Source organism: Micromesistius poutassou, assembly GCF_964030765.1.
Source record: "Micromesistius poutassou genome assembly, chromosome: 14".
NCBI classification, from domain to species: Eukaryota; Metazoa; Chordata; class Actinopteri; order Gadiformes; family Gadidae; genus Micromesistius; species Micromesistius poutassou.
The window spans coordinates 15,431,749-15,492,696 of NC_140284.1; the positions used below are offsets into that span (position 1 = coordinate 15,431,749).

The 60,948-nt window shown below is 48.7% G+C and overlaps 4 protein-coding genes across 5 annotated transcripts in view; 2 read left to right on the forward strand and 2 right to left on the reverse strand.

Annotated features, from left to right (window-relative positions):
* Window positions 1–542, reverse strand: part of tbr1b (T-box brain transcription factor 1b) — a gene marked incomplete at its 5' end in the record, with an annotated part of 5,636 nt that extends 5,094 nt beyond the window's left edge. The window contains one exon of the mRNA XM_084478244.1: window positions 1–542. This exon is cut by the window's left edge and continues 156 nt beyond it. Within this exon, the coding sequence (XP_084334370.1) occupies window positions 1–542 (542 nt within the window).
* A 26,023-nt stretch (window positions 543–26,565) lies between these two features.
* Window positions 26,566–35,828, reverse strand: tank (TRAF family member-associated NFKB activator). 2 transcript variants are annotated; one of them, XM_084478721.1, is made up of 8 exons: window positions 35,697–35,828; window positions 34,106–34,244; window positions 33,554–33,662; window positions 33,338–33,468; window positions 29,548–29,609; window positions 29,348–29,463; window positions 27,279–27,760; window positions 26,566–26,770 (listed from the first exon to the last, which is right to left on the reverse strand). In XM_084478721.1, exons 2-8 carry the CDS (start codon window positions 34,202–34,204, stop codon window positions 26,573–26,575), a joined length of 1,197 nt encoding a protein of 398 aa, XP_084334847.1. In that variant the 5' UTR covers window positions 34,205–34,244; window positions 35,697–35,828; the 3' UTR covers window positions 26,566–26,572. The 2 variants fall into 2 exon arrangements, with proteins under 2 accessions (XP_084334847.1, XP_084334846.1); XM_084478720.1 differs by having other exon boundaries at window positions 29,548–29,612.
* Window positions 35,829–39,186: 3,358 nt separating this feature from the next.
* Window positions 39,187–55,210, forward strand: rbms1b (RNA binding motif, single stranded interacting protein 1b). The gene is given in 14 exon segments (XM_084478722.1): window positions 39,187–39,396; window positions 43,303–43,493; window positions 44,475–44,497; window positions 44,500–44,532; window positions 46,132–46,223; window positions 46,952–47,109; window positions 47,609–47,688; window positions 48,304–48,416; window positions 48,507–48,553; window positions 48,805–48,880; window positions 49,038–49,085; window positions 49,246–49,350; window positions 50,816–50,896; window positions 52,761–55,210. Coding segments are annotated over 14 exon segments (1,170 nt in total). The 5' UTR covers window positions 39,187–39,345; the 3' UTR covers window positions 52,833–55,210.
* A 2,042-nt stretch (window positions 55,211–57,252) lies between these two features.
* cd302 (CD302 molecule) lies at window positions 57,253–59,982 on the forward strand. Its single transcript, XM_084478054.1, has 6 exons — window positions 57,253–57,408; window positions 58,003–58,128; window positions 58,252–58,362; window positions 58,690–58,875; window positions 59,080–59,103; window positions 59,237–59,982. Exons 1-6 carry the CDS (start codon window positions 57,318–57,320, stop codon window positions 59,428–59,430), a joined length of 732 nt encoding a protein of 243 aa, XP_084334180.1. The 5' UTR covers window positions 57,253–57,317; the 3' UTR covers window positions 59,431–59,982.
* The last annotated feature ends 966 nt before the right edge of the window (window positions 59,983–60,948 follow it).

Consider the following 60,948-nt stretch of genomic DNA (forward strand, 5'->3'; position numbering starts at 1 on the left):
TGGCCGTACGGGTAGCCGGCGGCCGGGTAGCCCTGTGGAGCCGCGGGGCTTAGCAGGCCGCTGTAGGCTCCGTTGGAGATGACCGGGTGGTGAGCCATGTAACGGCCCGGGCTCCCGATGGAGAAGGCGGGGTGAGCGGCTCCGTGCTGACCGGGGTAGGGGAACATGGTGCTCGGAGCGGCGGAGACTGACTGCGGTGGAGCGGGCTGAGAGGAGGTACACCTTCCTGCTGCAGATCCATCGAAATTATGACGAGTGTCAGAGAGTCCGTGCAGAGCAGGAGCGGCTTTGCCCCTCTGGACGTCCCCTGAAGCGTCCTCTGAGTCCGGGAGCCCGTCCGCCTCTGACTGGTTCCTCATGTCCCTGGAGGAGGCGTTCTTCAGAGGTGCGCGTCTCTCCGGGCTGTCACTCGGGTCGGTAATAGGATGGTCCTGTAGCGCGCGCTCAGAGGAGCCTCCGAAGCCGCTGCCCACATTCACACATTCACAATCACCCACACACCTCTCAGAGAGCGGTGGCGAAGTGCGATCCCTAACCTGCATGGCCCACCGTGGCTCCGTGGCAGCTTCAGGAGAGCGGCCGGTATCACGAGATTTACGCAAGGGAACCCACAGGCCCGTCACTGGACGGGTGGAGGTATTTGGTGGAAGGCAAATTAGCCAATTGACACCACCCTGCCTGAAGGAGGCTTTTCTCTCTGCATCGCTAATCAAACAAGCGTTCTCATTGGTTAGCTGGAGACAGTAATTTAATTAGACAGCTCTTAATGAGAACAACCTGAGGAGCATGTAGACAAACGGATTGTTGGGCGGCCGAGGCCGCCGGCTCCGAACTCCGCACTCCTTAGAACGCCATCACACGCTTTATAACGCCGTCAGGTGCTTCATAATGCCATCAGATGCTCTACAACACCATCAGACGCTTTATCAGACTATCAGACGCTCTAGAACACCATCAGACCATCAGAAGCTCTAGAACGCCATTAGACCATCAGACGGTCTAGAACACCATCAGACGCTCTAGAACACCATCAGATGCTATAGAACACCATCAGACGCTCTATAACGACATCAGATTCTCCCCCAATCTCTTTATGCTGTTGTTTACTATTGATGCGCTATGAGTGCCAAAGTGTGTCCAGGAGAAACGGATCCATTATTAACAGCAGATGACGGCTGACAGGCGAGGCTTGAGATGTTCGCGATACGGTGAGAACCTGGCGACCCTCCGAGACGTTTAGGGGTCCCGGGGCGGATTAATATTGGAGGACTAAGAACCGCTGGTACCGCATCGGAAGAAGACAGGGAAGGCAGAAAGAGGAGAAAATAAATAATACCGTGGAATATTATGTCAAGACCAAAACAAGATCGGATGTATTTTGGTAAAGGTGTTTTATCAAATGAATAAAGTGCTTTGTTTTACTGGTCTACACGGTATTTATATTGGGGGGAAAAACTCCCAATTCGGTGGAATCTCTTGGGATTTCTAAAGCTATATGCCTCCAGGGATCATATTCATAACAAGCTTCTGCTTATCGTATTAATGGTAACTGCTGGCCGAGATCATCTTACCAAACAACCAAAGGCACAAACAGCCCGACTGGTGCGTCTGGACCGCCGCGGTCAGAAGAACGCTTGGATTTTACGCAATTCTTTCAGAAGAGCAAAATCAGAATTACACTTTCATCAATTTGTAGTTTTAAGATGTTTAACATTCTTTTTAGATTAACTTTAATAGTAAAATAAAATCATCTGAATGTTTCGAAGATTAATAGAAGATGCTCCTATCCCTCCCCCCTCCCCATAGAACCCACGTATGTATATATATATATATATATATATATATATATATATATATATATATATATATATATATATATATAAATATATGATATGTGATTATGTGATATATGTGATTTATATGATAATATAAATCTCTCTATAAGTTCCACTGATTATTATTATTACCACACTTTAGCCCAAACAATAACATCCTACATTTATTATTATCACTTTATCGTAGAGATTAAGTTTATTTTTTATACTTTGTGTATTTCTTTTTAACTTGCCAAGATATTTATACCCTACCGCAGAAATGACTAAATTGGGGGAGCGGGCGGTTGCTGCGCGCGTCGCAGAGCGCGCAGGGCTGGCCGCTAATGAAGAGCAGCAGCGGCGGCTAACGAGAGGTCATTACAGCGCGGCTATAGGGTCCAGCAATCTATTCCTGTGAAACATGCAAGCACGGGCTTGCCTGCAGCAGACAGGCCGCGCTGCACTCCACTCATTACAGATTACGGTTCACTTCCATCGCTGAGCTTTAATAACCAAACCGGCTTGTTGTTTGGTTTTTTCACTTCCAGTGTTCCTGAACCAATTGTTGAGTCAGCCATGCCCCCCCCCCCCCCCCCTCCACCCCTCTAGTCCCTTGTTTATCCCCTCCAGGGCGGGCTGCTATTGGCCGGGGGCTGCAGCCTGGAGGAGTTGATTAGACCTGGGGGGGGCGGCTGGCGGGTCCTGGGTTCTCTGCCAGTTAGTAGTCAGAGGTCATTGTCCCCTCTGACCTCTGACCCAGGGGTCAGTTAGCAGGGTCAGCTCATACAAGATCATCATCACTAAATAAACACATGCTTACATTATGGTGAATGGATACACAGAAAGTAATTACAAGCCTAGGAATTAGCATAAGCACAGACCTAGAGACACTAGTATTTTTACATTCAGTTACATACAATCTTGTCTTCATTGCGCAACCATAAAACTGCAATAGCTACGCACTTATGCAGTGACATATTGTGGTCATTTATAAGAATAAGTTATAACAGTCATACTACTAATCATAATCATACTACATATGGTGTGCGGTGGCCAGAGCTCATGTGGTAACTATAGAAGATAGAGAGAGGTATTGTAGTTCTATAGAGAGAGGTATTGTAGTTCTTTGGTGAAGATAGATTGGTATTGTAGTTCTATATAGAGAGGTATTGTAGTTCTTTGGTGAAGATAGATGGGTATTGTAGTTCTATATAGAGAGGTATTGTAGTTATTTGAAGAAGATAGAGAGGTCTTGTAGTTCTTAATAGAAGACAGAGAGAGGTCTTGTAGTTCTTGGTAGGAGCAGCTTGGTCTTGTAGTTCTTGGTAGGAGCAGCTTGGTCTTGTAGTTCTTGGTAGAAGCAGCTGGGTATTGTAGTTCTTAGTGAGGGGCCAGGGTCGGCCCCGGGGTCTAATGTAATAACGTGAGCCAGGCGGACTGGAGGCTGAAAGTGAGCCCAGCTCGGGGCAGGCCCCCACTGTCACCTCAATGATGCACCGCAGGATGACGAGCACATGATCAGCCACCAGGACACCGCCTCCAGGACACCGCCACCAGGACACCGCTGGGCCGCCCGGCAGGTAAAATTGCTTTCCTGACGAGGAGATGGCATGTCTCCTGTCGGCTGGGTAAACATTCGGCTGTCAGGCCAGTAATAAGGGCTGAACTAAAAGGAAAGGAAGGGGATTTGGCATTCATGACAGGTAGTGGCTTATATTACAGTGGCACTCAAAATGTCATGTGAATGCATTTAAGATGCCTTTTAACTTATTGATGTTGTTTGCCAGACGTCACTTCGCCATTTCATCAATAAATCAAGTTGAAGTATTTCTTCCTCTTTTGCCCCTGACTTTGTGGGCGGAGAGCTGAGCTGTTTACCGTGAGCACTAATTATCCGGCACGCGGTGGCTAATCTGCTAAGTGTTGTGGTGGCGGCGGACGGGGGGGGCCTTTGTTGTTCAGTGGGACGCAAACAAAGACGTGGCCCCCCTGTGGTCTGTGGCCATCAGCGGTCGCCTGTCACGTGGAATCAGGGCGCAGCAGCTGGAGCCCCCCCCCCCCCCCTCCCCCCCACGGTGAGGCTGGTGGACAGTTGTGGCTTTTAAAGCCCCTATTACCCCCCCTGCTCCCCCCCCCCCCCCCCCCCCCCGCCCCTCCCGCCCCCCCTCCCCGGACACACAACCGCACCACATCCGCCCAGAAGTGCTCCTCTGCTCATTATTGATGCTGCTTCACGCCCGCACCATCGGACACACACACACACACACACACACACACACACACACACACACACACGCACGCGACAAGCTCCTGACCACCAAGCTAACTGTGACCGCTATCTGGACAGCTAATCACCCTCTGCTCACCTGTCCTGATTGTCCTCAAAAAACCTCTACAACTCTCTCCAACACATGGAGCATCCTACTGTAGTGGTAGGCTACATGAAGCATCCTACTGTAGTGGTAGGCTACATGAAGCATCCTACTGTAGTGGTAGGCTACATGAAGCATCCTACTGTAGTGGTAGGCTACATGAAGCTTCCTACTGTAGTGGTAGGCTACATGAAGCATCCTACTGTAGTGGTAGGCTACATGAAGCATCCTACTGTAGTGGTAGGCTACATTAAGCATCCTACTGTAGTGGTAGGCTACATGAAGCTTCCTACTGTAGTGGTAGGCTACATGAAGCTTCCTACTGTAGTGGTAGGCTACATGAAGCATCCTACTGTAGTGGTAGGCTACATGAAGCTTCCTACTCTAGTGGTGTAACATAAGATGAAGCATTCCTTTCCTTTACTGAAATTACCAGAGGGTCACACCTTGAGGATGTCAAACCTTGCCTGGGCTCTTTGAAGAGCAAATAGGGAATATAATGACCATTTAGTAGTATTCAGTAGCACCGAAAATGTACCATTGATTTGCACGATGGTTCCTTCAGTTACACACGTAAGCTGGAATACTTCAATGTTTCCGATATATTGGACTGAAAGTTGCAATTTAAGTTTGTTTATTTCATTCCCAATAAAGTTGAAGACAAAGTTTTGAAAGCTTCCTTTTCAACCTGGTTTTGGTCCAGAACACCAAAACCAGGCGATCCTGAACATGATTCCCGGATAGATTCTGGGAATATTTCAGAAACCAAACACTTTCAAACGACCAATATGTAAATATGTAAATAAAATGGTTTATAATTTGTACAGAAAAGGACATCTGAAAATAACCCATCCAAGTACATCTCAAGCAACTGCCAAAACATGTGAGTACCCTGTGAGTACCCTGTGAGTACCTTGTTTTGTCTACATCTGCCTAAAGATACAACCCTGGCCCACAAATGCTCGGGGTATGATACCCAACGCGGGCTGCGTAGCTAATGTCCCGACTGATACCTTTATCACCTGCTCAGCCCCTTATCAGAGCTGGCTCCTCCGCGTCCCCATACAGTATTCATGGAGCTGTCGCTCCGAGGAGTGCATCCTGGGTCGGGATCATTTTGTTGTTTCCTGGGGGGGGGGGGGGGATACAACCACAGGGCCAGAGCGCTCCACAGCATGAAATATTCACACGACTTGACTTTTCAGACCATTTTCTGATGAAAAGCGCGAAGAAATGAAACTGACTTATGCCAAATGAATATCATTGGACTGCTGTGATTTCACGGGACGGTGTTTTGCGACTCTGGAATTATTTATAGAACTGTTTCCATCGCGGCCGGAGTGGCCTGGTGCTGCCGGCTCCTCTGAGGCTCCAGAGCACCATGAGGCTGAGGCTCCAGAGCACCACGAGGCTCCAGAGCACCACGAGGCTCCAGAGCACCATGAGGCTCCAGAGCACCACGAGGCTGAGGCTCCAGAGCACCACGAGGCTGAGGCTCCAGAGCACCACGAGGCTCCAGAGCACCATGAGGCTCCAGAGCACCACGAGGCTGAGGCTCCAGAGCACCACGAGGCTGAGGCTCCAGAGCACCACGAGGCTCCAGAGCACCACGAGGCTCCAGAGCACCACGAGGCCTGAGGCGGACCAGACAGAGGGACGGACAGAGAGACGTCCCCCCTGGGGGGGGGAGACCCTGGGGTGTCCCGTCCTCTCAGGACAGCCTCATCAGGACAGCCTCACCAGGACAGCCTCATCAGGACAGCCTCATCAGGACAGCCTCATCAGGACAGCCTCACCAGGACCCCACTGAGGCTCAGTCCACTGGTCCTGGACAGCCAGAGGTTTTAGAACTGATAGATATGAGGCTATGTTAGTGCTGTGTTGCTGTGCTATGTCAGTGCTGTATTACCAGCAGTTCAATGGATATGTTGCATTCATTTAATTGGGGTACATAAATTATCTGAATTATTTCTGCTAGAGCTTGGTGGTTGAATTAGATAACAGCAGGATCTTGTCACTATGAATAAAATGTGATTAACATTTCTTATGTTAATCGAGAAAGCCCAAAAAAAAACGCCATCTCGGTATTCACAAAATACACTTTAGTAAAAAGCAGGAGCAAGCAGGCGATTGTGGTGTTACCAGAATAATCGTCATTAAAATCACAGGCAACAACACCCGGCGACACGCAGCTCATTGGGAATGCAGTGTGAAGAGAGAGGCCCACAGATTATCACTCCCTACGTAACTCATGTTTCATTTATCCAGCAGCAGTCCTGTCAGGGCCCCGCCGGTCTGCTGGAGAATTAGCCGAGGATAAACAGCTGAGTATGAGACCCCAAACGGAGAGCTATAAAAATAAAGGCGTCTTTTAGAAGAAGCGCCGCTCAAACTCAAGATGGATGAACAACACTTTAGAGTCGGAGCAAAGGGGGCGGCTAACCTTAGCATCTCCAACACAGTATTAGCAGTGTTAGCAGTATTGGTATTATTACTATTATTGGTATCATCTCTGCTAATACTGTGTTGATGTCTTTAACGTGGTATTTAGCAGCATTAGTGTTATTGGTATTATCTCTGCTAATATTGTGTTAATGTCTTTAATGCAATATTAACCGTATTAGTATTATTAGTATATCACTGCTAATACTGCATTAATGTCTTTAACGCGGTATTAGCAGTATAGTATTAGTATTATCACTGCTAATACTGCATTAATGTATTTTATTCAGTATTAGCAGTAATATTATTATTAGTATTATCACAGCTAATAGTGCATTAATGTCTTTAACGCGGTATTAGCAGTATAGTATTAGTATTATCACTGCTAATACTGCATTAATGTATTTTATTCAGTATTAGCAGTAATATTATTATTAGTATTATCACAGCTAATACTGCATTAATGTCTTTAACGCGGTATTAGCAGTATAGTATTAGTATTATCACTGCTAATACTGCATTAATGTATTTTATTCAGTATTAGCAGTAATATTATTATTAGTATTATCACTGCTAAAACTGCGTTAATGTATTTTATTCAGTATTAGCAGTAATATTATTATTAGTATTATCACAGCTAATACTGTGTTAATGTCTTTAACGCGGTATTAGCAGTATAGTATTAGTATTATCACAGCTAATACTGTGTTAATGTTTTTAACTCAGTATTAGTATTAGTCTTATTAGTATTATCACTGTTTTATTGGACTGATATGCTGAGAAGACTGCGCTCTAATTGTAGAGAGCAGTTGGAGCGACATTGATAATGAAACACAGTAACCCCTGTCCTTCTTGTCCTTATCTTCAAACTGCTTATTTATCCGATAGACACTCGGCCGGCGCTACGCTCGCCTCAAAGAATGAGCAGCACACCTCAGCAACAGCACACAAAAAAACAAAGAAACAGGCGACCTTGCATTCAACTATGAGTTAGCCCCAAAACCAATCTGTGTGTGCTGGAGTGGGCCTCTCCTCCCATGGCACGGCCAAATGGAATTGCCTCTCACATTCAAAGACAGCTCTCTGAAGGTGATAATAGAGCCGCTCCCTGCTGTCTGCAGTCAGGAAATAGGAAAGTGGCATATGGGGCCAGGAACCAAATAGACAGGAGATGTGACCAGGGAAGAAACCAAAGGTTAATGATCAGCTCTCAATCCTACAGGGACACAAATCATGTTCCAAGTTGAAAAGGAGCAGAAAAATAAAGCAATGTGTAGAGATTCACGTCTCCACTACATCTGCCTCTAGCCAAGAGGCAGGAAGTGCTGCCTTGTTGTGGATCAGATAACGTCAGAGAGATGGAGGACAGGTTAATGTTTGGTGAAAGAGGAGGTGTTGTAAAAGCCTTAACGTATCAACGGCACACAGGACTGGGAGTCAGGACATCCCCATAGGAGGCAGCGTACGTCCACACAGCAAGGACACTTGGCAAAGTAAAGAAATACATGAAACTACACAAACATTAGCTTGTGTGTCGGCAGCAGCCAGCGCTCCTTTGTGTCCCACATGCTGCAATTAGTCTGGATGATGGTCAGGAGGTCTGGATGGTCAGGAGGTCTGGATGGGGGTCAGGAGGTCTGGATGGTCAGGAGGTCTGGATGGGGGTCAGGAGGTCTGGATGGTCAGGAGGTCTGGATGGTCAGGAGGTCTGGATGGGGGTCAGGAGGTCCAGGCAGCAGCATCTCCTCCAGTCATGAACAACTGATCCTTCTCTGCTTGTTCTCCTTTTAAAAGAGACTCACACACCGGCGCCAGGAGGAGGAAGTGAACCACTAATGTGGTCCCTCACAAGAACACCAGTGGAACCTGAACATGAGCCCTGGAGGAGGGGGGGGTGTACATTATGGTGCGTTTCCAGCGGCGGGTGCGGGTCGGTTCGGTCTGCAAAGGTGCGGCACGGGTCACATTCCACCGTCAAAAGTGGGCGTGACCCGGACTGAGCCGTATTGAGCTGTACTCGTCTCGCAGTATTCCTCCGTTGGGGTACTGAGACCCTGAAAGGGTCCCGGCAAGTTTGAGCTACACACGGCGTCCGTTGATTGGTCAACAGAATCGACCCTTCCGTGCGACAGGGGGATAATAACAAACAAACACAGTACCCGCAAGGTATTTCTGGACAACGGCGAAAAGCTTTGTTTATTAAATAAAATGTTGAGCAAAAGTGTGCCTTCCTTCTGGGACGTCCTACATTGTTGCTCTTTGTTCATTGTGCGCGTTCTTCTTTTTCCTTGGATTTAATAGCAGGCTACACTGTGTCGGGCTGCTATGAGGTCACGATGCTTACGTAGCTGCCGTGGCTATCGCCACCCGGCTTAAACCCCACCCTACCATAAGGGTACTGGCGGCGGTGGAAACGTGAGCCGTAACTGAGCTGAGCTATACCGCACCCTCACTACTCCACCAAGCTGCACCGAATCGCACTGCTCGATGGAAACGAGGCATTAGAGACAGAACGGCTCTCAAATGTTAAGCCTGTCCCCCCCCCACACACACACACACACACACACGCACACACATACACACGCACACACACATGCACGCACACACACACACACACACACACACACACACACTCACACACACACAGGAGAAATATGTGCTGATATATACGTATGTACATGAAAACACACCTCATAGAATATGTAAGAGCAGGTGAAAGGTGGATTTTAAAAGCGGTCTCAGATGCTCCATAAAGGAAACACAGGAAGGAGACGGAGAGGGTGAGGGCCCGGGGGCCATCGGACGGGCCCCCGGCCCCAGAGCCCACAGCTGGATCATTTCGAACATGACAAGATAACACTTAAAGCAGAGGTGACATGGCGGTGTCTTCAGAGCAGCTCGATCGATACTCTGGTGGCCTCGTCACCTAGCGGCCATCTTGGCTCCTCTGGTTCTGATTCTTATGTTGTTCAACGCAGTGAGGATGATGAGTCGCTTCACCCTCATTTCATTCAACATCTTTCATAGAAAATTGTTGTTTTAACAAAATGGCCACTGTTCTTTCTTTGTCTTCATGGAAGTTTTAGATTTTAGACTTTTAGACTTTTAGATAGCAGAAAGCACAAAAAAAAAGACTAGCAGAGAAATTAATAACAGGGATAACTCACCCTCACCCTAACCCTCTAACCCTAACCCTCACCCTCACCCTAACCCTAACTAGCTTCACGTGATGGAACCCATCCAGGTACCCACATGCTCCCACTGTCCTGATCCTCTTTCTCCCTCTCCCCCCTCTCCCCTCTCCCCCTCTCCCCCTCTCCCCTCTCCCCTCTCCCCTCTCTCCCCCTCTCCCTATCTCCTGTCTCTCTCCACACACTTAATCTGAATCCCTAAATAAAAAATCCAATATCTCTTTCAAATATTCAGCAGTGCCATTTTCCCCTGCCTGGACAAGGAAAGGAATATTGTTTAATAATGCAGAGAAATAAGGATCTACCCTGCTCTGGTCTGCAGACATGACAGAGAGAGAGAGAGACAGAGAGAGAGAGAGAGAGACACACACACACACACACACACACAGATAGGGAGAGAGGGAGAGAGAGAGCTGTAATCTCACTAGAGTTGCACATCAATCACATCATGACATCAATGTTCACACAAGGAGATGGATAAGTCTCTACACCACACCACACCACACTACACTACACTACACCACACCTCACTACACTACACTACACAACACCACACCTCACCACACCACACCACACCTCACTACACTACACTACACAACACCACACCTCACCACACCACACCACACCACACCACACTACACTACACTACACCACACCTCACGACACTACACTACACTACACCACACCTCACTTCACTACACTACACAACACTACACTACACTACACACACTACACCACACTACACTACACACACTACACATCACCACACTACACTACACCACACCACACCACACCACACCACACCACACTACACTACACTACACTACACCACACCACACCACACTACACCACACACACTACACCACACTACACTACACTACACTACACTATGTTATGTGGAAGAACGCGCGGACCACGACTGTGAACTTAACCTTTTATTATTGTCAACCGCCAGCTTACACCTAAACAAGCCTCTCTCTCTACGGCTCACATAACACTGCCGTCACGCTGTCGTGACTCTCTATAAACTGGCGTGCAGCCAAATACTACATTTACCCCCCCCTTTTAAGAACCTGAACCAGTGCAAATGAACATTATCAACCAACCAACCTGTCTGGCTAAACCGGGTGGACTACCGGCTTGCCTGCATAGCCTTGTGGGTTATTCTGCCACGTGACGGGCTGTGCACTAACTAAAATGTCACATAGTCCTTGAGGTAAGATGGCCTCTGGTGGACCCGAGTGGGACAAGGTCCGGGCTGCAGGGGTTCGGGCGCTACCTCAGGCTCAGGTGGATGCGCAGCCGGGACCTCAACGCCCCAGTCCACATCCGCATGATGCCACCCGACTGCAGCCGCCTGATCAGAGTCAGATGGTGGGGCCACTTTTCTAAGGCGGCTGGCGTGCCAACGTGAACCGTCAGCAAAGCGGAAAGTAGCCGACCCTAGCTGTGCTGGGATCTGCCGTGGCGTGGACCAGAATGAGAGCAGTTTGTGGGACCGGTTGGGTCGACGGATCCGGACCCAGTCCCCTACCCTGAGTGCAGGGGCTCTCGCTCGACACCCTCTGTCGAACCGCTGCTTCATGCGCTGTTGCTTTTCTGCTCTGTTCTCTTTTCTCACTCTGTTCCCCAGAGACAGTGTCGCTGCTGAGGAGTTTCTTGTTGGAGGGCGCAGACGATCCAGGGGAAGCTGCAGCTCGCGTCCTAGCATCAGGAGAGCTGGAGAACTGCTTGTTGTGGTGTGTGGTGCTGCTCTGTAGTGGAGTAAGGTGCTCTGCAGTGCCGATGAGAAAGGGAGGCCATCTGCCAGGTGTGCTCTGAGCCCATTCTTGAGTGTCTGGTTGAACCTCTCCATGCCACCGTTAGCTTGGGGATGGTACAAAGCAGTCCTGACATGTTTGATTCGTCTCCCCTCCACGAAGGAAGCGAAGTCGGCCAAGATGAACTGGGGCCCATTGTCGGCGGTGATGGTGTCGGGAACGCCCCAGCGAGCAAACAGAGACGAGAGGAAGTCAGTGACCACCTTGGTGGTGACGGAGCCGGCGGGAAACACCTCGGGCCATTTTGAATGGAGGTCATAGGCGACCAGCAGGAAACGTTGGTGCTGAGGGACGCCGTGGAGTTCGCCGCAGATATCCACCCGAATGTGGGTCCACGGTGTCGGTGGCCACGGCAGGGGCTGTAGGGGCGGAGGAGGGGGCAGGCCGGTTTTACCGCTGGTGAGGCAAGCAGTGCAGTCCTTCACCATCACCTCTACGTCTCTGTCAATGCCCGGCCACCAGACCGAGCTCCTGTAGCATTGCTTAGTCTTCACCACGCCGAGGTGGCCCTCGTGCACCATGGCCAGGACGCGTGCCCTTAGAGTGCTGGGGACCACTGTGCGCAATCCCTGTGCCACACAGACATTGTTCCAGCAAGAGAGCTCGCCCTTGACTCGGTGGAAGGGCGCCAGTTCCTCCAGGACTCTGACAGGCCAGCCCTCTTGGATGTAAGTGCAGAGCTGGGCAAGCACGGGGTCCTGTGCGGATGCCTCTTGGAGTTCCTGCAGAGAAATTTCTGCCTAGAGGGGCATGTGCAACATGAGAATCAGCTCCGGCTCTGAGGGGTCCTGGACGGTGTCTGGCGCAGGATCAGGTGTGGCTCTGGAGAGCAAGTCTGCCACGACGTTCTCCTTGCCGGGCGTAAACTGTGTAGTGAAGTTGTACGCCTGCAGCCTCTCGGACCAGCGATAAAGGCGCAGCGGCTTATGCCCAGACCCGGTTGTGGCCAGCAGGGCAGTGAGGGCCTGATGATCTGTCCGCAGGGTAAAGTGCCGCCCATACAGGTACATGTGCCATCTTTCACATGCCCAGACACAGGCCAGCGCTTCCCGTTCCCCCACCGAGTACTTGCGCTCAGTTGGAGTGAGAGACTTCAAGGCAAATGCCACTGGGCTCTCTGTCCCTCGCTGGAGTTGGGACAGGACGGCGCCGACGTCACAAGTCACGAACGTAGGGCTCATCAGGTCAAAGTGGGCGAGAACTGGCGGGGAAGTGAGTTGGGATTTTAGCCGGCGGACAGCGGCAGAGCATGGAGGGGTCCAAGACCAGGGTGCGTCCTTCTTGAGGAGAGCGCGCAGCGGTGCGATGGTCTCTGAGTAGTGAGGAAGGAAGCGTAGATAGTAGGCCGTCATCCCGAGAAATGATGACAGCTGTGCAGGGCAGGAAGGCTCTGGCAGACACAGGACGGCATCGACGTTTGAGTGGAGCGGGCTCAGGCCGTCACTTGTCAGGCGGAACCCCACAAACTCGATGGCAGATGCAGCAAAATTGCACTTCTCCTCGTTCACTGTCAGGTTGTGGCTGCTGAGGATGTCCAGCACCCTGGAAAGGCGCTCGTCGTGTGAGGCTGACGTCTCTCCGTGCACCACAATGTCATCGAGGTACATGACCACCTCTGGGACGGCTGCGAAGATGGTGGCCATGATCTTTTGGAAACAGCTAGGGGCAGAGCTGAGGCCGAAGGGCATGCGGGTGTAACGGAAGACCCCCATGTGGGTTACGAAGGCAGTGAGGTTGCGACTGTCCGGGTGTAAGGGGACCTGTAGGTAGCCCTGGCGAAGGTCAAGCTCCTCCACCATAGGCAGTGGGAATTTGTCAGGGATCACTGCCTTATTTACCTGCCTGAGGTCGATGCAGGGGCGCAGGCCGCACGATTTCTTCCTGGCCACTACCAGGTTAGAGACCCAGGGCGTGGCATCGACCTGCTCAATGATGCCAGCGTCTAACAGTTTCTGCAGCTCGGACGTGACATCATCTCTTAGGGCGAGGGGCAGCCGACGCAAAGGTTGGATGACTGGGGGCACCTCCTGGTTGATGAGCGGCTGGTGATTGAAAGCGGAAAGACAGCCCAGCCCAGTGAAAAGCGACAGCCAGCGTTGCTGCCAGGGCGACAGCCAGGGCTGCCACTGTCAGAATGGTGGCACCCAGGTTGTCCGTGATGGAGAAACCCAGAGCGCAGAACAGGTCAAACCCCAGAAGGTTGGTGCCTTGGCGTGAAACTTGAAAGGTGAATGCTGGGAGGGCCCTGGAGCCATAGCAAACAGCGAAGGTGGTGGTGCCTACCATGTCGATCTCTGCATGTCCATAGCCGTACAGCTCCTCTGCATCCGCCCTGATTGTCTGTCGAGGAAAGAGCCGCTGGACGGTGGACTCGTTGAGTAGGGACCTGGAGGCGGCAGTGTCCAGAAGCAGTGGCAGGCAAACGCCGTCCAGTTCCACCGTACACCATGTGAATGGCTTGGCACTGGAACCCACAGAGTGGATGGTGGTTGGGCTAGGCGGGCGGGACGAGCGACTCCGGGGACTTGCGGAGGCCGGTGCGGAGCGGAAAAGTGATTCATCTTACCGCAGTGCTTGCACCGCTGCCCCACGGCCGGGCATGCTGGCGCACGTGACGGGTGAGAAGAAGAGCCACAGTTCCCACACGGCCAGCGCGCTGTAGCGCCCCTGATGTCCCGCAACGTTTATCTTGAGGTCGGAGTAGGGTTGAGCCAACGGGGCCACTGTTTGTGCTAAGGAAGCGGCGTGCGGTGGGGCCGGGTCCGGTGCCGCTAGCCGTGACGCTAACTGAGCAGCTGACTCTGAATTAGCCTTTCAGCTGAATTAGCTGAAAGGCTAATTCCACCGCCTGTGACAATGGCAGGTCGTCCGGCGCCATGAACAGTTTCTCACGTAGTTTAGGATTAACTGTATGCTCCGCTAGCTGGTCTCGGATCATTTCGTCTTCTAAAGCGTTCTGGTGGACCGACTCACCGGGCCGCTGTCGGCGTTGGTGGAAGATAATCCACCGGACCATGACACTCTGCAGGGCGGCCAAATGTCCAGTCAGTAAGGTGATACAGTCTGTGTATGTCGGCGCGGGTCCGAGAGTCCGGAAGATGCACTGACCCTCGTTGCCCAGGCTGTGGATCAGCATGGCTCTCCGCCTCGCTTCGGCAGTGCCGGTTAGCCCGATAGCCGCTACGAACGTCTCAAACGACTCGTGCCAGCGGGACCACGGAATCGGTGGTTCACCGGGCAGAGCGAGGAACGGAGGCAGAGGTGAGAATTGAAACTCCATCTTCGTCGCCAATGTTATGTGGAAGAACGCGCAGACCACGACTGTGAACTTAACCTTTTATTATTGTCAACCGCCAGCTTACACCTGAACAAGCCTCTCTCTCTACGGCTCACGTAACACTGACGTCACGCTGTCGTGACTCTCTATAAACTGGCGTGCAGCCGGATACTACACACTACACACACTACACTACACTACACACACTACACCACACTACACTACACTACACTACACTACACACACTACACTACACACACTACACTACACTATACTACACAACACTACACTACACTACACCACACTACACACTACACTACACTACACTACACCACACTACACAGACTACACTGGTGAGGCTGCCTGTGAGGCTGTGTGTGAGACAGGCAGCCAGTGAGTGGTTTGTCACGTCTCAAGCAGCATACGGACCATCTGCTGATTCTAGTACCATAACCTCGACACTGTCACTTAAAGACTGAAACACACACACACACACACACACACAACCACACGCACACACACACACACACACACAAACACACATACACACACCCACACACACAACCACACGCACACACACACACACACACGCACAACTCAACGCCACCACCACGTGTGGCGGTACGACACTGAAAGGTAAAACAGAGGCAGGAAGGCGCTGGACTAGAGGCTGGAGGCTTGAGGCTGGGCTGGAGGCTGAGCTGGAGGCTGGGGGCTGGAGGCTGGGCTGGGGGCTGGAGGCTGGGCTGGAGGCTGGAGGCTGGGGGCTGGAGGCTGGGCTGGGGGCTGGAGGCTGGGCTGGAGGCTGGAGGCTGGGGGCTGGAGGCTGGGGGCTGGAGGCTGGGCTGGAGGCTGGAGGCTAGAGGCTGCACGTGGCGGCGTCGGGCCGCTCTGATGAGGGCCGTGGGGACTGGTGGATGAGGTGGTGCTCAGCGGCTCGGCAGCAGATTAGCGCTGGGAGCACTTTACAGGTTGTTGTCACAGGTAGGGGGGGGGGGTCCCCCGGTGAACAGGTGTGAAAATATACAAAGCCAATTTATCTGAAGGTGGATTAGACTCCTCCTGCAGCTCCCTCTCCTGCTCCTCTCAGCTCCTCCTCCTGCTCCTCTCGGCTGCTCCTCCTGCTCCTCTCAGCTGCTCCTCCTGCTCCTCTCAGCTGCTCCTCCTGCTCCTCTCAGCAGGTCGATCCTGGGTGCTACATTCAGTGGGTCATGATTAACTGTTCGTGATTAATTGGATTTTAATGACGCCGCCGTTGTGAGGAAAACAGCGTTGACGATCCCGATGCGTAGCGCTGTGCGTTGTCTTCTGATGATCATATGTATTTTTAAACCGGCCAATCTTTGACATCACGAAACAACATATCTCCGAGGCGAGCTGGTAAAAAGAAAACATCCAATTGTAGCTCACTCCCCTCGCGAGGACAAAGAGAGTGTGGTGTTGGCACGGAGCGGGCGTCTGCAGGGAGTTGGCTCACAGCGAGCCAGAGCCGTACATATGGTGCGCCATTTTCACAGCTTCCACAAAGAGAATACAGAAAGTGTAATATCTCACCATCTAAGACTCATAAACAAGTGGCCAAATATACAGAGAGGATTAACATAACAAAGACTTGAGGTACGCAGGCCCACCAAGAGACATGCGGCCTCTTGTTTTCACTTCTATTCTGGACACCGACCATATTCACAGAGAAGAATGATGAGGCACATCGTAGCGGCGAACTATGCCGTAAATGAACTGCCTTCCTCCCACTAATACTACGAGGTGTCAGTCAGGAGGTGACCTGCCAGCATGACTCCCCGTCACCAAGCAGAGCCAGCTGCTTCCCAAACGCTGAATACATGAACGCTGCTCCATGGAAAGGGTCCATTTTCTGTCTCCACACGACCACAGGCCACAGACAGAGAGGGAGAGAGAGGGAGAGGGAGGGAGAGACGGACAGAGACAGAGAGACACAGAGAGAGAGAGAGAGAGAGAGAGCGAGAGGGAGAGAGAGAGATGGAGACAGAGAGACAGAGAGGGAGAGAGAGAGAGAGAGATGGAGACAAAGACAGAGACAGAGAGGGAGAGAGAGAGGGGGAGAGAGGCAGAGACAAAGGGGGAAGGAGACTGAAGCAGGTTTCCTTAAGGAGAACTGCTACAGCTCAGTTGTCGGTAGATGCTAAGTTGACAAAGTGTTAGCACCAGACTTTGTATACGACTCACACCTCCAGTGTTATGCTGCAGAGTGCCTTTACTTTATTAACATCATTAGATAGATGGCTCCACCTCTGCGCTGGTGTGAACCACTATCAATTATTCCCTCTCTCTTTCAATTATTCTATATTGTTAAAGTACCTGCTAATGAATTGTGAAGCCAATGTGTTATGGTGCGACTGCGACCAGCCTTCCACCAGCAACCGTCCTCTCACAGCTACGCTAAGGAACCACCTTTTTTTTTTTTTTTACTTCTCTCTGCTAGGTCGGCTGCTCTGTCATTAGGCTGGGAGGATGTCCACCACACACACACACACACACACACACGCACACACACACAGGTGTTCCTGCAGCACTGCTCACGGACCGCCGCCAAAGTCACCGCTAGCCGGGGCTAGCCGGGGGGCTAGCCGCCGGAGGACGACAACAAAGGAAGCGTCCGTGGGGACCGGGCTTCACACCCCGCCGAGGTGTTGCTGGGAGGGCCGATAAGCACGTGTGAAACTAGAGGGACGGACCGAGGGCTTGTTTCAAGGAGAACACCCCTTCCTGACTGAGGCGCGGCGCTGCATTGTCGCGCGGCGCCGGCTTGTTCTGCATCACGCAGAAAACAAGACGAACAAACGGGGGGGAGCGCATACATAGTGCCGAGCAGCGCGTCTGCGAGCTCGCCGTGGCTCCGCCATATGGGGACGTGCGAAAATAGCCTCTCCGAGAGCTGCGTACGGACGCCGCCGCAGACCGACCTCCGGGCTGCCGGGCTGGGATCAGCCTGGGAGGCGCGGCCATATTGCGGGAGAGACGCTATAGGCCTGATGTGATCCGTGTTCCTATAGAGGAGACAGCGCCATGAGGTGGGCAGACGTGCGGCTGTGGGTCTGGGCCCCCCCCCCCGCGCGGCTCCTGGCAGCCTGTTATCAGAGGTGTTAATTGGCAAATTCAGTACAAGTCAAGAGCGCGTTCCCAGCGGCCCGCAAGGCGAGGTCATTAAAGCAGAGTCTCTCTGAGCGGCAGCGTCTGTAGGCCCGCCTCAACCAGCAGCACTGCTGGTTCACAGAACAACAGAACACGACCAGCAGCACTGCTGGTTCACAGAAAACGACCAGCAGCACTGCTGGTTCACAGAACAGAACACGACCAGCAGCACTGCTGTTTCACAGAACACGACCAGCAGCACTGCTGGTTCACAGAACAACAGAACACGACCAGCAGCACTGCTGGTTCACAGAACACGACCAGCAGCACTGCTGGTTCACAGAACAACAGAACACGACCAGCAGCACTGCTGGTTCACAGAACAGAACACGACCAGCAGCACTGCTGGTTCACAGAACAACAGAACACGACCAGCAGCACTGCTGGTTCACAGAACAACAGAACACGACCAGCAGCACTGCTGGTTCACAGAACAGAACACGACCAGCAGCACTGCTGGTTCACAGAACAGAACACGACCAGCAGCACTGCTGGTTCACAGAACAGAACACGACCAGCAGCACTGCTGGTTCACAGAACAACAGAACACGAGCGGGAGAACAAGGCCCACAGCTCCTCTTGAGAGGCTGGGACTAACCTTCCACTGCAAGGCGACCGTATCACCGCCATATAGCCATGTTATAATAATGTTATGTTAATGAACATCTGAGCACCATGTAGCCATGTTATTATAATGTTATGTTAGTGAACATCTGAGCACCATGTAGCCATGTTATTATAATGTTATGTTAGTGAACATCTGAGCACCATGTAGCCATGTTATTATAATGTTATGTTAGTGAACATCTGAGCGCCATTTAGTCATGTTATTATAATGTTATGTCAGTGAACATCTGAGCACCATGTAGCCATGTTATTATAATGTTATGTTAGTGAACATCTGAGCGCCATTTAGCCATGTTATTATAATGTTATGTTAATGAACATCTGAGCGCCATATAGCCATGTTATTATAATGTAATGTTAGTGAACATCTGAGCGCCATATAGCCATGTTATTATAATGTTATGTTAGTGAACATCTGAGCGCCATATAGCCATATTATGTTATGATAGTGAACATCTGAGCGCCATATAGCCATGTTATTATAATGTTATGTTAGTGAACATCTGAGCGCCATATAGCCATATTATTATAATTTTATGTTAGTGAACATCTGAGCGCCATATAGCCATGTTATTATAATGTTATGTTAATGAACATCTGAGCGCCATATAGCCATGTTATTATAATGTTATGTTAGTGAACATCTGAGCATGCCATATAGCCATGTTATTATGTCATGTTAGTGAACATCTCAGCGCCATATAGCCATGTTATTATAATGTTGTTAGTGAACATCTGAGCGTGTTATGGCCATGTTATTATAATGTTGTTAGTGAACATCTGAGTGTGTTATAGCCATGTTATTATAATGTCATGTTAGTGAACATCTGAGCACCATATAGCCATGTTATTATGTTATGTTGGTGAACATATGTGCAGTTATAGTCATGTTATCCTCATGTTATGTTAAACATGTGTTATAGTGATGTAAGCCTCATGTTATGTGGCAGCGTGGGGGCCGCCGGTGACAGCGTCTGTGTTCAGTGTCTCTTTGTGTTCAGCGGAGGATGCAGACATCACTTCCTCTGCAGGCTTTCCTCTGGGGTTCCGGGTGCGATCTCACCACTGCCTCCCGACATCACTGGTGTCTGCTGCCAACTCTCTGCTCCTCTCGACGCCGGGGCTCTCGGTCCAGCAGCCCGACGCACCGCGGACACGACGTCAGGCGTCCACGTAGCGCGCGGCGTCACGCAGCAAAAGGCGCCAACAACACATTTAATCGACCGCGTAACGCCGGCGGCGGTGGAGGAGCAGCAGAGAGAGAGCGCGAGCGAAAAGAGGTTCCGCGAGACAACTGCGAGGTGAGCCTCGCGGACCAGCGCGCCTCGAGAGTTGGCAGTCCCTCGTGCCCGCGGTGACCGGCTGAATATGTTTCTCTGCTAACTCGTTAATTATTGAGGCGACCGGCCGACCTCGGGGCGCCGGTCTGTTTGGACCGAATGCCTTCAATGTGTTGAGCGTCTTTTGGATTATTTTAACTTTTTTCATAAATTCAAATTTTGTCTTTGTTAATAAGGAAAGCATCTTAATAAAATAAATGAGCAGGCATTTAATACCGACTGATCTGGTAATATTGATCAAAGTCTGGATCTGAACTGAAACCCTCTGAAACTCATCGAAAGAATGAGACCAAATGAACGCAACCCACTGAGTCTCAGAATAACTATAGTATGGCCTAAGATAAGGATAAGGCTCATGGATCGAGCCTACTGTGGCACGGATGTAGGCCTACACTACACAAGAAAAATTGAAAAAAGTTGTAAACTCACTTAAAACCGTTTTATGAAAATGAAATACTATATTGTTTGACACAGTCAGTTTAAGTAGGCCTACATTCAACTGTTTGTGGTCCTGATTATTGAAGCTTTATTAGGTGAGTGCTGCAAGTGTAGCGCTCAAATATCTTTCCTCCTCGGCTTTCTTCTTTCTTTCCTTCTTATTCTCTACACATTTTGGGAGCCTACTCCTTCAACATTCTTCAGCTAGAGACTCCATTCTACCTTTAGCCTCAATGTTCACATTAGCTTGGAATCGTGGGCTTCTATTTTTCCAACTAAAATGATTTATAGTTTTTTAAATATCCAACTTTTAAAACCTTCAATTTTATAATGGAAGTCAATCTCTGTCTCAATTTTTTACTTATTATTAAACTTTGTTCAAACATTTAAAATATCAACACACTCGTATCTTCAAATATATCTAACAGATTTTCAACATAATTTATGCTCTTTTCAGAACAGTTTTATGTCATCCCCGCTTCGTGTATTTCCAGTTGGTCTCATTGCTCAGAAGCTAGAGCGTGATGATGTCACTCGCTGTACGTCTTAAACTATGTGGCTTTATTAAAACATATCCTCAGCCTCACTTTGCACTACAGCACTCACCGCATGTTCTGTAGGAAATGTATTTTCTAATGAGTAACATTCTGGTCCCAGTCTCTCAATATAGGAAAGAGGCCTGACTCGACTGGAGCCGCTGAATCCTGCCTTCCAAAGGCCTGCGGTGTGCTGCGGTTTGCTGCGGTGTGCGGCGGCGTGTTGGTGTACTGTGGCGTGTTGGTGTACTGCGGCGTGTTGGGGTGCTGCGGCGTGTTGGGGTGCTGCGGCGGCGTGTTGGGGTGCTGCGGCGTGTTGGGGTGCTGCGGCGTGTTGGGGTGCTGCGGCGGCGTGTTGGGGTGCTGCGGCGGCGTGTTGGGGTGCTGTGGCGTGTTGGTGTACTGCGGCGTGTTGGGGTGCTGCGGCGTGTTGGGGTGCTGCGGCGGCGTGTTGGGGTGCTGCGGCGGCGTGTTGGTGTACTGCAGCGTGTTGGTGTGCTGCGGCGTGTTGGTGTACTGCGGCGTGTTGGTGTGCTGCGGCGTGTTGGTGTACTGCGGCGTGTTGGTGTGCTGCTGCGGCGTGTTGGTGTGCTGCGGCGTGTTGGTGTGCTGCGGCGTGTTGGTGTGCTGCTGCGGCGTGTTGGTGTACTGCGGCGTGTTGGTGTACTGCGGCGTGTTGGGGTGCTGCGGCGGCGTGTTGGTGTGCTGCTGCGGCGTGTTGGTGTACTGCGGCGTGTTGGTGTGCTGCGGCGTGTTGGTGTGCGGCGGCGTGTTGGTGTACTGCGGCGTGTTGGTGTACTGCGGCGGCGTGTTGGTGTGCTGCGGCGTGTTGGTGTGCGGCGGCGTGTTGGTGTGCGGCGGCGTGTTGGTGTACTGCGGCGTGTTGGTGTGCGGCGGCGTGTTGGTGTGCTGCGGTGTGCTGCAGCGGTGTGCTACGGCGGTGTGCTGCTGCGTGTTGGTGTGCTACGGCGGCGTGCTGCAGCGGTGTGCTGCGGCGTGTTGGTGTGGTGCGGCGGCGTGCTGCGGCGGCGTGCTACGGCGGCGTGCTACGGCGGTGTGCTACGGCGGTGTGCTACGGCGAAGTGCTGCGGCGTGTTGGCATGCGGTGGCGTGAGGCAGCGTGCTGCGGCGTGTTGGCGTGCGGCGGCGTGAGGCAGTGTGCTGCAGTGTGCTGCGGCGTGTTGGCGTGCGGCAGCGTGAGGCAGCGTGCTGCGGCCCGTGAACAGTGCTGCATTCTTCTCTGATTCACAGACATTCCCTGTGAGGGGAGGTGATAATAACAGGGAGGGGAGGTGATACACAGACCAGAGGTCAGCCGCCGTCTGAAGACTCAAACCAGCACTGATGGAGTGACAGCACATATATCACCTCTCTCGCTCTCTCTTTCTCTCTCTCTCTCTCTCTCTCTCTTTCTCTCTCTCTCTCTCTCTCTCTCTCTGTCTCTCTCTCGTAATGATATGTTTACATTGCCCAAGCAAGTGTGAAATAAAAAACAAAATGTCCTTACAATTAAAGATATGCTACTACTAGAATAATGACATATGTCAGAGCTGTGTGTATATTATGTATTATATATATATATATATATATATATATATATATATATATATAATTTATATGATATATACAATTTACTTAAAAATACAAACAGAACAATCTGGCTTTTGCAGGAAAAACAAATGTTTTCATAAAGAAAAAATAATCAGGCATCACAGTGAAAAACGATAAACACAAACGAATGAGATCTGTTAAACAATAGAAGCATTATCTGAACGTATGTTTTTCTCGTTCTCTCTTGCCCTCCCTCCCTCCCTCGTTTGGTTATGTGGCACCAGAAGTCGTGACGTGCCTCCCCCCCTCTGCTGCACCCAGCCGCAGTAGTAGTAGTATAGTAGCAGTACAGTAGTAGTATAGTAGTATTAGTATAAGTAGTAGTGTTATTAATAGTATAGTAGCAGTACAGTAGTAGTATTAGTATAAGTAGTAGTGTTATTAATAGTATAGTAGCAGTATTATGGTAGTATAGTAGTAGTATTAGTGTAAGTAGTAGTGTTATTAATAGTTAGTGTTATTAATTAGTAGTAGTGTTATTATAGTAGCAGTATAATAGTAGTATAGTAGAATAGCAGTATTGTAGTAGTATAGTAGCAGTATTAGTAGGGGTATAGTAATAGTAGTATAATAATAGTATATTAGTAGTTGTAGTATAGCAGTAGAAGTAATAATAGTAGTAGAAGTAGTAATAGTAGCAGCAGCAGTGGTAGTAGTAGTTGAGTAGTAATAGTAGGAGCAGTAGTAGAGTAGTAATAGTAGCAGCAGCAGTGGTAGTAGTATCGTAGTATTATATTTGCAGTAGTATAGTAGAAGCTGTAGTAGTGGCAGTAGCAGTACAGGTATAGTAGTAGCAGTAGTATAGTAGTAGTAGTAGCAGTATTAGTAGTTGTTGAAGTAGTAGTAGAATAAGTATTATAATAGTAGAAGTAGTAGTATTATAAGTATTGTAGTAATAGCAGTATTATGGTAGCAATAGTATTAGCAGTAGTAGTAGCTGCAGTAGTAATAGCAGCAGTGGTAGTAGTACAGTAGTAGTATTATATTTGCAGTAGCAGTAGAGGTATAGTAGTAGCAGTAGTATAATAGTTGTAGTAGCAGTAGTATAGTAGTAGTAGTAGTAGTAGCTGTAGTAGCAATAGTATAGTAGTAGTAGTGGCAGTAGTAGCAGCTGTAGTAGCCGTAGCAGCAGTAGTAGCCGTAGCCATAGCCGTAGCAGTAGCAGTAGCAGCGGGGCTGATTAGCATGTGGTAATGATGGTGGGGTCTCCATTGTTCTATCACCTCCTCCTCTCCTCCTCCTCCTCCTCCAGGCTCACCACACATCCAGGGATAATTAGTTGCCCCTCACGATACTGCACTCTTCCCACCCCTGATTGCTTTCACCTTTTTGCTCCTGGCAATTTTGACACCTTGTAATCAGCCTGCTGCTTCTCCTCTCTCAATCCATATCTCCTCCTCTCCTTCTTCTGCTCCTTCTCTCCCTCTCCTTTTCTCCTACTCTGCGGTCTCACTTTCTCGCCGCTTGCTGGAGAAATAACGAGTGTTCAGCCTGTAAGCCCTGTCCCTCTCCCCCTGGAAGAGGCTGGAGAGACTGGGTTTTTTCTGAGGCCATTGAAGGCATCCTTTTCTTCAGCTCTGGTTGTTTTTGACTTAGTTAATAAGTGAGTAAACAAGCACTAAACAGAAAGGGAGGGAAGCTGTCAGCAGCGGAGTCCTCCGAAATAACGAGGAATGACAACATAATTATGAGGAGGCAGCTGTTCACCATCCCAGAGAAGCAGGCCGCCTGGATGAAGATATATATATAGGCATATATACTGTCTCTCTCTCCCGCTCTCTCTCTCTCTATATATATATATATATACATGTGTATATATATATACACATGTATATTATTTATTTATATATATATACACATGTATATTATTTATTTATTTATATATATATATATGAATATATATATGTACATATGTTTATCAATTTGTATTTATGATCATTTGTTTTTGTTAATAATTCAGAATAAATTATGTGTCATGTAGGCTACATAATCACATTGATGCTCATAACGTTTTTTTTATTTTTTTGACTGAGGAAATGCATTATCAGTCAAATGTTTATGTTATGATAAAGGAACACATGTATGTAATGTAATACTCAATTCCAAAATGTTCTGCTGTCAATATTGAGTAGTTGTTAAAATACAGTTTGCATTTAAGAAAAACGCTATATACATTCTGATTCTTTCAAGGAACGTTGATATGAAATGTATAATGTAGGTGTGTGAGTCTCCTCTTCACACCCGGGCGGACCGCTTGGTGCAGCGGCCCCGGGCCTCGCTGCCCCGGGCCCCGCTGCCCCGGGCCCCGCTGCCCCGGGTCCCCGCTGCCCAGCTTGTGTTGAACACACATCACCACATCACAGCGAAGTCCTCGCGATTGTTTGCAAAGCTGTGAATAAATATATCAGAAGTCAAGAGCTGTTGCTTCTGTTGGGAAAAAATATCATAATAATCACATAACAATAACACATAACAATAACACAATAGGCCTACTTACGTCTGGCCCATTAGCTCACAGTGAATGGACTTGTTGGTGGTCCGTTACTAAGAATTGTTGTGTTAACTTGAAATTGCAATGAATGAAATCACTAAACATTAATGTGATCAGAACAGCGTCTCAACATTCCCACCTGCTGATCACAGGGATGAACTAGTATTATATTAGCATATAATATATACACAATGCTAGATAATAATAATAATAATGTAATATATTCTATAATATTATTTAGCTATAATATGATATTTATTATATTATAATATATTACACTTATATAATACTATTTTAAAATATTCTATATAATAATAATAATTAAGAATAATGAAGCCTACTGGTTATTGTGCACAAGTGAGCGTTCAGCTTACTGTTTGATTTTGTTTTTCATTTATCTACAAAATTTCAGGATTTTTTCCCACCTTTGTGTTAAGGGAGTTCAAACACATTTAATTTGGCAAAGGAAATATTCCGTAAGAAGTATTTGAAGAACATCACATTGCTAAGGCTACGAGCGTTTCTCTCTAAATAGCGTTTAGCGTGTGAGCCGTGAGGACCCGCAGATCATCAGAAGGTTCAGAGTGACTTAATATGAGGAGAACCAGCCGTCAGAAAAGGATGGATCGACCATGTTGAAAAGCTTCTCCAAAGAAATTATCAGGACCAACACATTTTAAAAGCTCATGTTTTTGTATAAGTTGACATTCGTTGAAAAGTTATGATCATATTCACATTTATTAAAAAAATAAATAAATGGTATTATCAAAACGTACATTTATTAGGCAAGCTCAACCCTGGACATTTCAGCACATGAACTTAAAGAGTTGTTTTTAATAACGAAAGAAGAATAGAATCCCAAAGCAAAAGCCTCTCGACATCAAACTGTCAGGACGTCATTTGTCCAAATTAATGAGGACTAAACGTCACTTAGTCTACATAGTCATCAATTAACTAGGAATCTGCATAGACATCAATTAATGAGGAGTCTGCATAGACATCAATTAACGAGGAGTCTGCATAGACATCAATTAACGAGGAGTCTGCATAGACATCAAGTAACGAGAGGACATTGTATCCGGACTCACGCTTCCTGAGCCGTGGTTGGAAGGCCAGTCCTGGCTTCGTGTGAATTTGTACTTCTTTAATTTCAGAATTAAAGCAGCCAAACGGAAGTCTGATCTGCAAAAGGCAACGACTTAAAAAACAATACAAATAAAAACAATTCCACTACAGTGGAATGAAGGGAGGGAGGTAAGGGAGTGGCGTCCATCAGCCTCCCCCTCTCCCCCTGTCTCCTCTCCCCCTGTCTCCTCTCCCCCTCTCCTCCTCTCCCCTCCCCTCTCCCCCTCTCTCCTCCCCCTCTCCTCCTCTCCTCTCCCCTCTCCCCCTCTCCTCCCCCCCTCTCCTCTCCCCTCTCCCCCTCTCCTCCCCCCCAGAGGTCACTTGCTGCTGTTCTTGGGGGTGAAGTGGAGGTACAGGTGGCTGTTCATGTGCTCCTGGGGGACGGTGGCCTGGCAGAACGCACACTGGGGGCTGCTGCTGCTGCCGCCGCCACCACGCTCCCGGGCCACCCGGTCAGGGCCCCCCCGGTCAGGGGCCTCCCGGTCCAGCTCGCGATGGACGGGACCCCAGAGCGGCTGTGGAGAGGTCACAGGTCACAACACAACAGGTCACAGGTCACAACACAATAGGGAGCAGTGGAGACGAGGATAAGGCCTCGGATCATGCGTTCAAATGATTGGCTTCAGCAGAACGACCTGAGTAAAGCTCAGGGAGTTATCATTAGGGGTCGACCCATATGGATTTTTTTAGAACCGACACACCGTTACCAATTTTCTTGAGCCGATATTTGGAGCCGATACTGCTTTTGCTCCCTCAATTGACATCATAAAAATGACACAATGATGATAAAAAATGTTACAAGTCTCAATTTAAAAAAGGAACATTTATTGAACTGTCTATAAATCATGCCGGGAAAAAATCTTAAATCGAAAAAAAAATTATAATATCGGCCAGCCGATATATCGGTCGATCACTAGTGATCATCTGTCAGCATCAGGGGGACGCGTGTCCCCAGCAGGGGGCACCGCCATCAGACCAGACTCGGCTACGCGTCCGCCTCCACGAAAGACCCGCCCCTCTCACCTGTTGGGGTCCGCCCTCCTCCGTCAGGGAGGGGGGCCGCGGGGGGAGACCGAAGGAGGCCCCGGCCCGGGCCCCCGGGGGGGGCTCCTCCGTCACGGGGAGGGGGGGCTGGCCGCACTGCGGGGGCCTCTGCGTGGCGGGCGCCGGCCGTCTCTCCGGGGCGCTGTTCAGGAAGTCGTACTCGCAGTCCAACCCCGGCGGGAACTTCACGCTGAGTCGGGCCAGAGAGTCTGCCAAGTCCCGCCCCCCCGGGTCCCGCCCCCCCGGGTCCTGGTCCTGGGGGCCGGCGCCACGGGACGCCAGCGCCGTGGCCGACTCTGGGGCGTTGCCCCCCGCAGAAGGGGCCCCGGACGCGGCCCCGGCCGTGGTCCGGGGCGCGGCCCCGGGCGGGGCCCCGGCGGCTCTCGGAGCGGGCGGGCCGGGGCCCTCGGGCCGGTCGGCCGTGCCGTCGGTGCACTGGATGGGCATGGAGAACTGCTGCTCTGTGACAGCAGAACGACAACATCAAGACGTTACAGTAGGACTCATTACAGTAGGAGTCATTACAGTAAGACTCATTACAGTACTGACTCATTACAGTACGGACTCGTTACAGTAGGACTCATTACAGTAGGACTCATTACAGTAGGACTCACTACAGTAGGACTCATTACAGTACGGACTCGTTACAGTAGGACTCATTACAGTAGGACTCATTACAGTACAGACTCATTACAGTACTGACTCATTACAGTAGGACTCATTACAGTAGGACTCATTACAGTACCGACTCATTACAGTAGGACTCATTACAGTAGGACTCATTACAGTACTGACTCATTACAGTAGGACTCACTACAGTACTGACTCACTACAGTACTGACTCATTACAGTAGGACTCGTTACAGTAGGACTCATTACAGTACTGACTCATTACAGTAGGACTCACTACAGTACTGACTCATTACAGTACGGACTCATTACAGTACAGATTCATTACAGTAGGACTCACTACAGTAGGACTCACTACAGTAGGACTCACTACAGTAGGACTCATTACAGTACGGACTCGTTACAGTAGGACTCATTACAGTAGGACTCATTACAGTACTGACTCATTACAGTAGGACTCACTACAGTACTGACTCATTACAGTACTGACTCATTACAGTAGGACTCATTACAGTACTGACTCATTACAGTAGGCCTCATTACAATACAGACGCATTAAAGTAGGACTCATTACAGTAGGACTCACTACAGTAGGCCTCATTACAGTAGGGCTCATTACAGTACCGACTCATTACAGTAGGACTCATTACAGTACAGATTCATTACAGTACTGACTCATTACAGTAGGACTCACTACAGTAGGCCTCATTACAGTAGGGCTCATTACAGTACCGACTCATTACAGTAGGACTCATTACAGTACAGATTCATTACAGTACTGACTCATTACAGTAGGACTCACTACAGTAGGACTCATTACAGTACTGACTTATTACAGTACAGACTCATTACAGTAGGACTCATTACAGTAGGACTCACTACAGTAGACCTCATTACAGTAGGACTCATTACAGTACAGACTCATTACAGTATACAGTAGGACTCATTACAGTAGGACTCATTACAGTACACTCATTACAGTACTGACTCATTACAGTACTGACTTGTTATAGTACCGACTTGTTATAGTACCGACTCGTTACAGTACCAACTTGTTACAATACTGACTAGTTACAGTACTGACTAGTTACAGTACTGACATTCAGGACCCATTATGAACGCCGTGTGGATTATAGATACATACATATACTGTATATTATATATATATATTTTTAATTGTAGCTCAGTGAGCAGTTCAGTGTGTTTATCTGCTCTTTTCCTCGGCCGCCCGGCCGCAGGTCAGAGGTCAATGAAGAGCGAGGCTGTTGTCGCTGACAACGCGTTGCTCTGTAATTGTTCTGGAGAACAGTGTTATGTTATAACTGTGTTATGACACATCCTCAGCAAGTGTAGCTTAACATCTGAAGTGATTCAATAAATAAAGCCTGAAGCAGACAACGAGTCTTAAGGTTTATTACCGCTGGACGGATCTCCGCCCTGGAACCTCCTCAGATGAGCCTTCTGTCGCCGCGTTAGGTTTTGGATCTGCTGGAACTTCCCTTGAATGGCTTCGAACACTTCCAGCATGCTCTGGCTGCGGAGCAAACAACAGTGTGAGGTGAGCGGCTCTGCTGAGCGAGAACCAAGAGGCTCTTCGTACACGAGTGGAGCCAGATACCTGTCCAGTGGGCTCTTCAGTGGGAGGCGAGGAGGGAGCGCCACCGCACTGTCAGCAGTCTCCTTCTGAAGACAAGGACAGATAATATGAGAGGACGTCATTGAATGGAAAGGTGTAAATGTTTTAAAGTAATATAGACAAATACTATTCTTTAGATTTATAATGTTGGGGTGGTTATGACTGCAGGCTCTGAAACAGAAGCTGCCGTTATCCTCTAGTGCCATCTCTTGACATCAAAGGGAACCTACCATGGTGACCACTAGAGAACGTAGTGACACTAGAGAACATACCATAGTGACACTAAAGAAATAGTGACACTAGAGAACATAGTGACACTAGAGAACGTACCGTAGTGACACTAGAGAACGTAGTGACACTAGAGAACGTACTGTAGTGACACTAGAGAACATAGTGACACTAGAGAACGTACCGTAGTGACACTAGAGAACGTAGTGACACTAGAGAACATACCATAGTGACACTAAAGAACGTAGTGACACTAGAGAACGTACCGTAGTGACACTAGAGAACGTACCGTAGTGACACTAGAGAACGTAGTGACACTAGAGAACATACCATAGTGACACTAAAGAACGTAGTGACACTAGAGAACGTAGTGACACTACGGTACTTTCTCTAGTGTCACTACGGTACGTTCTCTAGTGACACTAAAGAAATAGTGACACTAGAGAACGTACCGTAGTGACACTAGAGAACATAGCGACACTAGAGAACGTACCGTAGTGACACTAGAGAACATAGTGACACTAGAGAACGTACCGTAGTGACACTAGAGAACGTAGTGACACTAGAGAACGTACCGTAGTGACACTAGAGAACGTACCGTAGTGACACTAGAGAACATACCATAGTGACACTAAAGAACGTAGTGGCACTAGAGAACATACCGTAGTGACACTAGAGAACGTACCGTAGTGACACTAAAGAACGTAGTGACACTAGAGAACGTACCTTAGTGACACTAGAGAACGTAGTGACACTAGAGAACGTACCGTAGTGACACTAGAGAACATACCGTAGTGACACTAGAGAATGTAGTGACACTAGAGAACGTACCGTAGTGACACTAGAGAACGTACCGTAGTGACACTAGAGAACGTACCGTAGTGACACTAGAGAACGTTGTGACACTAGAGAACATAGTGACACTAGAGAACGTACCGTAGTGACACTAGAGAACGTACCGTAGTGACACTAGAGAACGTAGTGACACTAGAGAACATACCATAGTGACACTAGAGAACGTACCGTAGTGACACTAGAGAACATAGTGACACTAGAGAACATAGTGACACTAGAGAACGTACCGTAGTGACACTAGAGAACGTACCGTAGTGACACTAGAGAACATACCATAGTGACACTAGAGAACGTAGTGACACTAGAGAATGTACCGTAGTGACACTAGAGAACGTACCGTAGTGACACTAGAGAACGTACCGTAGTGACACTAGAGAACATACCATAGTGACACTAGAGAACGTAGTGACACTAGAGAATGTACCGTAGTGACACTAGAGAACGTACCGTAGTGACACTAGAGAACGTACCGTAGTGACACTAGAGAACGTACCGTAGTGACACTAGAGAACATACCATAGTGACACTAGAGAACGTACCGTAGTGACACTAGAGAACATACCATAGTGACACTAGAGAACGTACCGTAGTGACACTAGAGAACATACCATAGTGACACTAGAGAACGTACCGTAGTGACACTAGAGAACATAGTGACACTAGAGAACATACCGTAGTGACACTAGAGAACGTACCGTAGTGACACTAGAGAACGTACCGTAGTGACACTAGAGAACATACCGTAGTGACACTAGAGAACGTAGTGACACTAGAGAACGTACCGTAGTGACACTAGAGAACATACCGTAGTGACACTAGAGAACGTAGTGACACTAGAGAACGTACCGTAGTGACACTAGAGAACGTACCGTAGTGACACTAGAGAACATACCGTAGTGACACTAGAGAACGTACCGTAGTGACACTAGAGAACGTACCGTAGTGACACTAGAGAACGTACCGTAGTGACACTAGAGAACATACCATAGTGACACTAAAGAACGTAGTGGCACTAGAGAACATACCGTAGTGACACTAGAGAACGTACCGTAGTGACACTAGAGAACGTAGTGACACTAGAGAACGTACCTTAGTGACACTAGAGAACATACCGTAGTGACACTAAAGAACGTAGTGACACTAGAGAACGTACCTTAGTGACACTAGAGAACGTAGTGACACTAGAGAACGTACCGTAGTGACACTAGAGAACATACCGTAGTGACACTAGAGAATGTAGTGACACTAGAGAACGTACCGTAGTGACACTAGAGAACGTACCGTAGTGACACTAGAGAACATACCGTAGTGACACTAGAGAATGTAGTGACACTAGAGAACGTACCGTAGTGACACTAGAGAACGTTGTGACACTAGAGAACATAGTGACACTAGAGAACGTACCGTAGTGACACTAGAGAACGTACCGTAGTGACACTAGAGAACGTAGTGACACTAGAGAACATACCATAGTGACACTAGAGAACGTACCGTAGTGACACTAGAGAACATACCATAGTGACACTAGAGAACGTAGTGACACTAGAGAATGTACCGTAGTGACACTAGAGAACGTACCGTAGTGACACTAGAGAACGTACCGTAGTGACACTAGAGAACGTACCGTAGTGACACTAGAGAACATAGTGACACTAGAGAACGTACCGTAGTGACACTAGAGAACGTACCGTAGTGACACTAGAGAACGTACCGTAGTGACACTAGAGAACGTAGTGACACTAGAGAACGTACCGTAGTGACACTAGAGAACGTAGTGACACTAGAGAACGTACTGTAGTGACACTAGAGAACATAGTGACACTAGAGAACGTACCGTAGTGACACTAGAGAACGTAGTGACACTAGAGAACGTACCGTAGTGACACTAGAGAACGTAGTGACACTAGAGAACGTACTGTAGTGACACTAGAGAACATAGTGACACTAGAGAACGTACCGTAGTGACACTAGAGAACATAGTGACACTAGAGAACGTACCGTAGTGACACTAGAGAACGTAGTGACACTAGAGAATGTACCGTAGTGACACTAGAGAACATAGTGACACTAGAGAACGTACTGTAGTGACACTAGAGAACGTACCGTAGTGACACTAGAGAACATAGTGACACTAGAGAACGTACCGTAGTGACACTAGAGAATGTAGTGACACTAGAGAACGTACCGTAGTGACACTAGAGAACGTAGTGACACTAGAGAACGTACCATAGTGACACTAGAGAACATACCGTAGTGACACTAGAGAATGTAGTGACACTAGAGAACGTACCGTAGTGACACTAGAGAACGTAGTGACACTAGAGAACGTACCGTAGTGACACTAGAGAACGTAGTGACACTAGAGAATGTACCGTAGTAACACTAGAGACTAGCTACCAGGTGTCTTTAGCGTGTCCTGCTGCGTTGGACCTACTAGGTGTCTTTAGTGTGTCCTGCTACAAGCTACCAGGTGTCTTTAGCGTGTCCTGCTACATTGGACCTACCAGGTGTCTTTAGCGTGTCCTGCTGCGTTGGACCTACCAGGTGTCTTTAGCGTGTCCTGCTGCGTTGGACCTACCAGGTGTCTTTAGCGTGTCCTGCTGCGTTGGACCTACCAGGTGTCTTTAGCGTGTCCTGCTGCGTTGGACCTACCAGGTGTCTTTAGCGTGTCCTGCTGCGTTGGACCTACCTGCTGGTGTGTTTTCCTGAGGTCAGCGGTTCTGTCGGAGCGGTGGACGCAGAGCTCCGCCCCCTCGGGCCCCTCAGGCCCCTCCTCCCGGGCCCTGGCTCCTCGTCTTCTGGGCTGGCACCTGGTCTCTCCTGCAGAACACAGACGGCCCCGGGGGGGGTGAGACGGACGCCAACCCCACGCCGACTGTCAGACCAAGGTCCCACCCCCACTAACCTGGCGGCTGATTGGCTGAGGCCAGCTGGGCCTCCAGCGAGGTGATGAGCTGCCTCTGGTCCTCTATCCGCTGCTGGAGCTCCTGGGTGTAGCGGACGTAGTACTCCGTCTGGGGAGGGGGAGGAGCTCTGTTAACGTCTGTCTGGAGGGGGAGGGGCTCTGTTGACGTCTGTCTGGAGGGGGAGGAGCTCTGTTAACGTCTGTCTGGAGGGGGAGGGGCTCTGTTGACGTCTGTCTGGAGGGGGAGGAGCTCTGTTAACGTCTGTCTGGAGGGGGAGGGGCTCTGTTGACGTCTGTCTGGAGGGGGAGGAGCTCTGTTGACGTCTGTCTGGAGGGGGAGGAGCTCTGTTGACGGCTGAGGTATCAATACAATCCTTCTCTCCATTGGGTAGTGATCAGTGATTAATCAGAGAGGAGGGAACCTTCACGTTCACATTGGGTGAAAGAACTCCTGAAGTGAATAAGGTAAAAGACAACACATGTGATTGGCTGTCTACATCTCTCAGAGCATGTGATTGGCTGTCTCCATGGCTCCACCCCCTCTCTAGTTACCATCTTCTCCAGCTCCTTCTTGGCCAGCTCCTTCTCCAGGGAGGCCTGGCGGTAGACCTCGAAGGCCTTGTTCACCTGCTCTCCCATGCTCCTCTCCATGTCTGCTCCACCAACATCCCTGAGGCAGGGGACATCAGTCCTGACACACACACATACACACACACACACACACACACACACACACACACACACAAATGAGCAGATGAGCTTATTAAGAAGCTGATTATTGATGAGTTTACTATCGGGTACACATTTTTGCACGTGGGTCCCAGAAAATGTTCAAAGATAGTTTAAAAGATTAGGATCAGAGCTAGGGAACGTAGCTTATGGTGTGTTTGTGTGTGTGTGTGTGTGTGTGTGTGTGTGTGTGTGTGTGTGTGTGTGTGTGTGCGTGTGTGCGTGTGTGCGTGTGTGTGTGTGTGTGTGTGCGTGTGTGTGTGTGTGTGTGTGTGTGTGTGTGTGTGTGTGTGTGTTTAAAATGGCAGCGTCTGCTTTTCTGTATGAAACAAAATCTAAAATGGTAAGCCCCTGACTCCTAATGAGAGTGAACAGATCACTTTAAAAATAAGTGATACAATATCACAGGGAGACCATTGAATCAGAATGATGCTTCATGGTTTTACTTTACAAAAATGTTTGGGGTCTGAGTTTTATAACCTCTCTTCCAAATAAAAAGCCTTGACTGGGTGTAGTTTGTACGAATTCAGAGAAATTCTCTTCCATTTTTTGTTATTGTTATTACATTATTGTTATGCATATTCATTTAATAAACATAATATATTAATAGACTATTAAAGTTAATACACATCACAATAAGTTTTGTCTTTATCATATTTATCATATCATATCATAAGTAATGTGAACAATTTATTTGAATGATCTGAATTAATTCAACAAATCTACAAAAATCTACAAAACTGCAGTTTTCAAACTCTGTCATTCAGTAGTATGTACATGTAGGACTATAGTATTATGTACATGTAGGACTATAGTCTTATGTATATGTAGGACTATAGTCTGTGCATATAGGACTATAGTCTTAAGTATATGTAGGACTATAGTCTTATGTATATGTAGGACTATATTCTTATGTACATGTAGGTCTATAGTCTTATGTATATGTAGGACTATAGTCTTATGTACATGTAGGACTATAGGCTTATGTACATGTAGGTCTATAGTCTTATGTATATGTAGGACTATAGTCTGTACATGTAGGACTATAGTCTGTACATGTAGGACTATAGTCTTATGTACATGTAGGACTATAGGCTTATGTACATGTATGACTATGTAGTAAGCAATACATGAGTAGATTGTCATTCAGTTAAACAATCTAAAGAAACGACTTGTTACATATTTAAATGTACACATTCAAAACCATATAATAATAAATAGTTATTGAATATGTTTAAAACAACATATCAATAAAAAGTTACATGACAAGTCAACATTAATGGCCCATTTTTCAGGGATCACGTTTGACTGAAAGCACAAATTAAAGATAATAAACTTAATGTATTAGTTCCTGATCTGTTATCAATAGTTCTGATCATCACTCATCCCATAATAACCCTTAAGTTTCCCTTACCTTCATCAAGTCCAGACGCTTTAAACGGAGCAGAAACATCAGATAGTAGTAGACTCGAAAGAGGAATAGGAGTCTAGGAGAGGAAACTAGAAAAGTGCTTTAGGAGTCGAGTCGGGACTTCCCCCGGGGAACCCCCGACCCGCCTCTTCCGTCTGACCGACACCAGCCAATCAGCGGGCAGATACACTGCGGTCTGACCGACACCGGCCAATCCCCGTGCAGAAACACTTCGGTTTTTTCGGGTGCCAGCCATTCACCGTGCAGATAGACTTCCGTTCTACAGAATGCCAGCCAATCAGCGTGCATAAAGAAAACGCGTAGGGCGGTTAGTGTTAAGTTCAACTCTGCCCCAAGAGTCACTGGAGCGACTGGTCTGCTGTTTACTGGTCCTGGACTCTTTACTGGTCTGCTGTTTACTGGTCCTGGACTCTTTACTGGTCTGCTGTTTTCTGGTCCTGGACTCTTTACTGGTCCTGGACTCTTTACTGGTCTGCTCTTTACTGGTCCTGGACTCTTTACTGGTCTGCTGCTTTCTGGTCCTGGACTCTTTACTGGTCTGCTGTTTTCTGGTCCTGGACTCTTTACTGGTCTGCTGTTTACTGGTCCTGGACTCTTTACTGGTCTGCTGCTTTCTGGTCCTGGACTCTTTACTGGTCTGCTGTTTACTGGTCCTGGACTCTTTACTGGGCTGCTGTTGTACTGATAGTATATCATAGTTGATATCGATATTAATAAATGATATCGATTATATGGGGACAATACATTAACAAAGTGGCTCTGGATATTATTAAGTTAACTTTAGTAACATGTATCTTTGAAGAATCGAAACATTGTTTCGATTCTAGATCTTGTGAATGCATGAACAGCATCATCTGTGTAATACTGTTATTAATGTTGTTGGTGTAGGCTTGGTGGTCGATATGAAACATGCTTCAACTGCTGTCATGTAAAGAACATTAGAAGTAACGTTGAAATAATCAAAATACTAATACAATACATTAACGTCCTAATTCAACTTAACCCTAACAGAACAGTATCAGACCTAATGCAACGTTAACCCTAACAGTACAGTATCAGACCTAATGCAACGTTAACCCTAACAGTACAGTATCAGACTCCGCCAGCAGATGGCGCTGTGGTGCAGCCCGAGAGCGCGCGAGAGAGAGTATTATATTATACTGTATACCTGACCTTTTAACCTTTTTATTTTATTGTTCACCTGCTTTGGAAATGCAAATGTATATCTCTCGTGCCAATAAAGCTTTTTTGAATTGAATTGAGAGAGAGAGAGGGTGGTGGTTAGAGACGGTTCTGCAGAACACACTGGGGAGGAGGAGGAGGGGCCACTGGCTGCTTGGGCTTTGATGTCTTCACCAGACTATGGTCTTCATCAGTCTAGCCTTCACACTCACACTCACACACTGGGGGGGGACAGAGGGCGGAGCAGGAGGAATGTGGGGTAAGGATGTGGGCGTGTCAGTGTGTGTGTGTGGGGGGGGGGGGCGGGGGGGGGGAGTATCAGATTTCAGGAACCCAGAGAAGCTCGGCTGAGGAGAGAATGAAAAGGAGGTAAGAGGAGACGCTGGAAGAATTCAGTTACGACATACAGGGTGATGATACACCAGGAGGGGGTGAATGATACACCGTGGTGTGTGAGGGGGTGAATGATACACCACGGTGTGTGAGGGGGTGAATGATACACGTGGTGTGTGAGGGGTGAATGATACACCGTGGTGTGTGAGGGGGTGAATGATACACGTGGTGTGTGAGGGGTGAATGATACACCGTGGTGTGTGAGGGGGTGAATGATCCGCTCAGTGGAGAATGCTCTCCGTTCAGAGCAAAAACATGCGACCAGAAGAGGAAGTAACGGTTCATGCACAAAAGGCCAAGAAGAAGAACTTCCTGTCTTACCGCTACTTCCTGTTGCTGAAGGACAGGAAGTCCTGGTGCGGTCCGAGCGCGTCACGCTGTACCACGTCCCCGTTAATGAGAGTCCCCGTCTCACAGAGCAGATCCAGGCTCTACTGCTCCTCACTTCCTTACTTTCCTTTCCTTACTTTCAGAATAACAAAAGGTGTAATGGACCTCAAACCATCTATTATGTGTGCAGTGGTTATGTATAAGAGGATTGAAGAGCAAAGAATGGTTGCAGAACCAGATCACATACTGTTTATAAATGTGTACGCAGTAGTAAATCTTGCATAGCAGGAACTCCAAATAAGGTCACGTTTATCTGTCAATTATAACCAGACATAAGTGAAACTTAAATGTATTGGTGACAGGGAGGCAGGTCCGTTCCCATTAGTCATGACTGGTGAACGCAAAACCAGTTTAATTATGAAGAGGCTGAGTGACACCCAGGAATCCACTGCAGTGTGTGTGTGTGTGTGTGTGTGTGTGTGTGTGTGTGTGTGTGTGTGTGTGTGTGTGTGTGTGCGTGTGTGTGTGTGTGTGTGTGTGTGTGTGTGTGTGTGTGTGTGTGTGTGTGTGTGTGTGTGTGTGTGTGTGTGTGTGTCTTGTTCTTGTAATCTCCCAACCTCCCTGTTCCTACCAGTAGCCTGTCTGTAGTAGTATAGTAGTATCATATTAGTAGTATAGTAGTAGTAGAAGTATAGTACTATTATATTAGTATAGTAGTAGTATAGTAGTATTATATTAGTAGTAGTAGTAGTAGTAGTAGTAGTAGTAGTAGAAGTATAGTACTATTATATTAGTAGTATGATATTAGTACTATAGTAGTAGTAGAAGTAACCCTAGTACTATTATATTAGTATAGTAGTATTATATTATAGTAGTAGTAAAGTAATAGTAGTTTAGTAGTATTGTATTAGTAGTATAGTAGTAGTATAGTAGTATTATATTAGTAGCATTGTAGTTGTAGTAGTAGTAGTAGTAGTAGTATAGTATTATATTAGTAGTATAGTAGTATAGTAGCAGTGGTATAGTTATTTGCTCTACTTTGGGTCATACTATATGGAGCCTAATTTAAACGTATTATTATCATATTCATACTAGTGGACACGGGTCTAACTTCATTTAAAAAAAAGGGGAACGTTGAGCGGTCAAAACAGTGGTAAGTGAAAGCGTAGAAGACATTAATGTTCATCCTGATTGGTCAACATGTTATTTTGTTAGATCCTGATTGGTCAACATGTTATTCTAGGTCCATGTGTCTGTCCGCACCGTGGAATGTGAGGTATGCATCCCGGCTCCACACGTCCACTGAAGGTGAAATAAGCCATTTGGTATTTTATTTAACACATCGCCACTAGTATTCGTAGAAGATACTAATAATTACTGGATTTTAATGAAACTTAGCAGTAAGTGTGAAGCTGATTGAGAAATTCAGGATAAATCATAGGGTATTTTCTCGACGTTCTGACACAACTCCCCTGTAGTTCGTGTGAGATGGTTTGTCCCGTCGTGACCCGCTCGCTGTGCGCAGGACACGCTGCGCAGAGCAGCGGGGGCTCATTATCGCCGGGAGGAGCTGCGGTCCGGTCAGGGTTAGAGCAGCGCTACGGGTGGAAGGGGACAACTTCGAGGAGAGGATCAACACTTTACGTCACCGGTCGTTGGATTAATGAAGTTATAAACAAGAGGCGTTTGAAGAAAGAACAAAACAACCTTATCTCTCGACCTGAGGATGATTTATGGTAATTCTGGAACCATCCTGAGGACTCCGTACCGTAAACAGGTAGGAGACACCTACACCTAGAGCAGAGAGACAGGTAGGAGACACCTACACCGTCAGCAGAGAGACAGGTAGGAGACACCTACACCTTCAGTACAGAGAGAGAGAGAGAGACAGGTAGGAGACACCTACACCTTCAGTACAGAGAGAGAGACAGGTAGGAGACACCTACACCTACATCAGAGAGAGAGACAGGTAGGAGACACCTACACCTTCAGCAGAGAGAGAGAGACAGGTAGGAGACACCTACACCTTCAGCAGAGAGAGAGAGACAGGTAGGAGACACCTACACCTTCAGCAGAGAGAGAGACAGGTAGAGTCTGATCAGGTAGAGACTGACTCAGTAGAGTCTGATCAGGTAGAGACTGACTCTTAGTAGAGTCTGATCAGGTAGAGACTGACTCAGTAGAGTCTGATCAGGTAGAGACTGACTCTCAGTAGAGTCTGATCAGGTAGAGACTGACTCTTAGTAGAGTCTGATCAGGTAGAGACTGACTCTTAGTAGAGTCTGATCAGGTAGAGACTGACTCTCAGTAGAGTCTGATCAGGTAGAGACTGACTCTTAGCAGAGGGCAGTGGAGGAACAGGTCGGATGTGAGCAGTGGTTTAACCTCAATTTATATATTATGATATAATATTATGTATTATTTATATGAACTTTATGGTGGCCCTCGGTCTGATGTGTAACACTAACACTAACACTAATGAAAGTGAACATCTATCTGACAGGGTTCAGTTAATGTTCTGAGTTTACATCCTAACATGACCCAGAGTATAAACCACAAGTTGGCAACTATTGTTACACGCTTTATTGTGATGCTCTACAGTCAGCATTAACTTATAGTAAGTATTAGTATTGGCAGTAATAGTATAATATAAATAGGCGAGTATCCGGTACTATTGATCCTTCTTCTGCTCTGAATGATGTGTTATTATCTAGTATATGATTTTGTGTTTTTTCTTCTTCTTCTCACTGTTGACCTTCAGGTTGTAGATGTTGGTTTTCACTCCGTGTTCTCTCAGTTTTCAGACAGAGGTTCTTCTCTGAGGCCTACTGGTATCATACTGGTATCATACTAGTTATCACTGGTCTGTGGAACAGGGCAGTAGGTCAGTGTGTAGGGCAAGGAGGAATACTGGTACTGGTAGGGCTAGTACTGGTATGACTGGATGGTAGGACTGTGACTGGTAGGGCTGTTACTGGTAGGACTGTGACTGGTAGGGCTGTTACTGGTAGGACTGGCTGGTAGGCCTGTATTCTGCTGTATATTGTAGTGCAGTAGGTGTGTAGGGCGGTGCTGGTAGGCCTGTGAGTACGGCCGTGTCTCTGCAGCTCTGATAGGACAGACTGCAGGTCTGGAGAGACCTGATAAGAGGACTCTGGAGGGTCTGCACACGCCCCTCCTCACACGCCCCCAGGTCTCATCAGCCCTGATGCATTAAAACATACGTCCACATGTAGGGGGTTGAGGGGGTCCTGTTGCCCTCCGATCGTGTGTGTGTGTGTGTGTGTGTGTGTGTGTATACACCTTTACCAGTCGGATGGCCATTGTCTCAATGGTTTAGTTCTTAGTAGTAAGTAGTCACTTGATTGTTGATCACGGTCCCGAGGTCCCAGAGATGATGTCTGCTCCTCCTCTGTTGGTCTGCGGTGGGTCCGTCTGAGGAACGTGTGTGGAGCAGGCAGATCCTTTAAGTCTCTCAGGCCTCAGGTAGTGGGGGGGTTAGTCGGGTCAGGCTGTGTAGGTCACCCGTGGCCCTGTGCTCTGAGCCAACCCGGCTCTCAGTGTCAGGCAAGTGTCAGAGCCTCCAGCCCCAGTGGACCAGGCTGTGCTGACTGGATGTATCACTGGGAGCTGAAACACTAATCCACCGCTGGACAGGAACCACTTCATACCAATGATGGAGGATCTGAACACTTCCTCTCCATCTGTGATTGGGTTTCCGTTGGCCAGAGGTTGACTCAGACCAACATGTACTTGATGGTCCGAGGACGAATCACAATCCTTTGACTTGGTTTGAATGGAGACTGTTAGCTACAGCTGCTGGTTCAGGTACAGGTAGAACACCTTGATACAGGTAGAACACAGTATTAGGTAGAACACCTTGATACAGGTAGAACACAGTATTAGGTAAAACACCTCAATACAGGTAGAACACAGTATTAGGTAAAACACCTCAATACAGGTAGAACACAGTATTAGGTAAAACACCTCGATACAGGTGAAACACAGTATTAGGTCAACCACCTTGATACAGGTAGAACACAGTATTAGGTAAACATCTTGATACAGGTAGAACACAGTATTAGGTAAACACCTTGAAACTCGCCCTGTAACGGCACAAGTAAACGTTTGTGGAGTGAGATCGCTGCCTCTGGCCTGTTGTTCACACACTGATGAGCTTCCGCCGCTTCTCTGCCCTCAACACCTGAATCCCGTCAGGCTGGTTATTGTAATGGAGCGCCATGCTCTTCAGTCAGTCCTTGTACTGGTCCTGGTCCTGGCCCTAGTCCTAGTCCTGGTCTTAGTCCTGGTCCTGGTCCTAGTCCTAGTCCTGGTCCTGGTCTAGTCCTAACAGGACTGAGGGCTCCAGGCTCCTGGGTGGGTCCTCTCCCCCCTGTGTGGACGCAGAGAGCTCTCAGACCAGCGGGTCCTCCAAAGAGGGGGGCCTGGAGGCGGGGGAGCAGAGAGGCCCTGACAGGACCCCTGAGACGGGGCTGGGGTCTACCACGGGTGGGCTGGGGGGGGTCCCATGGACTAGATAAGGAGGTTGAAGAAGAACAGAACCCCTTAAGCAGGACCAATCAGGAGAGGGGAGGAAATACTGCATGATATTCAGAATGAGGTCTCGACTCCCCCTGATAGCTTTGTAATGTCTCACAAAAAGTATTTCAAATCTAACAATAAATTTGGGGAGAATTTGCAAAGTATAAAAATAAAAAAGCAATAATTTACAACTGTGTCTGTGGTTTCACAGACACAGTGTGGTTGGTAGCAAGTTTATTTTGGATTTTTTGGACACTAAAACAGTAATCCAAAGGATGACATGCAAAGGTAAAATACTTATTTCCAGCATGGTGTTACACACAAGAAACAAATAGACAAGAATCAGACAAACACAGACTAAAAAATACATAGTTATTAGGAGGGTGAAGGAGGTATCACATAAAACACAAATAAATAAACCAAACTGCTGTAAAAACTATCCAATTCATCATTAAGTTTGTAACTTTGTTCCATAAAATCAGCTTGACCTGTCTTTTAAAAAATCCTTTTGATTCTAAGATTTTTATAGCTGTAGGCAAACTATTCCATGCCATAATACAAGTATTTTCAATGTCCTTTGCATTACACCCTGGGACAAGTAAAGCAGAATCATGGGCATAAAGTTGCCCACATAGTTCAGTATGAAGTCCTCCGATGCTCTGATCCACCATCACGTCCACTCACGTTTCCTCTGTTACGGCTCTAACAGAATGTGGTTAGTTGAGCCTTTTGAAGTTATCTGGGTTTGAAATATGCTGCTGGCTTATGATTTTCACAGCATGCCACATTGTGGTTTACTAACAAAACAAAACCAGTCTCTCTCTCTCTCTCTCTCTCTCTCTCTCTCTCTCTCTCTCGCTCTCTCTCTCTCTCTCTCGCTCTCTCTCTCTCTCTCTCTCTCTCGCTCTCTCTCTCTCTCTCTCTCTCTCTCTCTCTCTCTCTCTCTCTCTCACTCTTATTCAGGTCTGTGGTCTGTCCTCTTTGACCTGGAAGTAGTTCTCTCGTGTCGCAAACCTAATTGTGAAATCTTTCACCAAACATTGTGAGATCCCGTGACGGTGTCAGTCTGTGGTTTCGTTTCTCCTCGGCTCCGTGGCTCCTCCCCCTCCACCGACCCTCTGCCTTGTTTCAATTCCTGCAGTCTGTCCCGTCGTCGCAGCTCATGGCCCCGCCCATGGCCCCGCCCATGGCCCCGCCCAGCCCCAACAGCAGCAACAACAACAGCAGCAGCAGCAGCACGGCGGGCTGGGAGACCCTCAGCCGGACCAACCTGTACCTCCGGGGGCTGACCCCCACCACCACCGACCACGACCTGGTCCAGCTCTGTGGGCCGTGAGTACCAACACCCCCACCCCCAGCACCACCCCCAGCACCACCCCCACCACCACCCCCACCCCCAGCACCACCCCCACCCCCACCACCACCGACCACGACCTGGTCCAGCTCTGTGGGCCGTGAGTACCAACACCAACCCCAACACCACCACCACCCCCACCCCCAACACCACCCCCAACACCACCCCCACCCCCAACACCACCCCCAGCACCACCCCCAACACCACCCCCAACACCACCACCACCCCCACCCCCAACACCACCCCCAACACCACCCCCACCACCACCACCGACCATCACCACCACCACCGACCATCACCACCACCCCCACCACCACCGACCATCACCACCACCACCACCACCACCACCGACCATCACCACCACCACCACCAACCATCACTACCACCCCCAACACCACCCCCACCACCACCGACCATCACCACCACCACCACCGACCATCACCACCACCACCACCACCACCAGTTCCATTGCATACGTCTATGGTGGTTCAATACCAGTTCCATTAATAGTCTATGGTGGTTCAATACCAGTTCCATTAATAGTCTATGGTGGTTAAATACCAGTTCCATTAATAGTCTATGGTGGTTCAATACCAGTTCCATTAATAGTCTATGGTGGTTAAATACCAGTTCCATTAATAGTCTATGGTGGTTAAATACCAGTTCCATTAATAGTCTATGGTGGTTAAATACCAGTTCCATTAATAGTCTATGGTGGTTCAATACCAGTCTGACCCGCTGGGACACCAGGTCCCATAGCTCTGCGCTGAGGTCATACATTCTTTAGCCTCCCTCTTTGTGGTGGCTCTGTCTGCTGATCCAGCTCACAATGCCTCCTCTCTGCTCCTCCTCTCTGCTCCTCCTTTCTGCTCCTCCTCCCTGCTCCTCCTCTCTGCTCCTCCTCTCTGCTCCTCCTCTCTGCTCCTCCTCTCTGCCTCCTCCTCTCTGGCTCCTCCCAGGTACGGAAAGATCGTATCCACCAAAGCATCCTGGACAAGACGACCAACAAATGTAAAGGTGTGTGTCTGGGGTGGGGGGCCGGCCTCTCAGCGCTCAGCCCTCCAGAGGAGAGGAGGGGAGGGGAGGGTAGAGGAGAGGGGAGGGGTAGAGGAGAGAGGAGGAGGGGAGGAGAGGAGGAGAGGGGAGGAGAAGAGGAGGGTAGAGGAGGGGAGGGTAGAGGAGAGGGGAGGAGGGGAGGAGGGAGGAGGGGAGGGTAGAGGAGAGGAGGGGAGAGGAGAGTAGGCTCTCAGCCTCAGCGTGGAGGAATCCCCTCCATGTTCTCCTCCATGTCTCCTCCATGTTCTCCTGCCTGTTCTCCATGTTCTGCTCCCCATCCTGTCTTGTGAACATTGAGAAGACAACGGCTGAGGGCTGACTGCAGGTGGACGCAGCCCGCGTGGACGTAGCCCACAGCCCGCGTGGACGTAGCCCACAGCCCGCGTGGACGTAGCCGGCGCGGCGTGTTGCAGCAGCTTCGTGGCCAGGAGGCCTCATGGCCACAGGGCTGCTTAGAGCTAGCTACCGTGTTAGAGCTAGCTACCGTGTTAGAGCTAACTACTGTGTTAGAACTAGCCAACGTGTTAGAGCTAGCCGCCGTGCTAGAGCTAGCTACCGTGTTAGAGCTAGCTACTGTGTTAGAACTAGCCAACGTGTTAGAGCTAGCCGCCGTTCTAGAGCTATCATGTAAGAGCTAGCCGCCGTGCTAGAGCTATCATGTTAGAGCTAGCTATCGTGTTAGAGCTAGCCACCGTGCTAGAGCTATCATTTTAGAGCTAGCTACTGTGTTAGAACTAGCCAACGTGTTAGAGCTAGCCGCCGTGCTAGAGCTAGCTACCGTGTTAGAGCTAGCCGCCGTGCTAGAGCTATCATGTTAGAGCTAGTCGCCGTGTTAGAGCCATCGTGTTAGAGCTAGCTACCATGTTATTTCAGGACTGGGGCGTTCAGCTGGAGGAGGGGCCTCGGGGGGAAGGGGAGGTGGCACAACCTTGACTCCTCCCCCTGTGCTGAGTGGAGTGGGCGGGACAGCAGACGGCTTTGTCGCTCTACTGGAGGAAGAACAGGTTTTAGAAACCGTAAAGTCTGAGCGCAGATCCCTCATCGTCCAGTAGGGGGAGTTTAAACTCCTGATCAATAGGGAGGTGAAACGGGAGCCTCATTATCCCTCCATGACCCTCTCTGCTGGGGGGGGACAAAGACCAGACCCTCAGTCTGCACCGCCAGCACTTTACTGCTCCCTGCCCCCCGGGCCCTCACACACACCAAGCACACACCAAGCACACACCAAGCACACACACACACTAAGCACACACACACACACCAAGCACACACACACACACACACACCAAGCACACACACACACACCAAGCACACACACACACACACACACACCAAGCACACGCACACACATACACACACCAAGCACATACGCACAAACGCACACACACACACTAAGCACACCAAGCACACACACACGCACACACACACACACACACACACACCTGTGTTTCCTAGGTTACGGCTGAGACTCATGACCCTGTGTTTCCTAGGTTACAGCTGAGACTCATGACCCTGTGTTTCCTAGGTTACAGCTGAGACTCATGACCCTGTGTTTCCTAGGTTACGGCTTCGTGGACTTCGACAGCCCGGCGGCGGCGCAGCAGGCCGTGGCGGCGCTGAAGAGCAACGGAGTCCAGGCTCAGATGGCCAAGGTGAGGACAGACAGACAGACAGAGAGGAGGACAGACAGACAGACAGACAGAGAGGAGGACAGACAGACAGACAAACAGACATACAGACAGACAGACAGACAGGCAGACAGAGAGGAGGACAGACAGACAGACAGACAGACAGAGAGGAGGACAGACAGACAGACAAACAGACATACAGACAGACAGACAGAGAGGAGGACAGACACACAGACAGACAGACAGACAGACAGACAGACAGACAGACAGACACACAGACAGACAGGCAGACAGACAGAGAGGAGGACAGACAGACAGGCAGACAGACACACAGACAGACAAACACAGACAGACAGACAGACAGACAGACAGACAGACAGACAGAGAGGAGACAGACAGACAGACAGGCACACAGACAGAAAGGCAGACAGACAGACAGACAGAGAGGAGGACAGACAGACAGACAAACAGACACACAGACAGACAGACAGACAGAGAGGAGGACAGACAGACACACAGAGAGGAGGACAGACAGACAGACAGGCAGACAGACAGAGAGGAGGACAGACAGACAGACACACAGACAGACACACAGACAGACAGACAGAGAGGAGGACAGACATACAGACACACAGACAGATAGAGAGGAGGACAGACAGACAGACACACAGACAGAGAGGAGGACAGACAGACAGGCAGACAGACACACAGACAGACAGACAGACGTTCCTCACAGTGTCCTTGTCCTGCAGCAGCAGGAGCAGGACCCCACCAACCTGTACCTGTCCAACCTGCCTCTCAGCGTGGACGAGCAGCAGCTGGAGGCGCTGCTGGAGGCCTTCGGCCAGGTGGTCTCCACCCGCGTGCTCAGGGACTGCTCTGGAGCCAGCCGGGGGGTGGGGTTCGCCAGGTCAGCCCCCACATCACGCACACACACGCACGCACGCACGCACACCTTTAGTGGGCTCAAGGTTTTCAGTTTTAACAGTGTTGAGTAGCGAGTAGCCTCTAGGAGTAGCAAGTAGCCTCTAGGAGTAGCAAGTAGCCTCTAGGAGTAGCAAGTAGCCTCTAGGAGTAGCACGTAGCCGCTAGGAGTAGAAAGTAGCCTCTAGGAGTAGCACGTAGCCGCTAGGAGTAGCAAGTAGCCTCTAGGAGTAGCACGTAGCCGCTAGGAGTAGAAAGTAGCCTCTAGGAGTAGCACGTAGCCGCTAGGAGTAGCAAGTAGCCTCTAGGAGTAGCAAGTAGCCGCTAGGAGTAGCAAGTAGCCGCTAGGAGTAGCAAGTAGCCGCTAGGAGTAGCAAGTACTTTATTATTATAACTAGCTTTATTTTTCAATTCCAAAATGATTCCATAACTACACATTATTCACTGTTCTCATGACATGAGAGTTTTTACATTCCTGCTTCTAGGATGGAATCAACGGAGAAGTGCAACGCTATCATCGCTCACTTCAACGGGAAGTTCATCAAGGTCCCGCCCGGAGTCCCCGGTAGGACCAGCTAGCCTAGCGCACAATGCTAACAGCACCATGCTCCTAGCGGGAGATGCTAAGCTACACACGCAGTGGGCTATATGGAGGCTGGAGAACCCGCGGCTAACGCTACGATGGGGCCGTCTGTAGACCTGCTGGAGGGTAGTCCAAGCAGGAGGGAGGGAGGGACGGAGGGAGGGAGGGGGAGAGAGAGTGAAAGAGAGGGAGGGGGAGAGAGGTGTGGCTTCTCCTCTGAGCTGTAATTGGATTATTAAACTGAAATAGTCTCTGTTGGCCTCACAGCCTTTAGGAAGTGGGATTACTGATTACTACATGTGAGGTGTCAGGGAGGGTCCAGCCCCAGGGGGTCCACTAGGGTCCACCCCCCAGCGAGTCCACCCCCTAGGGAGTCCACCCCACAGCGGTGGACTCCCTGGGTGGGTGGACCCTAGTGGACCCCCTGGGGGGTGGACCGTAAACCCCCAGGCTAGGGGGTCTAACCCTGTACTGCTAGTCAGTAAACTGACCAGACAGCATCATGCATAAAGAGTGTGATGTCTCTCTCTCTCTCTCTATCTCTCTCTCTCTCTCTCTCTCTCTCTCTCTCTCTCTCTCTCTTTCTCTCTCCCCCAGCTCCTCTAGAGCCCCTGCTGTGTAAGTTTGCAGACGGAGGCCAGAAGAAGAGGCAGAGCCACAACAAGTTTGTCCCGAGCGGGCGTGGCTGGCTGAGGGAGGGGGAGCGGCTGGTGAGTGAGGGGTCAGAGGTCATTATGTTTGTGTTGGTTGACCGTACTGTCATAACGATGGCGTGATGTTCCCTCATGTCCCCCTCCCAGGCTGGGATGACTCTGACCTACGACCCCACAGCAGCCCTGCACAACGGGTAAGGGCGAGCAAGAGCTGAGCACTGCTAGCGGTCAGCTCCAGCAGTAGCTGAGCGATGCTAGCGGTCAGCTCCAGCAGTAGCTGAGCGGTGCTAGCGGTTAGCTCCAGCAGTAGCCTAGTGGTGCTAGAGGTTAGCTCCAGCAGTAGCTGAGCGATGCTAGCGGTTAGCTCCAGCAGTAGCTGAGCGGTGCTAGAGGTTAGCTCCAGCAGTAGCCTAGCGGTGCTCAGTGCGTGTGGTTGTGTCCCCAGGTTGTATGCATCTTCGTACGGCCTGGCCAACAGGATGATGGCCCAGCCCCTCTCGCCCTACGTCTCCCCCTACCAGGTCGGTCACCACGCACCATTCATCACTGTAGCCTCTGGAGTCATGGCCTTTTATGGGCATGGCTTCCAGAGGCATGGGCGGGCTGTGAGGTGGATGGGCGGGCTGGTGGGCCAATGAGCAGGGCTCCTGAGCCCTGGTGACCCCCTGTGTGTTTCAGGTGCAGAGCCCTTGGGTGCAGCACCAGCCCTACATCATGCAGCACCCAGTAAGGACGCCTTCTCCTCGCCCCTCCTCCTCCACCCCCTGACTCCCCCACCTCCCCCTTCCCCTCTCCTCCTCCCCCCTCCCCCTGACTCCACCTCCCCCCCTCCTCTGACCTCCCCTCCCCCTCCCCCCCCTCCTCTGACCTCTGACCTCCTCCCCAGGCCGCGGTGCTGTCTCCCTCCATGGACCCCAGCCTCTCCCTGCAGCCCGCCTCCCTGCTCCCGCTCTCCCAGGGGATGGGACACCTGTCACTCAGCAGCCCTGGGGTTAGTCAGCACTGTTCTGGTGGGTTAGTCAGTACTGACTGTTCTGGTAAGTTAGTCAGCACTGACTGTTCTGGTGGGTTAGTCAGTACCGACTGTTCTGGTGGGTTAGTCAGTACTGACTGTTCTGGTGGGTTAGTCAGTACTGACTGTTCTGGTAAGTTAGTCAGTACCGACTGTTCTGGTGGGTTAGTCAGTACCGACTATTCTGGTGGGTTAGTCAGTACTGACTGTTCTGGTGGGTTAGTCAGCACTGACTGTTCTGGTGGGTTAGTCAGCACTGACTGTTCTGGTGGGTTAGTCAGCACTGACTGTTCTGGTGGGTTAGTCAGCACTGACTGTTCTGGTGGGTTAGTCAGTACCGACTGTTCTGGTGGGTTAGTCAGTACCGACTGTTCTGGTGGGTTAGTCAGTACTGACTGTTCTGGTGGGTTAGTCAGTACCGACTGTTCTGGTGGGTTAGTCAGTACCGACTGTTCTGGTGGGTTAGTCAGTACTGACTGTTCTGGTGGGTTAGTCAGTACCGACTGTTCTGGTGGGTTAGTCAGTACCGACCGCCCTGATAACCGCCTCACTGCCGGAGGGTTCCGCGTGGCGTTGAGAAAGCAGCTTAAGGGTTATATCAGTCAGTCAGTCATAAGGAGAACGGGGGAGATACTAGAACAGTTTAGAGGGCGAGGGAGGGAGAGGGAGGGAGGGAGAAGGAGAGAGAGGGAGGGAGAGGGAGGGAGGGAGAAGGAGAGAGAGGGAGGGAGGGAGGGAGAAGGAGAGAGAGGGAGGGAGGGAGGAAGGGAGAGGGAGGGAGGGAGAGAGGGAGGGAGGGAGAGGGAGAATGAGAGAGAGGGAGGGAGAATGAGAGAGAGGGAGGGAGAGGGAGAGAGGGAGGGAGAGGGAGAGAGGGAGGGAGGGAGAGAGAGGGAGGGAGAGGGAGGGAGGGAGGGAGAGAGAGGGAGGGAGAGGGAGGGAGGGAGAGAGAGGGAGGGAGGGAGCGATCCACTAGCAGGTTGATAGTTAAAGTGAACCCTGTGAACGTAACATTAGCCGTTTCTCAATTCACGTTCTCGTGTGTTCTCGTGTACTTGCGTTCTCGATAAACGTCATCAGTGGTAGCCCAAGCACTGTTCCAATTCCAAGTATGCGAGTACTGTCGTAAAACCCGGAAGTGTTCTCGATGCGTTCTCGATGAGGCCGTTCTACCGAGGATGCATCGGAGGTGACTCGTGTGGACTTAGGACCGTTAAATATCCCAGAATGCATCATCGAGTCCGCTGCTGTTCCAATTGCAGGTGCGTACTCGCGTTCTCGGAAGTCTGTACTTGAAAGTCCGGACTTGCCAAGTACGTACTTCCAAGTCCGTGAGTACGTAGTCCGCGTACTTGGTATTGAGAAACGGCTAATGTCTTCAGGGTGATGAAGGTGTGATCCTAACTGGTCTCTCTGTGATCCTAACTGGTCTCTCTGTCTCCAGTTCATGGCGGCGGGCGGCCGTCTGCAGGGAGGGTACCTCCCCCAGTACGCCCATATGCAGAGCGCAGCACTTCCTGTAGAGGTGAGGGGAGGAAACCATTACTAACCTGAATGGACTGTACCATCGCAGCAGGCTGTGCTGGTGAGATGGCTGTATGTATATATATGTATATATATATACATACATACACATACATATACAAACACGGTACTAATACAGCGTATTACTGGTACTAATACAGTACTGGTACTAAGACAGAGTGTTACTGGTACCTATACAGCGTGTTACTAGTACTAATACAGCGTGTTACTGGTAGTAAGACAGTGTTACTGGTACTAAGACAGCGTGTTACTGGTACTAATACAGTACTGGTACTAATACAGTACTGGTACTAAGACAGAGTGTTACTGGTACCTATACAGTACTGGTACTTAGACAGTGTTACTGGTACTAATACAGTACTGGTACTAAGACAGAGTGTTACTGGTACCTATACAGTACTGGTACTTAGACAGAGTGTTACTAGTGCTAATACAGCGTGTTACTGGTACTAAGATAGAGTGTTACTGGTACTAAGACAGTGTTACTGGTACTAAGAGAGTGTTGCTGGTACTAATACAGTACTGGTACTAATACATTACTGGTACTAAGACAGTACTGGTACTTAGACAAAGTGTTACTGGTACTAAGACAGAGTGTTACTAGTACTAATACAGCGTGTTACTGGTACTAAGATAGTGTTACTGGTACTAATACACCGTGTTACTGGTACTAAGATAGAGTGTTACTGGTACTAAGACAGAGTGTTACTGGTACTAAGATAGAGTGTTACTGGTACTAATACAGCATGTTACTGGTACTAATACAGAGTGTTACTACTACTAATACAGTGTGTTACTGGTACTAATACAGCATGTTACTGGTACTAAGACAGTGTAACTGGTACTTAGACAGAGTGTTACTGGTACTAAGACAGTGTGTTACTAGTACTAATACAGAGTGTTACTGGTACTAAGACAGCGTGTTACTGGTACTAATACAGTACTGGTACTAAGACAGAGTGTTACTGGTACCTATACAGTACTGGTACTTAGACAGAGTGTTACTGGTACTAATACAGTACTGGTACTAAGACAGAGTGTTACTGGTACCTATACAGTACTGGTACTTAGACAGTGTTACTGGTACTAATACAGTACTGGTACTAAGACAGAGTGTTACTGGTACCTATACAGTACTGGTACTTAGACAGAGTGTTACTGGTACTAAGACAGTACTGGTACTTAGACAGAGTGTTACTAGTGCTAATACAGCGTGTTACTGGTACTAAGATAGAGTGTTACTGGTACTAAGACAGTGTTACTGGTACTAAGACAGTGTTGCTGGTACTAATACAGTACTGGTACTAATACATTACTGGTACTAAGACAGTACTGGTACTTAGACAAAGTGTTACTGGTACTAAGACAGAGTGTTACTAGTACTAATACAGCGTGTTACTGGTACTAAGAGAGTGTTACTGGTACTAATACACCGTGTTACTGGTACTAAGACAGAGTGTTACTGGTACTAAGAATAAGTGTTACTGGTACTAATACAGCATGTTACTGGTACTAATACAGAGTGTTACTACTACTAATACAGTGTGTTACTGGTACTAATACAGCATGTTACTGGTACTAAGACAGTGTAACTGGTACTTAGACAGAGTGTTACTGGTACTAAGACAGTGTGTTACTAGTACTAATACAGCGTGTTACTGGTACTAATATAGCATGTTACTGGTACTAATACAGCATGTTACTGGTACTAAGACAGAGTGTTACTAGTACTAATACAGCGTATTACTGGTACTAAAATAGAGTGTTACTGGAACTAAGACACTGTTACTGGTACTAAGACAGAGTGTTACTGGTACTAATATGAGGTTTTCTTCTGTTTCCAGGACAACAGCGTTCTGTCCCAGATGGATCCGCCTGGGAACCGTTCTCCCTACGCCTACCAGCAGAACAAGTAGTGCAGAGGTGACGCACTAGTGCAGAGGTCACGCATGAGTGCGGAGGTCAGAGGTCACACTAGTGCGGAGGTCAGAGGTCACACTAGTGCGGAGGTCAGAGGTCACACTAGTGCAGAGGTCAGAGGTCACACTAGTGCGGAGGTCAGAGGTCACACTAGTGCGGAGGTCAGAGGTCACACTAGTGCAGACCGCTAAAGCAATCATGGCTTCCCGAAAAATAATGCAATGGACACTTGCACAAATTTTGCAATTCATTTCTTTGTGTTTATATTTAGAATACATTCAACTATTTTTGGTATGATTTTCAGAATGTGCAAATATATGTTAAAAAGGAAAGCAAGTTTTATTTTGATAAGGAAATGTATTTTAAAAGTATCTCCTCAGGATCAGAGTGTCTGATCACCAGACCTGGTGAACTGCATCATGGAAAATGTGTATTTTGTTCATAGTTTTGTGATTTATTTTTCTCCATTTGTTCAACCTTTGCTCAGAAGACTTTGTTGCTCAACTTCCTCTACAGATGACTTTGGTTTGCTGTGTTTTGCTGGTGAATTGAGTTCAATGTGTACTTCTTTGTAGTGGAAGTGTTTAATTTTCACCACTGATCCTGGAACAGTTTGCCTTAATAGTCTCCTCAGCTGCCTTCTGGGTGAGCTATAGAGGGAGCTCCTTCTGAATAGATCTCATTGAATTTGCTGTGTAAAGTGGATCTATTTCCAGCTCCTTCTAGTTTTAGACAAGATAATTTTATTGAATGAAATGTATCTCATTGAGCTTTTGAACTGATGAGGTTGGAATGATAAGGTTGTTGGATTGTGAATGAGTTGTAAACCTTTGATGAGTGTGCTGTAGATAGCTGTTCTGGGTGTGTGGGCCGGTAGGGGTGGTGTTTGTCGCTCAGTTCTTCTGTCTTTCGGTGGATGTCCTGTCATTTGGACAGTGTGTGTATTTTTTTTTACTTTGATTTGAAATGCTAACAGGAGAACGTTCACCAAACCCCAGCTCTGTCTTGGGGTGCAGAGGTTCACCAGCCCAGGTGAATCCAGGGTTTTAATGCGCCTCGCTCTTAGATAAGAAAACTAACAAATTGGGAACCTTTATGTGTTTTACTAACTAAACTTTAGTCAACTTTACTTTACTCGAGACCAAGTGGACTGAGGAGACATGTGTTTGGAGACCAGGAATTGACTCCCTGGGACTAGATTAGCAGTTTGGACAATGTGCCTTTTTTGTACATTTGCATTTGTATCATGGTATAGTATATATATATATAGTTATATATAGTTATATATAGTTATATATAAATAGTTATATATAGTTATATAAAGTTATATATATATATAGTTATATATAGTATTGACACACAAGCACGAAGGCTTGGTTTCCAGTGGCACACACAAAGTCTTCACTACATACAAACAGTTAAACGGGAAAAAATGTCAGATTGTTGATCGTAGAGTTCCGATAGTTCGGAACTCTGACCTCACAACGAGCGGCTGGCTGGGGGCCCGTCGGGGCCGCCGTGGCCCCTGCTGTTTGATTCATCGTTCTGGTCTCTGATCAGATGTGAGCAGGCTCTTCAGTCTTCCAGTAGGACCGGTGGCAGCGTCCGTATTCTACCTCAGTTCTTCTTTTCCTCCTCCTGAGGTTTGGGTTAGCAGGTCCAACCCTCCAGACGCTCACGGTCCTTCAGTTCTCAGAGCCCTCCCACGTGCTGCTGTGGGGGGCGAGGATGTAAGAGGATGTTTTTATCAGATCTGTACAGACTTTGTGCAAAATTCAAGGTTTTTTTAAAGACGAAGCGCGAAAACAAACCAGAGATCCGTGGTACTTCCTGGAGCTCTGGCTCCCTGTCCGCCCCCATGGCTAACATCTCGCAGAACCCAGGAACCGCCCGCAGAACCGGGTGTGGGGCCGTGAGCGTGAGCTGCACGTAGAGGCGTAGTAACAGCTCAGGGGTGGAGCTACAGGCGTAGTAACGGCTCAGGGGTGGAGCTACAGGCGTAGTAATGGCTCAGGGGTGGAGCTACAGGCGTAGTAATGGCTCAGGGGTGGAGCTACAGGCGTAGTAACGGCTCAGGGGTGGAGCGGTGTGGAGACTGAAAGAAAAGTACTCCTCTCAGTAACCATCATGTCATTAAGTTATAATAAGTAATAATTTATGAAGAGTTTTGTACAGTCCGTTTGAGGAAATAAAGGAGTTTCATAGTAATATCTATATGAAAGTTATTTGTTTTAATGTGCCACTAATTTGCCAGTGGTCACTTGTTTGGTGTCCAATGGGTCGTTCGTCAAGCCAAAGACTTTCTGCTAGATGATACCTTAGCTTTACCTTCTGTCCATTTCTTTGACATTTTTGTAATAAAAACATGAAAGCGTCCAGCGTGTGAATGTTCATGACTCCAGACTCCAGACTTTCCTGCTCTAACACAACCATGGGTGCTGCTGTAGAGGGTGATGTTATCCAACCGGCCACTCATCATACTGACAGCAGGTAGCAGTGGACAGTAGCAGTGGTGGTACCAGTGGACAGTAGAATAGAATAGAATAGAATCTTTATTGTCATTGCACAACATGTATACAATGAAATTGCAGTGCTACTTCGGCCAGTGCATAATAAATATTAAAAATAAAGAGAACAGTAATAAGTTAATTAATTAAATAGCAAAGAATAAAAGGAGAAACATAGTAGTATATACAGTGTTTAACCAGCATAGCACACACATACACACACACACACGTCATGAATTCAAGGACCTGATGGCCCAGGGAAAGAAACTGTTTTTTAACTGTCTGTTTGTCCTGCTGTTGAGGCACCTGTACCTCCTGCCCGAGGGCAGTAGATTGAAAAAGTGCTGTCCTGGGTGAGAAGGGTCTGCAGTGATTGCCCTAGCTCTCCTGAGACACCGCTTGCTGGCGATGTGTTCAAGCGAGGGTAGGGGACTGCCAGTGATGCGTTGCGCTGTGTTAATGACTCTCTGCAGGTTCTTTCTGTCCGCCACAGTGCAATTGGAGAACCAAGCCGTGATACAGTACATCAGGACGCTCTCGATGGTGCTGCGGTAAAAGGCCACTAACAGTTTCTCCTCCAGATGGTTGCTTCTAAGTATCCTTAGAAAGTGTAGTCGCTGTCGGGCCTTTTTCACCACCGCGGATGTATTTGTAGTCCAGGAAAGGTCCTCGGCTAGATGTGTCCCAAGGAATTTGAAGGAGGAAACCCGCTGAACACAGTCTCCGTTTATGCTCAGTGGGGCTGGTTCCCCCTTTTGTTTCCTGAAGTCTATTACCATCTCCTTTGTTTTGCTGGTGTTGAGCAGCAGGTTGTGTTCTGAGCACCATCCTGCCAGCCTGTTGACCTCATCTCTGTACGCAGTCTCGTCCCCTCCGGTGATTAGGCCGATAACCGTAGTGTCGTCTGCAAATTTAATGATGGTATTGGAGAGCTGGATGGGTGTGCAGTCATGCGTGTACAGGGAGTACAGGAGCGGGCTCAGCACACAGCCCTGGGGGGAGCCTGTGCTGAGGGTCAGGGTGGAGGAGCAGGTTGTGCCTACCTTAACCGTTTGCGGGCGGTCAGTCAGGAAGTTCTTGATCCAGGCACAGATAGAGGGGGGGAGTGCAATGTTGATCAGCTTGTCCACCAGGATGTCAGGAATGATGGTGTTGAACGCCGAGCTGTAATCTATGAATAGCATTCTGACATAGCTCCCTGGCTTCTCGAGGTGGCTGAGTGCGGTGTGGAGAGTAGTAGCGATGGCGTCCTCTGTCGATCTGTTAGCTCTATAGGCGAACTGATGAGGGTCCAGATTTGAGGGGAGACAGGTCTTGATGTGATGCAGGATGAGCCTCTCAAAGCATTTCATCACTACTGATGTTAGGGCAATAGGCCTGTAGTCGTTTGGGCACTTTGGGGCAGGAGTCTTTGGGACAGGGATGATGGTAGCTGACTTCAGGCACCGGGGGATGGTAGCCTGTGACAGTGAGAGGTTGAACAACCTGGTTAGGACTCCCACTAGCTGGTCAGCACACAGTAGCAGTGGTACCAGTGGACAGTAGCAGTGGTACCAGTGGAGACGGTCAAGGTGGAGAGGGTTTGGTTTGCCAGACAGAGTGTGAAACTATTTTTGGCTCCACCTAAACCCTAATGACAAGTCAACCAGCCTGACTGTAGACCAGACCTCCATGAGGTTCGATTTAAATTGTATTTGGAGGATAAATAAGAAGAAGTCCCATGACTCACCACTAGTAGGCCTACTTCAAGACTAACACTATGGACTTGTCACGTCCTTGATTCATTTCTGATCAAACCTGAATTACAGTATGTATGCGTTTATATTTAAGATACGTCGTTTGGAGAAAAATGACATTGTTTATGGGGCGGGGCTTAGTGCAGGTCGTGACGTCATGACGTCAACGCAACGACTTAAGGCACACACAAACAAACACATCCAAACGCACACACGAAAGTTCAGAGTTTAGTTGGACATGGAGTCGTTACGCAGAGCCCGACCTTCTCTTTCAGCGCTCAGCGTTCTGCTACTGTTAATGGTTAACGGGCAGCTGTCTTCAGCCGGAGGTGAGTTAACGTTCCTTAGTTTTCCATAAGTTATGGAACACTAAGGAACGTTAAGGAACGTTATGGCATAACGTTCCTTAACGTTCCTTAGTGTTCCATAACGATCCTTAATGTTCCTGAGTGTTGTTCCAGACCAGCAGGACGTCTGTTGCTCTAGCAGAAACGGGCCAGCAGCTTTAGAACTGCGACGTTATTATCTGATGACCTCACGTCCGCACGTTCTCTATTGAACCTTTAGTGCTCGACCAGCCGTGAGAGCAGTGCGTAGACCTAAAGACCTACAGAGCTGCAGGCCTACAGACATACAGACCTACAGTGCTGCAGGACTACAGACCTACAGTGCTGAGTAATTTGTGTTCTTTGAACTCAATGGAAAATCGATGGTCGTAAAGGTGATCCTCTCACGGGTTCAGAGTTCACCTGGTTAGGGTTAGGGTGAGGGGTCACTCTGGTTGGGGTTGGGGTGAGGGGTCACTCTGGTTGGGGTTGGGCTGAGGGTTCACTCTGGTTGGGGTGAGGGGTCACTCTGGTTGGGGTTGGGCTGAGGGGTCACTCTGGTTGGGGTGAGGGGTCACCCTGTCCTGGTGTCCTCAGACTGCCCTGCGGACGGCCGTACCTGGGTGCCCTCCGGCGGGAGCTGCTACCACTTCGTCCACGGAGAGGAGGACCGGCTGAAGAGCTACTCCTTTGAGCGGGCGCAGTCCTTCTGCCGGGGCTTCGGTCAGTACGGGTCCACCCTTCAGGGGGCAGTACGGGTCCACCCTTCAGGGGCTGGTTTCAAAAGGCCTCCCCCCTGTGGTGACGTGGGATGGGGTTTTGATTGTGTGGATCTGAATTTTTCAGAGCTGGTGACGATCCAGAGCCAAGAGGAGAATGAGTTCATCCTGAAGTACAGTCCGGAGGTGTGGAAGGGCAACACCAACGTGTGGCTGGGCATGTATTATGACACCAGCAGTGAGTACTACTACTACTACTGCTACATAATAATAATAATAATAATAATATGTATTACGACACCAGCCGTGAGTACTACATAGTAATAATAATAATAATGCACATTCACAAACAACGATACAAGCTAAAGAGTGGTCAATAAAACACGCATCACATTCTACCTTTTTAAAGAAGTGTTTCCCTTTGTTTTAATCTCCAAAGTTTATTTGGTTTTGCACGTACAAATCACTTTCAATCTTTCTTCCATGAGCGTCTCTCCGATGGAAGAAGCGTCTGTGATGAGATGAGGAGGTCTTCTGCTCACCCTGTCTGCTGCTCGGTTCTCAGGTGAGCGGATGAGGTGGTTCGGGGAGCAGGACTCCAGCTACACTAACTGGGAGCCCGGCTCGGCCGAGCCCTCAGAGCTGGTTCCCGTGGAAACGTGCGTGGCGCTGCACACCAGCACAGGCCAGTGGGAGAAGGTCAGCTGTGTGGACGAGGTGGAGAACGGCGTCGTCTGTGAGACCAGCCAGAGTGAGTCCTGCTGCGCCATGTTAGTCTGGGGGACATGTTAGTCTGGGGGTCATGTTAGTCTGGGGGCCATGTTAGTCTGGGGGCCATGTTAGTCTGGGTCGTACCACCCACCAAAGTGATGGGGGTTCCTTCACACTAAACCAATGTTGTCTGTGACGACCCGATACCTGCTGAACCTCAATGTGTTCCTCTCTCTCTCTCCAGAGGACGTGACCCCCGGCCGGCAGAGTGAGTACCCCTCACTCCCTCACACATGTTGTTTCATATCTCTAACTTGCTCTGCTTCCTCTACTTGCTTAACTTAGTACATCTCTACTTCCTGTTCTCGCCTCTCTACTTCCTGTGTTTGCCCCTCCCCCAGAGGCCAGCGTGATGCTGTCTGTGCTGGTGGTGCTGAGTGTGGTGGTCGTCATGGCGATCTCCACAGTCATATGGTTCCTGCAGCAGAGGCGTCGCCCCGGCGCCGCGGTCTTCGCGCCCTTCGAGTACCACCCCGCGGCGGGGGGGCCGTACCACGACCGCTCGGGCCTGGTGGAGGCCGAGGAGACCCCCTGATGGAGGCGCCCCAAACCAGAGGTGGAGGTTTTAGAGAGGTGGAGGTTCTGAAGAGAGGTGGCGTTTTGAAGAGGCAGTACGTTGTGAGTCATGTGGAGGTCACCTGGAGGTCATGTTGAGGTCATGGCGTCCGCTAAGTGATGATGATGATGATGATGGACCTTCAACACGGCATCCAGCGGGGGGGGGGGGGGGGGGGGGTGAGGCTTTGAAAGGTTTGTTTCTAAACATTGTTTAGTCAAAGACAAAATTAAGATGAAAATTGAAATTGAAAACTGAAATTGATGCATTATGATGTGATCATGTTTGTATAATTGTGTGAAATGTTAGTTTTATAACTGTTACATGCTATTCAGTAGCACGGACACATTATGATCGATGAGCATTACGTGATGATGGTTATAATTATATAATGATTATATAATGTTTGGTCCATCCTTGTAAAGTATAATTACTGTCGCTGGGATATTGCACTGATTACTTTGATGTTACTAGAAATCCTGACATTTCAATCAAGATTGATATATATCAAAATATATATTCTGAAATATATTTGATGGCCTTTGTCATTTAATGCTATGTCTTGTTTCCTGATGTTGTGCTGTACATCCCATCATTAACCCTAACCTCACATGAGGAATCACAGCTCCAACATCCCAACGTCCTGATTCTCCTCCATGAGTCTCTGAACCAGAACCCATCCGTCTCCTAACACCAACCGGAGCGCGTCACATGGTATCTGGGGATTCCTGCCTCACAAACTCCACTCAAACTTGGGCCAGTATCAAGGTCTGGCGCCTATGTGTGTATTTCTATGGTGAAACACAACCAATCCTGATCCGGTCTCCCCTTCTAATCCTTGCTTGTTGTTCATGCCTCTGGCCACTAGATGGAACCCTGATTCACATTTTTCCGTCCCATGTTTTTTTATTTTTTTGACTTTACTGGACACTATTGTCCCAAAGGATTCCCAGTACTGCTCAAAAGACGCCGCAAATGTTGAGGAGTCATTTATTTATTTATTTATTTATTTGTTTTGTGCCATATTCAAACATTTCAACTTGAAAGAAATGTATTTTTAAAGCCCTTCATCCATCAATAGACTAACTGTTCTAACAGTAACAGTATTCTGAGCATTTGATGGGAAATTGTAAAAGAAGACGTTGTCGGTACTTAAAGAGCCCAGGAATCTTAGAGGAGTCATTCACTGAAGCTCAGTGATGTTAATGTTAACATGCTGTCATCGCTCTCGTTCTCATCTTCACCGCCGCTCGTTTCCATAGGAGCCGTAGAACTTAGATCACTTTTGTTGCTGCAAGAGGTGGTCATTAAAAATTAGCATCACTATTTTACTACCTTTTTATGGCCATGTGTAGCACAATAAAAGATCCAGACAATCCATAAATTATTGGATTTATCTTTTTTCAATTCTAATTTATTTTACTGGGCGCAAAATAAAAAATAATTGCAGGATTATTACAACTAAAAACTCTAACATATCATCAGGGTTTCTAGAAA

What these genes read in the sequence shown, in the direction of transcription:
- tank (XM_084478720.1), bottom strand. Translation starts at nt 34,204, where the DNA reads ATGGAGAGGAGCATGGGAGAGCAGGTGAACAAGGCCTTCGAGGTCTAC. An exon ending in CTCAGCCAATCAGCCGCCAG is followed by an intron (nt 33,469 to 33,553) that starts GTTAGTGGGGGT and finishes TGTGTTCTGCAG; the next exon opens with GAGAGACCAGGTGCCAGCCC. An exon ending in GGGCGGAGATCCGTCCAGCG is followed by an intron (nt 27,761 to 29,347) that starts GTAATAAACCTT and finishes CTGCTGTCACAG; the next exon opens with AGCAGCAGTTCTCCATGCCC.
- cd302 (XM_084478054.1), top strand. Translation starts at nt 57,318, where the DNA reads ATGGAGTCGTTACGCAGAGCCCGACCTTCTCTTTCAGCGCTCAGCGTT. An exon ending in CATGTATTATGACACCAGCA is followed by an intron (nt 58,363 to 58,689) that starts GTGAGTACTACT and finishes CTCGGTTCTCAG; the next exon opens with GTGAGCGGATGAGGTGGTTC. An exon ending in CGTGACCCCCGGCCGGCAGA is followed by an intron (nt 59,104 to 59,236) that starts GTGAGTACCCCT and finishes CCCCTCCCCCAG; the next exon opens with AGGCCAGCGTGATGCTGTCT.